Source organism: Notolepis coatsorum (assembly GCF_963971535.1).
Source record: "Notolepis coatsorum genome assembly, chromosome: 7".
Lineage (NCBI taxonomy): Eukaryota > Metazoa > Chordata > Actinopteri > Aulopiformes > Paralepididae > Notolepis > Notolepis coatsorum.
In genome coordinates, this window is record NC_140171.1 from 181448974 (window position 1) to 181521062 (window position 72089).

A 72089-nucleotide genomic window follows, 5' to 3' on the forward strand; every position below is an offset into this window, starting at 1 on the left:
TTGTCTAAGGTGTTGTAGACCATACATGAGTCTGTAGTTGTTAAGGTGTTGTAGACCATACATGAGTCTGTAGTTGTCTAAGGTGTTGTAGACCATACATGAGTCTGTAGTTGTTAAGGTGTTGTAGACCATACATGAGTCTGTAGTTGTTAAGGTGTTGTAGACCATACATGAGTCTGTAGTTGTCTGAGGTGATCAAAGCTCAGTAGCCTGTGTTTCTCGAGTATCCTGCAATGGTGGAAGTGCAAAGGCTTTTTATCAAAAATGTTCAAGGTTTGCTTATACAATGAAGCAAGAGGTCTCAGACCTGCTTCACTAGCTTGTCCCCAGCATGTGATACAGTATGCCATGTGGGAGAGAATCATAGCGTGCATAAATGTCTTCATCTAAGGAGAGACCATTTCTGATGTGTCCGAAAAGATGACTGTCCAAACATAGTGTAGCGGAACGGTTTAACGCAATTGTGATGGAGCAGCTCCGTCACAGACTCCGAGCAGCGTGCATACACACACACACACACACACACACACACACACACACACACACACACACACACACACACACACACACACGCACAAGCACACACACACCCACACACACACACACACACACGCACACACACACACACACACACGCACACGCACACGCACAAGCAGACACACACACACACACACAGGCACGCGCACAAGCACACACACTCGCGCACGCACACACACACACACACACACACACACACACACACACACCATTCATCATTTCCCTTAGGATTGTACTGAGAACTGCAACCCCCCCTATCATTCACATCATATTGTTATTACATATTGTCATAGATGCATACATTCATTCATTCATATTATCATACATACCTTCATATACATTATCAAACATACTTACATATTCATTAATGTTATCATACATGCATTCATACATATATACATTCATACATATATTTATTTAAACTAAATAAGACTTGTGCACATCTCGTTGGACCCCGACTGGAGGTGCAGGTCAGCGCAAGAGAGATGTATGAAGCTGAAAGAAGAGAACCTTCAACAGAAGGGACCGTACTCTTCAGGACTGAAGCTGAAAGAAGAGAACCTTCAACAGAAGGGACCGCACTCCTCAGGACTGAAGCTGAAAGAAGAGAACCTTCAACAGAAGGGACCGCACTCCTCAGGACTGAAGCTGAAAGAAGAGAACCTTCAACAGAAGGGACCGCACTCCTCAGGACTGAAGCTGAAAGAAGAGAACCTTCAACAGAAGGGACCGCACTCCTCAGGACTGGTTTAGCTTTTTATTTGTTTGGTGCCCAACGCGTTTCGCTTCCGCTTCCTCAGGTGCTATGATAAATATATTTATTTATTGGGTTATACTTATGTATGTATTTAATGGGTTGTTGTGGGGGTATAGGTGTTGCTGGTTGTTTGGTATGTTAATGTGTATAGGAAACGGCTAATCAATAGTTGTGTAGCATCTGTTTAGTTTTGTTAATTAATTATGTGTGGCACCTGTGGAGGGGGAGGAGTCCAGGCCCAAGGAAGTGGGTTCTTTCCCTGCAGCGGGTACAGAGTAGGTAACTGAGGGAAGCGGCATGAGTGTATTGTTAGTCTGTTTGTCATTCTGTGTCAGGCTTCAAATCTCAACTGACACTTTCTAGTCTCAAAGAATTTCAATGGAGTGGCGCATAGTTCATAGATAGAGCCTATAATAAACGCAAGACCACAACAGTTAAAGAAATTAGAATATGAGTGCAAAGGGTAGTAGATGCAAGACCATAACAGTTAAAGATATTAAAATATGAGTGCAAGGGGGCGGTTAGGTGGCGTAGCGGAGATTGCGTTCGTCACCAACCCCGGAGCTGTGAGCTGGATTCAGGCGAATCCAGCTCACAGCTCCGGGGTTGTCACCAGCTTGGCTGGCCGTTCACACTAATACAATTGGCAGTATTAGAGGGTGGGAGAAGCTGGCGGGGTGGGTCCGGGTCGTTGTAAACAGCGACTCCTACAGTTCGGTCGGGGCGCCTGCTAAGCGCGGATAGGACCTGAGTGGGATAGTGTGATCCTTCCACACGCTACGCCCTCTCAGTGAGAATCCGCGCTGCCAGGTGAAAAGAAGCGGTTGATTGGCTGGACGTGTGTCGGAGGAAGCACGTGATAGCCTCCACTCTCCCAGATGATCTGACTGTGGGGGGTAAGTGCGCAGCGACCAGGAAGGGGTTGGGAATTGGCATAACGACTAACATTGGGATGGGAGAAAATCGGAGGAAAATGGAGGGGAAAAAAAAGATCAATAAAAAAAAAAGAATATGAGTGCAAGGGGTAGTTGATGCAAGACCATAACAGTTAAAGATATTAGAATATGAGTGCAAGGGGTAGTTGATGGAAGACCATAACAGTTAACCTCTTTAGCCCGGAGCCCTATTTTCTGAAAATCCGCCTAAAATACATACGTAAGTAAATGGAATATTGCTCCACTTCTACAAGGCCATTTGCATATTCTTGGTATCTAGGGACATCTATGGACCTCAGTGAATGTATTCCCAGTGTCAGATATATTGTGTCTATTACTAGGCTTGCTTAAATTGTGATGAAACAAAGGAGAATATGAATTATGATTTTTCTTTGCATCGTTCAGTACATTCTTGAGATCATGTGTACAAAAAATCTAAGGACATGAATAAAAGGAAGATGATTTAACAGAAGGTTCTGTAGATACAGTACTGAATTCTCCCATGCAGACCAATGCAATTTGAAATATTATTATAGAATATAGAATAGCAGGCTTATAAATTACCTTATTATAGCCAATTCGCAACTTTATATATATATATATACATATATTATCGTTCAAATGACCTAGTTCAATTTGGATTTAATATCACCAGGCGTGCATAAGAACAGATAATGAAATCTACTGTAATCTACTGTACTTTTTTATTTTGATCAGGGTGCAACCGTTTTGAAACTAATTTCAAATCTAATTGTTGCTGCATGCTAAAAATAGGCAAGAGAAACTAACTGCACTGTCAATATGTCAATAACGTTAAGTGTTGTGGTTTATTATCCCGAATAATAAGAGATATACATTTTTTTATCTAAAAACGTGTCAAAACTGTGAAATCTCATAATTCAGCTACAGTGGGGAGTCCATTTGTGTGTATGTGTAGCGTGCCTGCCAGACAAATGCCAATCCTAAACTCTGGGAGGAGTAGCATTGTGAAAAAGTGGTGGAATAATAATAAAGAAGAATAGATACAATAGATGACAAGAGTGTGTGACCTTGTAACAAGCGTTACTTTATGAAGAAGAGGTCAAGGTTTTGTTAAATTATGTGTGGGCCCAATATGTTAAGATATGCTAATGTCAGCATATATGGGTCACTTGACCTTTAAGATCCCAGGTGTGGGTGTGGTTAGGGGTGGCCCCAATCCTCAGGGGGCATGGGTGGGTGTGGTTAGGGGCGGTCCTAGCCAACATGAGTCAGGTGTGGGGGTGTGGTTAGGGGCGGTCCTAACCCTTGGGGTCAGGTGTGGGTGTGATTAGGGGCGGGCCTAACCATCAGGGGACCTGGTGTGGGCGTGGTTAGGGGCAGTCCTAACCATCAGTGGGCATGTGTGGGCGTGGTTAGGGGCGGTCCTAACCATCAGGGGGTCAGGTGTGGGTGTAGTTAGTTTTCAAGTTTCTTTAATAGTTGTCATACAGAAGTACAGAATACTTTCATACAAAATGCTTCTTACTGTTACGCTCCAGAGACTGTGCTAGACAAGATAGTATCAAATAACATAGTATAGCATGTGGTTTAGAAGAAGAAAATGAGGTCACAGTGTTCGGTATAGACATATGTACAATGTTCTGAGTTACCATATAATATACAATACTATGCAGTGTACTAATGTACAGTACTATATAGTGCAAAGCAGAAATGGGATGAGGTACAATTTAGGTACAATTTACAGTAAGGTGTACGAGTTGTAGTGCAATCCTTCATCAATAAATATAAAGTGTGGGGAGTGGGTGCTACAGTGTGTTTGTTTAAAGTGGGTGTGTGCTATAAAGTGTGTGGAGTGGGTGCTACAGTGTGTTTGTTTAAAGTGAGTGTGTGCGTGTGGATGTGTGTGCTATGTGCGTTTGGTGGTTGTTGTTGTGTAGTGTTCATTCATTGTTCGTTTAGCAGCCTGATGGCCTGGGGATAGAAGCTTCTTCTGAGTCTTTCTGTGCTCGCCTTGAGACTCCGGTATCGCTTGCCTGACCTCAGCAGTTCAAAGAGGCAGTTGTTCGGGTGACTGGAGTCTTTAATGATTCTCTTAGCCTTGCCCTTGCAACGCTTGTTGTAAATGTTCTGGAGGGTGGGGAGCCCCCCTCCAATTGTGCGTTCGGCTGAACGTGTCACTCTTTGTAGTCTGCTTCGGTCTTGTGCAGTGCTATTCCCAAACCAGGAGGTGATGTTGCCGGTCAAGATGCTCTCTATTGTACATGAGTAGAAGTTCTTAAGGATCTTCTGACTGACTTGGAACTTCCTTAGGCGCCTGAGGAAGTAGAGGCGTTGTCGTGCCTTCTTCACAACACTGTCAATGTGTGTGGTCCATGTCAAGTCCTCGGATATGTAGGCTCCGAGGTACTTAAAGCTGTTGACTCTCTCAACCGGTGCCCCGTCGATGCTGAGGGGGCTGTAGTCCTTGACCCCCGACCTCCTGAAGTCCACAATCATCTGCTTTGTTTTGCTGACGTTCAGGGAGAGGCTGTTTTCCTGGCACCATCCCGCCAGGACCTTGACCTCTTCCAGGTAGGCCCTCTCGTCGTTGGCAGAGATCAGGCCCACCACCACTGTGTCGTCAGCAAATTTGATGATTGTATTGCTACTCCGCTGAGCCACACAGTCGTGTGTGTACAGGGAGTAGAGGAGGGGACTCAGAACACAGCCCTGGGGGGCCCCTATGTTGAGGGTGATGGATGAGGAGGTGCAGTTGCCTGCTCTCACCACCTGGGGTCTGCCAGTCAGGAAGTCCAAGACCCACTGGCAGAGGTCATAGTTCAAGCCCAGGTCCCTGAGCTTGGCTATGAGTATGGAGGGGACTATGGTATTGAATGCCGAGCTGTAGTCGATGAATAGCATTCTCACATAGTTCCCCTGCCTCTTGTCCAGGTGTGATGCTGCTGTGTGCAGCACATGGGCTATGGCGTCCTCCGTGGACCTGTTGGGGTGGTATGCAAATTGCAGGGGGTCCATGTTGATGGGGAGGGAGGAGCAGATGTAGCCCTTTACTAGCTTCTCAAAGCACTTCATGGCTATGGAGGTGAGAGCTACAGGGCGGTAGTCGTTGAGGCAAGCAGGCTTGGATTTTTTGGGTACAGGGATAATAGTGGACTTCTTCAGGCAGGTGGGGATGACAGCCTGTTCTAAGGACAGGTTGAAGATGTCAGTGAATACTGGGGCCAGTTGGTCGGCACAGACTTTTAGGACGCGGCCGGGGATGCCGTCCGGACCTGCTGCCTTCCTGATATTCACTTTTTTAAAGGTCCGCCTCACCTCATGCTCTGTTACCCTGAACACTGCGCCTCCATCAGCAGCCGACCCCCCCCCCCCCATTGCCGTGGCTTGTGAGCTGGTGTTGTTATTACCAGCATCAAACCTCGCATAGAAGGTATTGAGGTCATTTGCTAAGGAGATGTCACTGTTCAGTTTGAGGGAGGCGCCTTTGTAGTCTGTCATCGTTTTGAGCCCCTGCCACATAGCTCTAGAGTCAGCTTGTTCAAACTGGAGTTCAATTTTATCCCTGTAGCGCCGTTTGGCCTCTGACACTGTCCTCCTTACGTTGTATCGCGCCACCTTGTGGTCATTCATGTTGCCTGCCACTAGGCCGTCGTTGTATGCTTTGGTGCGCTCTCTCAGAGCTTCACGGACGGATTTGTCTACCCAGGGTTTTTGATTTGGGTAAACTCTCATTTTGGTAGTGGGGATTGTTTCTTCCACCATAGTACAAACATAGTCCAGCACTGTTTCCGTGTAGACATTAATGTTATCTGTGTCGCGGAACACATTCCAGTCTGTGCAGTCAAACTCAGACCGGAGCGTCTCCTCTGACATCAAATCCCATTTCTGCACCTCTCGCGAGACTACAGGAGTACTTTTGATTCTCTGTTTGTACTTTGGTGAAAGAAAGATTGACGCGTGATCTGATTTACCAAAGCCACTATCAGAATGAGCCTTGTAGCCACCTTTAAATTGCGTGTAACAGTGATCTAGGATGTTACGGCCTCTGGTGTTGCAAGTCACATGCTGATAGAAGTCAGGTAATACCTTTCTCAGATTGGCGCTATTGAAATCGCCCAGCACCAAAATGGCGGCGTTAACAGGGTTAGGGGTTGTCCTAACGCCAGGGGGGCATTGTGGGTGTGGTTAGGGGCGGTCCTAACCCCCAGGGGGACATGTGTGGGTGTGGTTAGGGGCGGTCCTGCTGATATTGTGAGAGGAAGGAGGGATCAGGCCTCCTAATATATTCTCCAAAACCAAGGACAGTTCAGCTGCAGTCGGTGTTTCCCAGTGGATTACTTTAGTTCTTTTCCTTTTGAAGATGTTGATCAACCCAGGACTGATCTCCTTCTGGACACTCAAAGGGTGGAGTGTGGTTGGACCCTACTGGCTCTAAAGAGCAGGGCTGCATGGTCTGGTAGGCCTGTACATGTATGTTGGTGCTAATGCACTGTAATGCTGACAGGACTGTTCTTATTGGTTTGATATGATTTTGTTGTACAGTATGTTGCTATGTGACGCCCCACTTAGTTTGCTCCTCTTTTTGTGGAATACAACACTTTGAATGTAACACTGTTCCAGTACTCTCATTCTTTATTGCTGACAGGTTTGTTTATTATTTCAAGCTTGTTACAACCTAAGTCACCTAATAAATTAACAATGCAGATGTAAACCACTGACAAAAATGTGTTTAGAGTTACCTGAGCAGATCACCTCCAGGCTGGAAGAGGAATTATAAGAGTCCACTGGTCCTCTACACTCCCTCAGTGCAGACTCAGAGCCAGAACAGTCAGTGTGAAACCACCATACAGGTTGTTCAGAACCAACCCTCCATTCTGTTGAAACAGCAAAGCCACATTCCAGCTGTCTGCACACTACAGCTGCTGCCTTCATGGTCCATGTCCATGATGATGGTCTGTACTTGTTCTTGTGCTTTCCTACAGGTCTCCAGACTCCCTGGTGGTTGGTCTCCAGGCGCCCAGCACAGCGGCTGCCTCCGTCCACCAACCTCACATCATCAGGTTCTGCACAGAAACAAGAGAGAAACGACTACATTTAGAGGCATGTTTATCTGTAATAAAAAATGGGATGCCATAAATACTCCTAAATACTAATACAACTGAGATGATAATTGTTGGCCTCCTAGACTGCAGTGTATGTTTAAGGACACCTCCCTGAAATGTGAGAATTGTCTTATTTCACAGAAGCTCCACCATTAAAAACCTCTGCATGTTTTTCATCATTCTCTCTCATTTGATTGTCACGTCAAAGATATGACCAGAATTGCCTTCTTTCATCTTCGTAATATTTAAAACATCTGATCTCTATTAACCCTTGTATGGTGTTTGCATTTATGTTACTCTGGTGGACCGACAACATTATTGGGATTTTAAAACAATAAATCCAAAACAATTTATGTTAACTTTATCTCAATTACAAGCAATTTAAACGGCATATACTGTATGGTTAATGTTTCCCATTTACCTCTGCTAGATCACAATTATGTATAAAAGTGATATGTTTTTAACTTTTTTTGTGATAAAATGTGAAAAGAAAATCCATGATAATCGAGACATTAATTTAATAAATCACGTTTATCTTGAAAAATATGAATGAAATAAGGTGGAAGCAGACAGTGAAGGAACACAGTGAAAATTGTTGTTACATTTCTACCATGTTTGCTTGTTTTCATCAACAATTTCCAAAGTCTGGGGTCTAGTTACACCACATATGTAAGATAGATATGTAGGGGTGCACAGTGTGTTCTTTTATGTTCTTCACAGAAAATGAGACAAGGCCAATGACCAATACTAGGGGTGGAATGGTACACATTCGAACCGTACACCGTTCGGTTCGACCTCCACGGTTCGGGGCATGTGTGTATTGTTCAGTTCAGGGGATGCACAAAAATTTCTTTTTCTTCATTTGGCACAGAGAGGTGAAGCGCCAGCTGATGGCTGCAGCAGCAGGTGCTGAATGAACTATGAACTATAAACTAACCACCACAGAATTAACCACATCATCACTTATGAAAATAGTTGTGGGTATGATATTCTAAACTTTATTTATACCATTTTCAGCTTTTTTGCGGCCACGTAGGACCGATAGAGGGAGAGAGGGAGAACGGGTGGAGAGGTAGGGAAGACATGCAGCAAATGGTCACCGGGACTGGGAAACGAACCCGGGACGACCGCTTCACGACTCAGCGAGCTATGTGGTGTGCTACTGGAGCGCCCGTGTGGTTATGATATTACCTACAAACTAACCACCACAGAATTACATTACAAAGCATCACACCTCTGTTCTGCAATGCCAGGTAGTCCCATTCACACAGACGCTGGGGCAAACCAACCCTGGGAATTTCACTATTAACATTTACATTTACATTTGATCATTTAGCGGACGCTTTATCCAAAAGCGGGATACAAGTTTTGTACAACAAGACAGCAGGAAGGGTACAACTCTATCAGCCGAGTAACAATGTTCATGTTCAAGTGTTGAGTGCTATAGGTTAGTATATTAGGACAAGTGCATGACAGTAAGGTTAGTTAGGGTTAGAGTTTATTTTATTTTATTTTTCATTTCAGATAATGATTGAAGAAGTGCGTTTTTAGTCGACGCCGAAAGATTGGACGTGTTTCGGCTGTCCTAACTGTGGTGGGAAGTTCGTTCCAACATTGTGGGGCAAGGACCGAGAATAGGCGACTTCTCTTTGATGACCCTCTCAGAGCTCGGACAGGAGTAGGTCTGAGGCGGCCAGAAGATGCAGAGCATAGTGGTCTTGAGGGTGTGTAGTTAGAGACCATTGACCGGAGGTAGGCTGGAGCCGTACCCTTCGCTGCAGGCCGAGATCCGCTCAGAGACGTGGATGGGGGAGGAAAGAGAGGCAGAGTTGAGTATCATTGGCATAGCAATGATACGAGAAGGCATGAGACGTGATAATGTTACCCAGAGATTTAGTGTAGAGGGAGAAGAGAAGGGGTCCAAGGGCCGAGCCTTGGGGGACACCCGTCCGCACGGGGCGGGTGGCAGACAGGGTCCCTCTCCATGACACTTGGTAGGAGCGACACGAGGAGGATCTGATGGTTGACTGTGTCGAAGGCTATACCTGGTGCCGGCATAATGCTGCATCAACTTTCACCCCCCCATTCCGAGTTCATACCTCACATACTCAATATTAAATCAGCTTGATTGGGACATACCTATATTTCTTTTTATTAAAGAAATTAAATAAGGTTTTGAATATAGTCAGTAAATAAATAAATGAAAAGACTATACCAGTTATATCATTATTAAAAGTGTAAATCCTAATTAAACCAATGAGTAATTGATAATGCTTTCCATACCTGAGCAGGTGAGGCCAACAGTCCTGCTAGTTGAGCTGGTGTTTCTATCTGAGTCTGAGGTGAAACAGTCCAGGAGATCGGACTCGTTGCCTTTACACTGGAGTTCTTTGGTCCCGATTGGAGCCTCTCCCTCTCCATAGAGCGCCCCCTGGAGGGCTGGATGAGCCCCACAGCCAAGCTGCCTACAGACCACCTCTGCATCCTGCTTGTCAAAGTCAGCTTCACATAGTGACCTCCACGCCTGATCGGACTTCATCTCCACTCTGCCTGAACACAGACCAGATCCATTCACAAGCCTCACAGACTCTGTACACACACACACACACACACACACACACACACACACACACACACACACACACACACACACACACACACACACACACGTCACACACACACACACACACACACACACACACACACACACACACACACACACACACACACACACACACAGTCAGAGAGAAAAAAATGGTCAGAAACAGAGAGTGAGAGCAGAGCATGTCTGCAGAGTGTAGTACCAGATGGATACATTGGGGAATTAAAAAAAGGAATTAAAAACAGACTAGACACAGCGGATCAATTTAGCCACTTTACATATTGAGCGTCATTATGTCAAATGTCCTATGTCACTGGTAATACCGGTGTTGTCATGAGTTTATTAGTCATGGGAAATTTCACATCACCGCGCCAACCTTAGTACGGTCTCATTATTCTGACAAATCCACTCGCAGGCTAATGCATTGTCAGCTATTCACATCAGCCATCTGGTGTCATACAGCTGTCTTAACGGATGTATTGATTTTAAATGTTTTCTAATTACTCTGTTGCACTTGACTATGTTAATGTATGCTAACACTGAAATGCATGGCAATGTATTTAACCAGAAAGTATTATGATTAGAACTATTAAAAAATATATTTTCTTTAAATATATTTAAAATATTTGTCATATTGACCTGCTGAATCCGATTTGACAAAACTACCTGTAGGACTGCTGTAACACTACCTGTATGACTGCTGTTAAAACTACCTGTAGGACTGCTGTAAAACTACCTGTAGGACTGCTGTTAAAACTGCCTGTAGGACTGCTGTTAAAACTACCTGTAGGACTGCTGTCAAAAATACCTGTAGGACTGCTGTCAAAAATACCTGTAGGACTGCTGTTAAAACTACCTGTAGGACTGCTGTCAAAACTACCTGTAGGACTGCTGTTAAAACTACCTGTAGGACTGCTGTTAAACTACCTGTAGGACTGCTGTTAAAACTACCTATAGGACTGACATCAAAAGTACCTGTAGGACTGACATCAAAACTACATCTAGGACTGCTGTAAAAACGACCTGTAGGACTGCTGTCAAAACTACCTGTAGGACTGCTGTAAAACTACCTGTAGGACTGCTGTAAAACTACCTGTAGGACTGACATCAAAACTACCTGTAGGACTGCTGTAAAACTACCTGTAGGACTGCTGTAAAACTACTTGTAGGACTGCTGTTAAAACGACATGTAGGACTGCTGTTAAAACTACCTGTAGGACTGCTGTAAAACTACCTGTAGGACTGACATCAAAACGACCTGTAGGACTGCTGTTAAAACTACCTGTATGACTGCTGTAAAACTACCTGTAGGACTGACATCAAAACTACCTGTAGGACTGCTGTTAAAACGACATGTAGGACTGCTGTAAAACTACCTGTAGGACTGCTGTAAAACTACCTATAGGACTGCTGTAAAACTACCTGTAGGACTGATATCAAAACTACCTGTAGGACTGCTGTCAAAACTACCTGTAGGACTGCTGTAAAACTACCTATAGGACTGCTGTTAAAACTACCTATATGACTGCTATAAAACTACCTGTAGGACTGCTATAAAACTACCTGTAGGACTGCTGTAAAACTACCTGTAGGACTGATGTACAACTACCTGTAGGACTGCCATCAAAACTACATGTAGGACTGCTGTAAAAACTACCTGTAGGACTGCTGTCAAAACTACCTGTAGGACTGCTGTAAAACTACCTGTAGGACTGACATCAAAACTACCTGTAGGACTGACATCAAAACTACCAGTAGGACTGCTGTAAAACTACCTGTAGGACTGCTGTCAAAACTACCTGTAGGACTGCTGTAAAACTACCTGTAGTACTGCTGTCAAAACTACCTGTAGGACTGCTGTAAAACTACCTGTAGGACTGACATCAAAACTACCTGTAGGACTGCTGTCCAACCATCAGATCGGGGAGGACCGAGCCCCCCCAACCCTCCCTAATGGAGGATACCCCCCCTATTGGAGGGTCACGGGAGGGCGACGGACCCGACCGTGCGAAGAGGCACTCAAGCAACTCAACGCACAGGGTGAGCAGACCGTGGCCTGACCCCACGACTACACACACGCACATGTTGTGGTCACCTCAACATTCATAGTGTTGGTAATAAACACGAACAGCTAGAGCACATCCTACTTGATTCTAACTTACATTGCTTAGGTCTGAGTGAGACATGGCTAAAGAAGTCATCCCCTGAAGCCCTAGTATCCATGCCAGGCTACAATGTATTTAGGAATGACAGGAAGACTGGGAAAGGAGGTGGGGGAGTCCTACTGTACATCAGAGACACAATTGCCTGTAAAAAACTGGAATGGTCCACTGACTTTGAATGTGTTGGTGTAGAATCTGTTGGTGTGGAAATCACTCTCGCTGAACAAATGTCATTTACCCTGATATGTCTCTACAGAAAACCAGATGCAAAAGTTGAGTTTTACGACCAGTTAAAACATGTCCTAAAATCCTGCAACAAGGAAACAATAATCATAGGTGACTTCAATGTCAACTGGGACAGTAAACAGGCTAGAAAGAACTTAAAACAATCCATGGATGCCCACAGCTTTGAACAAATAATCAAACAGCCAACTAGAATTACCAAAACCTCCCAGACCAAAATAGATCTAGTTTTCACCAACCAACCGGATAGAATCACTAAGACCAACAACATGTTGACCGGTATATCTGACCACAATTTCATCTGTTTCACCAGGAAACTCAATAAAACTCGCTTTCTAAAAACATCCAAAAAATCTGCCACCTCATCAAACTACATCCCAAAAAACCTGCAACAGAGCTTTGAGGATGCAGTGAAAAAGCTTGACTGGCAGGAGATACTATCCTCCAATACCACAGAGAAAAACTGCACCCTCTTCACAACAAAAATCAAGGAGACGATGGCCTCCTTCTCTAGGAAGGGGAGCCAAAAAGTCAAAAAACAAACCCACCTCCCATGGCTAGATCACAGCTGCAGACAGCAATTGAAAGACAGGGACTCACTCCTCAAACAGAGCTTAAAGTCTGGACTGTCTATCGACAGACAGAGATTCACGCATGCTAGGAACAAGGTCACACAGACCCTCAGAAAGGCCAGAGCAAACTTCTTTATTAGTATAATTGAAGCAGGAAAAGGGAACGGCAAAAAAATCTGGCAAACCTTGAATAAACTCCTAGGCAAACACCAGAATCGGGAAAAAGACCCCCTAGAACTGAATGTGAATGACATACTAGTTAAAGACCCCACAGTACTGGCCTGCACCCTCAACGAACACTTCTTAAATAGTGTTCTAGACAGCACCAAACACTTTGCCCCCTCCAGTATCCTACTAAACCCAGTAACCAACCCCTCTTTGAACTGGAGGAGATAACAGAGCCTGAAGTGAAAAAGATCATTCTGGCTCTGAAAGGCTCCAATGCCAAGGACGCCTACGGGCTCGACACTGATTTCCTCAAAACATACTCTGATGCACTCATTAAACCCATCACTCTACTAGTGAATCAATCAATCACCTCCAGGGAAGTTCCATCATCCTGGAAGATGGCCATGGTGACCCCTATCTTTAAATCTGGCAACAAGGCACTGGTGACCAATTATAGGCCCATCAGTATACTTCCTGTCATATCCAAAGTTGCAGAGAAGTGGGTGTCGAATCTCATGACTAAACATCTCGACTTGGGCCCCACCCCACTTAACCCAATGCAGTTTGGATTCCGTGCCCTTCACTCAACAGAGTCAGCCAACTGTCTGTTTGTTGAAAAGGTCAAGAGTGCACTAGATAGCAACAAGTATGTTGGTGCTGTCTTCTTAGACCTTAGCAAGGCTTTCGAATGTGTCAACCATAATATCCTCCTAACCAAACTAACTCACTTCAATTTCTCAGCTGCTACAATAGAATGGTTTAGATCCTACTTATCAAACCGAAAACAATGTGTCACGGTCAATGGCGCCAAGTCCCCATATCTAGACAACCCTGTAGGTGTCCCTCAGGGATCAATCCTTGGGCCCCTGCTATTCTCCCTGTATATCAATGACCTGCCAAATGTGTGTCCCGAACTCAATGTACAGATGTATGCCGATGACGCAGTCATCTACACACAGGGCAAGGACATAGAGTTGATTACATCTAGGCTCACATGCGCACTAGACAAGGTACAATGCTGGCTAAACAGCACCTGTCTCCTACTTAATGCGAAAAAGACTGTGTGCATGTTCTTTAGCAAGCGTCCAGAAACCATCAAGCGGTCCAATGTGTTCCTGAGGAAGGAGGGAAGGAAGGAAGAACTAGAACTTGTTTCCCACTTCAAATTCCTTGGGGTCATCTTGGACTCAAACCTGACCTTTAAGAAACACATAAAGAAAGTGAGGAACACCATCAACTTCAACATTTCCAACTTCAAACAAATACGGCCCTCCCTAACACTTGAAGCCGCAAAGACATACCTACACTGTATGGTCTTCTCTCACATTGAATATTGCCTTCTAAACTGGTCATTTACTGGGGCCACAGCCATGAAACCCATAGAACAACTCTACAACAGAGCATTACAGGTATATGACAGGAAACAGTACTCATACCACCACTGTAAAATCCTGGATAAGCATCAAATTTTAAATTTTGAAAACCTCAGACGTTATAAAAGTTCCTGCTTTGTATAAATGCCTGCACAGATTAGCCCCTCCACCTCTCAAGGAGTTTATCCACGAGAAAAGGAAAACTGGATTAGCCACTAGATCAAACACCAGCGGGGATTGTGAGGTCCATTTTAGAAAGACCGCCTTCAGCAAAAATTGTCTATCGATAAAGGGAAGTGGAACATGGAACAGCCTTCCGGTCCCCTTAAGGGAATGTCCCACCCTGTCCACCTTTAAGGTCCAACTCAGGAAATGGCTGGTAGACAGCCAAATATGCACTCATTAGGGATGTTAGTGATGTTGTACTGACTGAATGTCATGTTAGTGTGGTCATGTCAGTGATGTCAGTTTTTATGAATGAACGTTGTATGGTCCGTTTTGTGTTTGTTTTATGTTAGGACTACGGGTGGAAATTAGCCCTGTGCTATTCCCGGCATATTTACGTCCTTATCATGCTGTGATGTTATGCATACACATGTAAATGATGTTCATTAATTTGCATTGTCCTTAATAAACAAATCTTAATCTTAATCTTAACCCGCATGCCACCCGGGAACGAACGGAAGGAACAACCTCGTTACCACCCCCAGAAATCACGGGGTCAAGAGCAACTCAACCCCGTGGCAAGGCCGTAGCAGCGGAGCGCGAAGGAAGACCCAGACCCACTGAAGGGACTGGATCCCCTGGAAAACGGGGGCCCGGAGAGGTCAATGACGCCAGGCATCAAATCCCCACCAGGCGGTCACTTAGTGACACCGCCCCCCACATCGCCAGCGTATTCGGATAAAGCCCCTCCAAGAGCGGGCCCTTTCCCCCCAATAGCACACCGCCTGGCACACTGACCCTGCAAAACAGGCAGTCAGCATGGCCGTAAGCACACAAAAAAGGTCACCCCGCGGAAGCAGGCAGCGCACCGGGAAAACCAGGCAACAGGCTGTAACCTGAGCCTGGAGCACTGCAGACGAGACAGGCACCAAAGGAGTCAACTGAAAACAGCCGCCCCGGCAGAAGGGGCGCATGCTGGCGTTGTTGAACACCATGACAAAGTCTCCATTAAAAAAAACCCACCCAGAGGGGTTGAGGCAGAGAAGGCTGACATGATTGGCAGACGTCATGAACGTGCAGGGGCACACTCAACCGGGTAACCCAGGAGTTGACTCTGCTCCAACACACCAGGGAACCAACCACCTTGTCGTTAACCTATGCGGTGGTTGTTCCTATAACCCCTCAAGACAAAAAAGGGTTATTCCAAGTCTACGGTATCAACGAACTTTACTTCGGACCGGACCCGGCAGCCTAGGACGCACACAGGGTTACTAGAGGAGGTCCTGAAGACCACCCCGACAGCCCTCCCTCCGCCATGCGTGAGAGAGGAGCAAAGAAAAAAGAGAACCAGCCCCCATAACAGTGCCAGGTACAAAAGGGTACCCAACAAGGGTCTCCATAACGCCTAACCTTGTGACACCCCAGGCCGACCCGGCATTTTTCCCCCCGAAAAAAGCCCAAGTCCCTCAGGGTACCAGAACAGCAGATCTGCATCCCCGCCGGACAACGGGTTTAACTGATCTGGACCAGCGTGACCAGAACCAGTCCCGTGCCCTAACCACGCCGACATGCCTACTCCAGGAGAAGGGGCAGATATGCGTGTTGATCTTAAAACATGAAAAGAAGGCGCCACCCAGACGGTCGATGCGAACCGCGCCCGGTGTCCCACTCCAAGGGCGTGAGACCCCTCTACATATGTTCAGATCCATTCCGTCATCATCCCCCAGATATGAACGAGAATCCGTCGATAACCAATAACAGGTCGTCGGAAGAGGAAAAAACCTCCATCCCAGTTGCTTTATAAAAACGCTGTTTTAACCACAAGCAACCAAGGCGTACTAGTTACCCGCCTGATCTTTAACAGAACACCCCGAGCTAGCACTTAAGCATGCGTCGGGACACAACCACATCAATGAACAGGCTATTTAGACCTTTCAGTGAATCCCCAAGGCGCCCAGGGGAATGACAAGAGGGGTGTGGTGCTTCCTAAACTCCAACTCTTTTTAATAAAAAAGAAGGAAGCACCAACAGCATGAATCCCAGTCTACACAGCCGAGGGTAAAAACTGTTTACATTTTTACATCCAGTCACCCCTTCCACAGAGGATTTAGACCGAAATTCCCCAGAAAGCCTTCCCACGTGTGTCGTAGAATGAAAAAGCCATGGCAACTACGAGTCACGTGACCAACTGACTCAAGTTACACATAAAATCGAGCGTAGCGGACCCGTAAGTCCTACGCTCTAACCCGACACTTTGACACAACAGATCTTACGTAAAGATCTAACTCACGGAAGCCATCGTCATAGCAACGTACGTAGTGTCGTATGCTATGACGGGGGGAAACCCAACACACAACTCCTGTTTGTAATAGGAGCAGAGTCAGGACAACCCTTCCCCCCCCCCCCCCCCCCCCAGCCAAGGCGCTTAACGGCTTGGCCCTGACTGGCCCAACAGGAGATGAGAAAACCCCCCTGACCAATCAAGTGGGAAGGAGGGGTTTATTCGGCACCTCCTCACAAAACCCTTCCCCCTACACACAATAACAACTGTAGTATATGAAACCTTTGGTAGAATGCTAATGAATAGCGCAAGCTAATACAATGCACGCTACCCACAGACTGTGAACAGGGTTTACAACAAAACCAAATCGTGTGTGTGTGTGAATCCTACACCCGCATTCCATGTTGTACATAGAAAAACACTGATAGAGAGTATAACGGCTAGGCCGTGGAACGTGTGTATACGAGCATTACTGCAACTAACACAACAGTGTTGTAGTTCAACATTACTTCGTGTGTAAGCAACAGACCATACAACCAGCTTCTACCTGCATGTGGAGCGTCAGGCCGAGATAGAAACCTTTCTATAACCGAGTGTATGCTGCAGACCTTGCTTAATCTCATAACACGAATGTAACTCATCCATCAATGTATACTAATGCAGATTCACACTTTGCAACCTCATCATATGTTTTGGTGAAGAAACACACAGTTTGTTTAACAAAAAATACAGTCCCCCTTCAGAGGGGACTTTTTATTTATGAAAACAAATAATATGAGAGGCCGGGGAGGGGTAAACAGAGGGGACCGCAGGGGAAAAAAGTCACTGGGTCTAGTGGCGTCTGCTGCCTCGAGCCGCTCGGGCTTTGCCACCCCGAGAAGCCCCGGAGGGACGGTAGATAATCGGTTGCTGGTCTCGTCGATCCCTACCATCTCCTCCGGTCGTAGATGGGCCGGCTGCAGCAGCAGCACCGTCTCTCCTCCTGACCTTCTTCGCCGGGCCAGCAGTGGCGGTGGAGGCAGTAGCAGCCACGGCGGAGGTAGCTCGACGACGTGGAAGCCGTCTGACTCCACCGGCGATGACGGGAGGTGGAAAATGGGGTTGGAGCACGGATCTCTCCTCTGCCATCTCTCTGCATGTTGAGGTCATCAATTGCAGGGCCTTCCCGAACAGTCCAGCATCGGAGAGGGTGGCCGTCAGAAGAGGAGCTCTCTTCTTCTCCGGCACACGGGCCTGCTCCAGCCAAAGGTTGCGCTGGATCAGAGTCGCCAGGGCACGCACTTTCCCAGCGGCTATGGCCTGCACCTGAGTCAGATGCAGGACAGCTCCTGCCGCCTGGGTGAGCTGATCCTGTTGGACATCAGTCAGCTCTGTGCCGCCCGTCATTATCCCGGATACAAATCTTGCCAGCTGTGCGACATTAGACGCAGCAGCCAGCGTTTGTGTACCAGCGATGAACGACTGGTCGCTCCAATACGCCAACCGCCTAGCCGATTTTCCTTGGAGAACCGGCTTGCATAACGGCTCCCACACCACATCCGGACAGAGGAGAGCGGCCATCGGCATATCAAGCCGTGGCACACCCTCTCTCATACCATCGACCAAACCCACCACCCGCGTAACTGGTACGTAGGCGGGAGTGAGGCCCATGATGTGGGACACCACCTGGCCCCGACGAACATAGGCCCCCATTGAGGGGAAAAATGGGTAGACAACGTCCACCCCTCTCACCGGGCGACGCTGCCAGAGATGACCTATTAGATCATCGGGGACAGGAGCAGGCAGTGGCTGCGGAAGCGGCACGCCGTTTGCAGCGGCCGCCACTGCCATAAGCTCGGGGAACAAAGCCTGCAGTTCCCCCTGCAGACTTTCCTCCACCGAACCCGCATCCCTCACATGCAGCAGGCTTCGACTGGTCAAGGAGCCACAGTCTGATGTGGCTGATAGTAGGGCATCCTGCCGATGAGGCAGAGGGGTTTCCCCGACATCCTCGAACAAGGCGCCCCAAGGAGTCATTTCACCCCCCTCCAGTGTTACCTGGACGGGTGGGATACTCGTCTCTACTGGGCCTTCAAACAAGAACCCGTCTGCCTCTACCATGCAAGTTTCCATCGGGCAGATAGAGACCGACACATCCTCGCTGGTCTCCAGCAATTCCCCAAACCCAGGCCGTTCGCGTCTGCAGGACACCATCTTGCGACGGCAACGAGCAGACGCAAAAAGTTTACGTCTCAAATCCTCCGAAACCAAAGGAACCGGCCGTTCAACAACGGACGATTCCCCGGAACCAGAGCCAGGACCAGGCCATCGCAGAGGCAACGGCACCGGTGCACCGGCTCCTCGGAGAGGCAAACTACCCATCGGATGCCTACCGGGCGTGGCTGCTGACCACGAACGCGGCAACAGCCCCGCACCAGAACGCATGACGGAGGCGGGAATGGAGAACCGCTGGTGAAGAGTGGGTCTACGACTCTCCGAAGTAGACATTATGACTTAGATTTTTCTCTTGAATATTTATGAGAGAAGAAAAAAATAAGCACAATGTAAACAAGTCTCAACTTTCTTCAACTAGCAACCTCGTCAAGTGGGGATCTACCGAAGGCACTTCCTGACACACCTGCTTATGAAGGTAAGCTGATAGGGGTGTGGTCAGACGAATGTTGGGATGTAAAGGTTCATTGTGCACGAGCGAGGTATAGTGCAGTAGTGACGCTGAGCGAGAGCCACTCCGACACAGAACTACCTGTAGGACTGCTGTAAATCTACCTATAGGACTGACATCAAAACTACCTGTAGGACTGACATCAAAACTACATGTAGGACTGCTGTAAAAACTACCTGTAGGACTGCTGTCAAAATTACCTGTAGGACTGCTGTAAAACTACCTGTATGACTGACATCAATTACTCATTTTCTAATTACTCTGTTGCACTTGACTATGTTAATGTATGCTACCACTGAAATGCATGGCAATGTATTTAACCAGAAATAATTATGATTAGAACTATTACAAAATATATTTTCTTTAAATATATTAAAAAAAATTGGTCATATTGACCTGCTGAATCCGATTTGACAAAACTACCTGTAGGACTGCTGTAAAACTACCTGTAGGACTGCTGTAAAACTACCTGTAGGACTGCTGTTAAAACTACCTGTAGGACTGCTGTCAAAACTACCTGTAGGACTGCTGTAAAACTACCCATAGGACTGCTGTAAAACTACCTGTAGGACTGCTGTTAAAACTACCTGTAGGACTGCTGTCAAAACTACCTGTAGGACTGCTGTCAAAACTACCTGTAGGACTGCTGTAAAACTACCTGTAGGACTGCTGTTAAACTACCTGTAGGACTGCTGTTAAAACTACCTGTTGGACTGCTGTCAAAACTACCTGTAGGACTGCTGTTAAAACGACCTGTATAGGACTGCTCTCAAAACTACCTGTAGGACTGCTGTCAAAACTACATGTAGGACTGGTGTAAAACTACCTGTAGGACTGACATCAAAACTACCTGTAGGACTGCTGTCAAAACTACCTGTATGACTGCTGTAAAACTACCTGTAGGACTGCTGTAAAACTACCTGTATGACTGCTGTAAAAATCATAGTGAAGTATTTTATGCGTTTGAAACTAGGGTTTGAAGTGTTCTGATAACTATATAATTTATTGTGCAACTTGAATGAAAATCACCTGTTGATGATTCAGTTGTGTAACTATGATAAAGAAAAATCTATTTTATGTCAAATATTGTATGCCCACACAAAGGTAATATATGAGACTTTACATTGCACCAGAAATAAAGGGTATAAGTTCCCCTGAATCATCAAAGGTATAAAACTTGATACCCACTCAAAGAATAAGCTCATAAAATGTAACACTATTTCCAGATGAACTTTTATCTATGTAGGCTTTAGAGGGTTAAATATATTTTTATATGGCGCTCCAGTAGCACACCACATAGCACGCTGAGTCGCAAAGCGATCGCCCCGGGTTCGATTCCCCGACCCGGCGGCTAGTATGCCGCATGTCTTCCCCTCTTCTCCCGTTTCACCCTCTCTCCTCTATCGGTCTTGCGTGGCCAAAAGGTCCTTGGTTGACTATGAAAAAGCTGAAAACACTATAAATAAAATCTTTAAAAATATATATCTTTTTATATATGTTTGTGTTAAATTGTATCTGAATCAGGAGATTCTCTTCTCTCCGTCAAAATTTAAAGTGTATCTCTCCATCGCATACTGGCTGGCAGTGTGCGGAAGTATGAATATATTTAGAGTATTGAAATTAGTTTTCTCTAAGAAATGCATATCTGCTCTATATATTTCCTATTTCTATATTTCCTATTGTTTCTCTATCTACTCTAGTGCGCTCCCCAGATTGGGCAATGAGACAGACAACGCATAACGATAGGTTATGTATATAACCTAGTTATATGACTACTGGCTGAGCGTCCTGCTCTTCGCCATCGAGATATACCTCATCTCCAGTACCTAGTGTACTCCATCAACGAATAAAAACAATACACCCAGCACCTGCCAGGCCCGCCCTAGTGACGTACTATATAGCACTAGGCGTGGTCACCACTCGCTCTTCCTCGGAAAAAAACGTTTCCAAAGAAAAGTTTCCCCAAGGGACCTCAGGGCAAGCTAAGAGCAGGACGCTCAGCCAGTACTCATATAACTAGGTTATATACATAACCTATCATTATATTAGTTGTACTGGCGAATCGCGTCCTGCTCTTCGCCATGGAGATATGGGGACAGAGCAGACGCGAGGACCGACAAATGCACCCCCTGAGGACCCGAAAGCCCACATCAGGGGGGAGGGGAGTCCCGTCACCCCATCCTTCCAGTCAACTCCACCCGAGTGCGAACAAGAGGGAACTAGAACCTCTTGAACGCACAGCACAGGCAGAACCACGTGTGACACAACACATTGTGGCCCACACCCACACACCCCTGCTACCCCACCAAAGGACGGGAAGCAGGAGAGGTTCCAGACCTCAGAACCGCCTGGGAGACAGAACCCCTGGTCATGTCCATGAGGTAAAACCTTACGAAGGGACCCGGTGAGGACCACGAAGCTGCAGCACAGATGTCCTCCACCGAAGCCCCACCCAGCAGGGCGGCAGAGGCCGCCACCCCACGAGTGGAGTGCGCCCTGACGCCCCCAGGGGGAGCCAGCCCGGCCAACGTGTAGCAAAGGGCAATGCCCTCGCACAACCAATGGGACAGGCGCTGTTTCGACAGTGCCTTACCAGCACGAGAGCCACCGTAACAGACAAAGAGCTGATCGGTAGCCCTGAGGCCCTGAGTACGGCTGAGGTAAATCCCCAAGCCCGGACCGGACATGACAGGTGAAGGCTCGACTCCAACTCACTAGCGTGAGGAGGCGGATGAACGCCTGAACCATAATATCCCTGGAGCGGAAAGGACTCCGGATATTCTTTGGCACGAAGACTGGATTAGGCCCCAGAGTGGCACCGCTATCGAAACGAATAGACAGACACTCAGGCCGCACCGAGAGAGCACAGAGCTCACCCACGTGCTTAGCGGAGGTGACGGCCAGCAGGAACGCAGTCCCAAAGGCCTTGCTCAAGAGGCTCAAACGGGGCCCCGGACAACCGACCGAGGACCAATTGAAGATCCCAACTCGGAGTGAGAGAACGTTTCACCGGCTTAAGGCACCGAGCGCCAAGCAGTAAACGCTTCACAAGAGGGTGACCTTACACCACTCTTGGAAAATACGCCACCTACCCGCGTAACCCGCGATAGTGGAGGGAGCATGCGCGTTCCGGATGGTACCAACCACAGAAGGATCCATCCTCTCCAGACTCACCCTCTCACCAGCCAAACCATCAGCAGCTGGCCCAGCACAGGGAACTAACACAGAGACCCGTGCGCTTGAGAGAGGGCCCGCGATGACCAAGGAACAGACCATGACGGGATACCAAGAGCTGGATCAGGACCGGGAACCACACAGCTGCGCCCCGGTCCGGCGCAATCAGGATCAAGGACCTGCGCTCCTCAACGTACTCGCCACAACAACTGACCTAACAGATGTATGGGGAAAAGAATCCCAGGCGGCACGGCATCGGTCCCAGACCTGCCTGACTATGTCCGGACGTAATCCCCAACCGTCAGGGTGAGGACCGCCCCGCGACATTACACCTGTACCCACATTCACCCTGCCGGGGATGTGGAGAGCCCTCAGGCCACGCAGATGGAGAACGCCCATAGCCAGCCGCCCGCCGCCGGGGCAGACGGGGGGAGCGTACTCCTCCCTGTCTGTCGATATACGACGCTGACGTCGTATTGTCCGTCCTGATCAAACACCGTTTGAGGATCAGAAGGACTGCTTTCAATACCAACACATTGAACATAGCGCAGACCGGGCAGCATGGCTTGCCAGCTGCCCCCTACTGCGTTGGCCCGACGCGTCTCCAGCGAGGGAGGCGTCGGTGAAAAAACGTGACATGTGACAGCCTACTGCCCATGGGGACCCCTCTGGTGAGGACCCCAGGCCCTCCCCAGGGGGCGAGGTCCCCCAGTACTGACACGGGAACCTTAGCCGCTTCCACTTGCCTCTCACCGGGTCTATTTCCATACTGGAAAAGAACCACCTCCGTAACCTCCTCCTGGGGTGAAGAGGAGGCCAAGAGGGACCACGGAATGAGCAGATGCCATCATACCGAGCAGGCGTATCACGGACAGCGCCGTAACCGTCCTAGGACGGAACCTCCCGAGCGTGTCGACAACACGCTCTGAGAGGGATGCCCATAGCACTCCACCCGTTGACTGGGAAGAGGAGTACTCTACTTCCAGTCTACAGCAACCCCAGGCTGGTAGGAACCCTGCCTGGTATGAGACCTGACGATCCACCTTGACCGCCAAGGACCAGAACGTCGTCAGGGCAGAATACACTCCGTAACCCCTGACGACGCAGAGGCCCCAGTGCGGCTTCCACGCACTTGGTGAAGATGCGGGGAGCCAGAGAAAAACCGAACGGCAGCCTCTGGTACTCATACGCTAACCCTGCAAAGGAAGCGTAGGTAAGCCCTAGGATGGAAGATCGGGGATGCGAATACGCATCCTACAGGTCTATGGAGGAGAACCAGACCCCCACCTGACAGTGTTCAACAGGTAGGAGACGATCCAAAAAATGCTGAACCTTCCCATGGGACAGGTCCAGCATGGGTCTGACACCCCCCCCTCTCGATTTCTCAGGCACCAGAGAACACCGGGAGGAAAACGCCACGACGATGGCTTGCTTCGTCCACAAAGATTGGATCTCGTTGACCAGAGCTGTCACTGCTGGTGACCCTGACAATAGGGTCTGTACCAAATACAAGTCCCCGCCTCAGCGTTCTCTCCATCCACCTCGACATATGGTACTGCTGTAGCCATATGTGATGACACACCCAACGCACCCGCCGCCATGTGGCGCAGGTCCGCTAGGAACTGTAGATAGGCGGCCCGGTCCCACCCGCTGTGCGTAGCCAACCCTGGACCTGTGCGAGCAGAGCGTTCCGTGTTGGGACATCTGACCCTGACACTACCCACGAGGCAATCGCACCCAAGGGGGGACCCCGACAGAAAGGGCCGGTTTTATACGGGGGAAGCTGACATCAGTCTAGGTGACAAAAGCTCCCCCACTGAACACCCCTCCAGAACATGCTGAGGAGTTGTTCTGCAGCCGGACATGCAAGGTGTGAGGCCCCCATGGGTTCCTACACACCGTAGCCCTGCAGTGATATTACTACCACCCAAATCACGCGTGCCTGCGAGACCACTGCCAATCTTTCAGGAGTGGGAGGCACCAACATGATACCCGGCCTGGTGAAGGCGAGGTCGGGGAAGCCCGCACTGTGTGCCTCAAAAGGTTTCGAGCCCCCCTGCTGACAACACTTGTAGTTGACAGACGTAACACCAGGCTCAACCAACCACAGCTTATGGTGTGGGAGCCGCTTGACAGCACAACATTCTCACGGACAGACCCAGGCTCAGCCATCAACTGGGTGTCAGCCCCTGTCCCCATGAGAAGCGAAACGTGGGGCCGCATGCGCTTCAACGAAGGCTCGCGGCCCGCAGCCAAAGGAAACAAATCAGAGCCCCTTTTCCGCTGATGTTGGGGAAGGGAGTGATCGGAGAGCGGGCTGCTCGCAGCAGGACGGCGACGGCTTGTATATTCCAAGCCGAGCTCATCCAACATGGCCGATCCCTCGGCCGCCAAGGCTGTCGGCCTTGTGGACACCTGTTGATTCAACGCCCAGGATACCTCTGGCGGGGGAAAACATGGCCGCCTGTCGAGGGCCTCGCCATAGCCGCTGACGAGGCCGTGCTCTCACCTCTGGCTGCGCGGCATGAGGCGGTGTGGGGCCTAGGACAAATACCGCCCGCGCTCCAGCGGAAGACCAAGATCCTCTGCGGAGAGGGGAACCCTGAGCGGTTATAGCTTGCGGCTAGGTCAAAGCTAATAACGTCAACAACCTTGCGCGATGTGTCGACGTCGGCTGGCCCTCATGGCCCCGCCACCAGACACCATTTTTGACAGAAAAAACAGCAATTCGAACACAGTTACTAATCGCTGCCAATTCCATACCGTGGCGGTACAGGCTTTAGCAGCCCACCAGCCACTCGCCGGGCCGACCCACCTCATGGCGTCGGCCGGGCGGGGCACTGTTTCAACATGTCAAAAGCAAAGGACTGATGCTAACACGGAGCACCAGTGGTGGTTGCAACCAGCAACCTCCACTGTGGTGTGCACCATGAAGGGGTTAATGAATAAATTAACTAACACCACCAATATACTGTAGAATGGGCTAGCCCATGCACACAACGTTAAAGGGATGCGGACCAGAGCCAGTCCCGCATTCATTCATAATATTCACAACAGCACACCAGCCCTAGACCTCAGCCCATTTACCCATGAAGAGGTAAACAAAGCCCCCCCGCAATATTCCCCCAGTAGACACCGATTCACCGTCAGCATGAATGGTTAAGAGAAGGGAAGACTGTAATGTAGACAGACATTCCCGCAGCAGGGAGACAAAACAGAAACAGTAGCCCAACATAGCATAGCAGACCTTTTTAATATGTCACTGGAGCGCCGCCTTGTTCCAAGGAGCTTCAAGGAATCTACTATCATTCCGGTTCCCAAGAAATCACCTGTGACTTGTCTTAATGATTACACACCTATTGCTCTAACCTCAGTTTTAATGAAATGTTTAGAGCGGCTAGTGCTGAATTATATAAAAGGTCAGATTCCTACCTGTCTTGATCCCTGGCAGTTCGCCTACAAGAAAAATAGATCAGTAGATGATGCTATTTCCTTAGCTCTTAATCCTGTGTATGAACACTTAGATAAGAAAAACTCCTATGTTAGAATGCTTTTTATTGATTATAGCTCTGCTTTTAATACGCTTATTCCATCTAATCTGATCCACAAACTTCAGTGTCTGGGTCTATGCGACGCCATCTGTGAATGGATTCTTAGCTTTTTAATTTTGAGACCTCAAAGAGTCAGGATTGGAAACAATATGTCTGATGAACTTGTTTTAAGTACTGGTTCTCCACAAGGCTGCATTCTAAGCTCTTTACTGTTCTCTCTCTGCACTCATGACTGCACTGCTTCCTATGATAACAATCTGATAGTAAAGTATGCTGATCATACCACGGTCATTGGGCGTATAAACTCAAACGACGAGTCATTTTATAACAGAGGTACAGAACCTAGTTAGGTGGAGTGAGACCAATAACCTCACCCTGAATGCTTCCAAAACGAAGGAGCTAGTCAGCGATTTTAGACATAGCAAGGTATCCCATCTCTCCATTACCATAAATGGCTCAGAGGTGGAGATGGTGAGCAGTTTTAAATTTCTCGGGGTCACTATTTCAAATGACCTGAGCTGGCACTCCAATACCAGAACCATTGTTAAAAAGTCCCAGCAACGTCTTTTCTTTCTCAGGAAACTGAAAGAGTTCACAAATAACAGGGTAATTCTACACAACTTCTATCGCTGTGTGATCGAGAGCATCCTTACTTCCTCCTGTACAATATGGTTTGGTAACATCACAGACCAGGAGAAGAAATCTCTGAATAGAATTGTGCGTCTCGCACACAAGACAATCAGGTCTAGCCTGCCAGCTCTAGAAGAGATCTATGGTGCCAGGCTGCTTTCCCGTGCCTCTGGCATTATCAACGACCCCTCTGGTCACCCAGCCACAGGGCCTCTTTGTCCCCCTCCCCTCGGGCAGACGTTACCGCTCTATCACATGCTCTACCTCTCGGTTTACAAAGAGCTTTTTCCCCAGTGCTGTGCGGAGCCTGAATGTTTACACAGTGTTTGCTCATGTACCCGTATTCCAATGTGGATTCGTCCATACATGGCAATAAAAATCTTTGACTTTGACTTTGTTAGCCGCGCGCTCCAGGATAACGGGGAAAACAACAACATTTACCCACATATCCCGCTGCTTGTGCCAATACACAACTCGGTTGTCTCCCGGGACAACTCTAGCACATCACCAACGCCAGCATTGTCATGCCTAGTGACATCCCACAGCGGGGAACAGTAGAACAGTGACACAGCATTATAGCATTTAGTATTAGCAGCGCGCTCCAGGACAGCCTGGGAAACGTCCACCTCAGAGGGACGTTTACCCAAACATCCTGCCCCTGGCGCCGATATACAACTCGGTTGTCTAACAAAACAACACGCAGCAATACTAACACCAGCGTTAATGCCTAGTGGCGCAGATCCTACCTTGTGTGAGGTAGCTCGATAGCTACACCTCACACCTCTGTCTGCTGTCAACAAGACGAGGAGACTACAGACTCGACGCTGAGATGCATCGAAATGCATCCCGCTGCAGAGTCGCAGAACCCATACGAGCGCCGTCAGAACATGCCGCGAAGATTCCAGGGGTAGGCAAATCTCCGGTAAGCACTCAATATTACGTAATTTCTCTAAACTTTTCATGACAACTAGTTGCATAGGGTGCACGCATCCGCTATGATGGAAACGAAAATAGAGGAAGAGCGAGTGGTGACCACGCCTAGTGCTATATAGTACGTCACTAGGGCGGGGCCTGGCAGGTGCTGGGTGTATTGTTTTTATTCGTTGATGGAGTACACTAGGTACTGGAGATGAGGTATATCTCGATGGCGAAGAGCAGGACGCGATTCGCCAGTAGACTAATATAACGGACGATAGAGCCAGGCGCTTGTGGAGAGATCTATAGGGACCTTTTGTGTTTGAGTGTTTGTGTGTGTGAGAAGGGGGGGGGGGGGGGTAAATTGGAGATATTGGTCCAAATATGAAGGCAACACCAACATGTATTCATTCTCCCCTCTCCCCCTCTCCCTCTGTGTGTGTGTGAGTTTTTTAACTGTAAGTTCAGTGAGTTCAGTCTAGTGTTTTTTATTTAATGTTCCGCTGTGATCACTTTTTCCTCTAACAGAATAAGCAGCTCTTTTGTCATTGTCAGCTCTTTGTTGTATGTTTTTACAGTGTGAGTTAAATACATTTCTGTGATACAGAAGCCTCTGTTCCTCTCCTTCCTTTAATGGAAAACCTGTGTGGGGATTTAACTGAAAGTTAAACTGAAAGATTAAAATGCCTGGACTCGTCTTTGTTTTTGAAATAAGAGAGAATACTTTGTGCAACATTTTCAACATTTTGTGTTGTGTGGATGACTTCTTGAGTGTCAAATAAACACCTGGATCTCCATGGGGCGGGGCAAACATAGACCAATGAAAGCAGCTATCCCCACTGAGCCTAATGGCGCCACCCACGAGTCTCTATGACAATCAATTCACAAGATACGGAAAAGGGGCGGGACTTAAGTGTAGGGCCGGGGCAAACATAGACCAATGAAAGCCGATATGAGTCCAATGGTGCCACCCACGAGTCTCTTGAGTCTTCTTGAGATATGAAAGGGAATGTGGGTGTGGTTTCAGAATAGGGGCGTGTTTAACCCAGACCAATTCATGTATAAGTCTGTACTGAGTTCATTGACACCTCCCATAGTTGTGTGTCTGTGTGTTTCTCCAGTGGAAGTGTATGAGGCTCATTCATGGTCCTGTCTCTTTAAGAGAATTCAGCTACAGTGGGGAGTCCATTCATGTGCAAAAAAGTTATGAAATCATATGGCATTATTAGAAGGATTTCTTCTCTTGTGAATCGCTCCTGTCTTTTGACACTTTATTATAGTTTGATATACCCATATTTACCGTATTATAATATTATTTGGGCCAGTACTTTTCCTACTTCTCTTCATAAACTTTTTATATTGCAAAATAAATTCATAAGGCTTGCCACTACGTCTAATCAATCTGCTCATCTTTTTAGGCAACTTAAAATACTATCAATCTTTGATATTATTGTATGCCAGATATGTATTGTTATGTTTAACTGCACCTTTAATTTAGATTTATTTCCTATTGTATTCCATAATTCTTTCATGCCAAACTCCAGTATTCATTCATATCCAACAAGGCAATCAAATAATATTCATCATCATTTCTTCCACACAACATTAGGTCAGTTCAGTATAAGATTTAGAGGTCCTACAATTTGGAATTCAAAACTCTATAATAAAAAAGTGCTAATCTATTTCATCACTCAAATCCAGGCTTAAATATTTGTTTTGACTAATTATTAATGTTGTTGTTTTTGTTATTATTATTATTATTATTATTATTATTATTATTATTATTATTATTATTAGTTAGATTATTATTATTATTATTATTATTATTATTATTATTATTATTATTATTATTATTATTATTATTATTATTATTATTATTATTATTATTATTATTATTATTATTATTATTATTATTATTATTATTATTATTATTATTATTATTATTATTATTATTATTATTATTATTATTATTATTATTATTATTATTATTATTATTATTATTATTATTATTATTAATATTATTAGTATTATTATTATTATTATTATTATTATTATTATTATTATTATTATTATTATTATTATTATTATTATTATTATTATTATTATTATTATTATTATTATTATTATTATTATTATTATTATTATTATTATTATTATTATTATTATTATTATTATTATTATTATTATTATTATTATTATTATTATTATTATTATTATTATTATTATTATTATTATTATTATTATTATTATTATTATTATTATAATATTATAATATTATTATTATCTTAATATTATGAAACATTTTTATGAACTTATTTGACTTTCACTTAAAGGGGAACTATTTTACTATTTCTTTCACTATTTGGGCACTTTTACACAATTCCTGTGAGTCTATGGAACACCTCTGTAATATATATATTTTTTTTATTCATTGTTTTGTATTTCTAATCAAGTCCTCAAAAACAGCATTTTTCTACCTCAAGATCTCGAGCTGTTTTGAGCCTGGGCTGCAGGTCCGGTCCAGCCACTGTGTGCAGCTCATCTTCTATCTCAACATTAACATGAGCCTGGGCTGCAGGTCCGGTCCAGCCACTGTGTGCAGCTCATCTTCTATCTCAACATTAACATGAGCCTGGGCTGCAGGTCCGGTCCAGCCACTGTGTGCAGCTCATCTTCTATCTCAACATTAACATGAGCCTGGGCTGCAGGTCCGGTCCAGCCACTGTGTGCAGCTCATCTTCTATCTCAACATTAACATGAGCCTGGGCTGCAGGTCCGGTCCAGCCACTGTGTGCAGCTCATCTTCTATCTCAACATTAACATGAGCCTGGGCTGCAGGTCCGGTCCAGCCACTGTGTGCAGCTCATCTTCTATCTCAACATTAACATGAGCCTGGGCTGCAGGTCCGGTCCAGCCACTGTGTGCAGCTCATCTTGTATCTCAACATTAACATGAGCCTGGGCTGCAGGTCCGGTCCAGCCACTGTGTGCAGCTCATCTTCTATCTCAACATTAACATGAGCCTGGGCTGCAGGTCCGGTCCAGCCACTGTGTGCAGCTCATCTTCTATCTCAACATTAACATGAGCCTGGGCTGCAGGTCCGGTCCAGCCACTGTGTGCAGCTCATCTTCTATCTCAACATTAACATGAGCCTGGGCTGCAGGTCCGGTCCAGCCACTGTGTGCAGCTCATCTTCTATCTCAACATTAACATGAGCCTGGGCTGCAGGTCCGGTCCAGCCACTGTGTGCAGCTCATCTTCTATCTCAACATTAACATGAGCCTGGGCTGCAGGTCCGGTCCAGCCACTGTGTGCAGCTCATCTTCTATCTCCACATTAACATGAGCCTGGGCTGCAGGTCCGGTCCAGCCACTGTGTGCAGCTCATCTTCTATCTCAACATTAACATGAGCCTGGGCTGCAGGTCCGGTCCAGCCACTGTGTGCAGCTCATCTTCTATCTCAACATTAACATGAGCCTGGGCTGCAGGTCCGGTCCAGCCACTGTGTGCAGCTCATCTTCTATCTCAACATTAACATGAGCCTGGGCTGCAGGTCCGGTCCAGCCACTGTGTGCAGCTCATCTTCTATCTCAACATTAACATGAGCCTGGGCTGCAGGTCCGGTCCAGCCACTGTGTGCAGCTCATCTTCTATCTCAACATTAACATGAGCCTGGGCTGCAGGTCCGGTCCAGCCACTGTGTGCAGCTCATCTGGGTCTCTTGCCTCTACTCAGCACCTTTATATACACTTTCTGTCATGGTCAATGTTTAATTCTTACTGTTTTGCTGAAATGGTGCAAAATAAAGAAATAGGTGTGTATGTGTAGCGTCACTGTCAAACAAATGCCAATCCTACGCTCTGGGAGGAGTAGCATTGTGAGAAAGTGGTGGAATAATAATAAAGAAGAATATATACGATAGATGACAAGAGTGTGTGTGACCTAAGTCACCTAATGAATGAACAATGCAGATGTAAACCCACTGACAGTCATTGAGACAGAGGGTGAGACTGTAAAGATCAGCAGCTGAATGTGATGTTATTGTTTAGAGTTACCTGAGCAGGTCACCGTCAGGCTGCGATAGGTAGAATAAGACCCCACTGTTCCTCCTCTACACTCCCTCAGTGCAGACTCAGAGCCAGAACAGTCAGTGTAAAACACCCATACAGGTTGGTCAGAAACAACACTCGGTTCTATTGAAACAGCAGAGCCACAGTCCAGCTGCCTGCACACTACAGCTGCTGTCTTCATGGTCCATGATGACCACACGTACTCTCCTACACGTCTCCAGACTCCCTGGCGGTTGGTCTCCACTCTCCCAGCACAGCGGCTGCCTCCTTCCAACCTCACATCATCATGTTCTGCACAGAAACAAGAGAAACAACTACATTTAGAGGCATGTATTATATTACATGTTATCTGTAATAAAAAATGGGATGTCATTAATGTATTGCTCCTAAATGCTGATAAAACTGATTTTCATCCTTCTCTCTCATTTGATTGACACATCAAAGATCACCTTCATCTTCGTAATATTTAAAACGTCTGATCTCTATTAACCCTTGTATGGTGTTTACATTTATGTTACTCACCCAAAGTTCATGGGTCTGGTGGACCGACAACAATATTGGGATTTTAAAACAATAAATCCAGAACAATATATATAAAAATAAATTATATATGTTCATCTCAATTACAAGCAATTTGTTTCTGCTAGATCACATTTATGAATAAAAGTGCTATTTGTGATCAAATGTGATTAAAATAAAATCCAGCATAATCGAGACATGAATTTAATAAATCAGGTTAATCTCGAAAGAGATAAATGAAACAAGGTGGAGGCAGACAGTGAAGGTACACAGTGAACCTCTCCCCCATGCTGCTATGATGCCCTCAGTTCCCCAAGGGCATCAATAAAGGATTACCTACTGATTTGTCACTTTGAACTGCATGGCATGGCCTCCTTGTGTGTATTTTATGCATGTATCCATACCTATTATTAATATTATTATTAGGGCTTTAGATAGAAGTCTACTTGAATACATCACTATTATTATTAGGGCTTTGGATTGAAGTTTACCTGAATACATCACTATTATTATTATTATTATTATTATTATTATTATTATTATTATTATTATTATTATTATTATTATTATTATTATTATTATTATTATTATTATTATTATTATTATTATTATTATTATTATTATTATTATTATTATTATTATTATTATTATTATTATTATTATTATTATTATTATTATTATTATTATTATTATTATTATTATTAGTAATTATTATTATTATTAATTATTATTATTATTATTATTATTATTATTATTATTATTATTATTATTATTATTATTATTATTATTATTATTATTATTATTATTATTATTATTATTATTATTATTATTATTATTATTATTATTATTATTATTATTATTATTATTATTATTATTATTATTATTATTATTATTATTATTATTATTATTATTATTATTATTATTATTATTATTATTATTATTATTATTATTATTATTATTATTATTATTATTATTATTATTATTATTATTATTATTATTATTATTATTATTATTATTATTATTATTATTATTATTATTATTATTATTATTATTATTATTATTATTATTATTATTATTATTATTATTATTATTATTATTATTATTATTATTATTATTATTATTATTATTATTATTATTATTATTATTATTATTATTATTATTAGGGCTTTAGATAGAAGTTTACCTGAATACATCACTATTATTATTCTGGCTTTAGATAGAAGTTTACCTGAATACATCACTATTATTATTATTATTATTATTATTATTATTATTATTATTATTATTATTATTATTATTATTATTATTATTATTATTATTATTATTATTATTATTATTATTATTATTATTATTATTATTATTATTATTATTATTATTATTATTATTATTATTATTATTATTAGGGCTTTATATATAAATGTACCTGAATACATCACTATTATTATTAGGGCTTTAGATAGAAGTTTACCTGAATACATCACTATTATTATTAGGGCTTTAGATAGAAGTTTACCTGAATACATCACTATTATTATTAGGGCTTTAGATAGAAGTTTACCTGAATACATCACTATTATTATTCTGGCTTTAGATAGAAGTTTACCTGAATACATCACTATTATTATTATTATTATTATTATTATTATTATTATTATTATTATTATTATTATTATTATTATTATTATTATTATTATTATTATTATTATTATTATTATTATTATTATTATTATTATTATTATTATTATTATTATTATTATTATTATTATTATTATTATTATTATTATTATTATTATTATTATTATTATTATTATTATTATTATTATTATTATTATTATTATTATTATTATTATTATTATTATTATTATTATTATTATTATTATTATTATTATTATTATTATTAGGGCTTTATATATAAATGTACCTGAATACATCACTATTATTATTAGGGCTTTAGATAGAAGTTTACCTGAATACATCACTATTATTATTAGGGCTTTAGATAGAAGTTTACCTGAATACATCACTATTATTATTATTATTATTATTATTATTATTATTATTATTATTATTATTATTATTATTATTATTATTATTATTATTATTATTATTATTATTATTATTATTATTATTATTAGGGCTTTATATAGAAGTTTACCTGAATACATCACTATTATTATTGTGGCTTTAGATAGAAGTTTACCTGAATACATCACTATTATTATTAGGGCTTTAGATAGAAGTTTACCTGAATACATCACTATTATTATTAGGGCTTTATATATAAATGTACCTGAATACATCACTATTATTATTAGGGCTTTAGATGGAAATGTACCTGAATACATCACTATTATTATTAGGGCTTTATATAGAAGTTTACCTGAATACATCACTATTATTATTAGGGCTTTAGATAGAAGTTCATCTGAATAAATCACCATTATAATTAGGGCTTTAGATAGAAGTTTACCTGAATACATCACTATTATAATTAGGGCTTTAGATAGAAGTTTACCTGAATACATCACTATTATTATTGTGGCTTTAGATAGAAGTTTACCTGAATACATCACTATTATTATTAGGGCTTTAGATAGAAGTTTACCTGAATACATCACTATTATTATTATGGCTTTAGATAGAAGTTTATCTTAATACATCACTATTATTATTAGGGCTTTATATAGAAGTTTACCTGAATACATCACTATTATTATTAGGGCTTTAGATAGAAGTTCATCTGAATACATCACTATTATTATTAGGGCTTTAGATAGAAGTTCATCTGAATAAATCACCATTATAATTAGGGCTTTAGATAGAAGTTTACCTGAATACATCACTATTATTATTAGGGCATTAGATAGAAATGTACCTGAATACATCACTATTATTATTAGGGCTTTATATAGAAGTTTATCTGAATACATCACTATTATTATTAGGGCTTTAGATAGAAGTTCATCTGAATAAATCACCATTATAATTAGGGCTTTATATTGAAGTTTACCTGAATACATCACTATTATTATTATTATTATTATTATTATTATTATATTATTATTATTATTATTATTATTATTATTATTATTATTATTATTATTATTATTATTATTATTATTATTATTATTATTATTATTATTATTATTATTATTATTATTATTATTATTATTATTATTATTATTATTATTATTATTATTATTATTATTATTATTATTATTATTATTATTATTATTATTATTATTATTATTATTATTATTATTATTATTATTATTATTATTATTATTATTATTATTATTATTATTATTATTATTATTATTATTATTATTATTATTATTATTATTATTATTATTATTATTATTATTATTATTATTATTATTATTATTATTATTATTATTATTATTATTATTATTATTATTATTATTATTATTATTATTATTATTATTATTATTATTATTATTATTATTATTATTATTATTATTATTATTATTATTATTATTATTATTATTATTATTATTATTATTATTATTATTATTATTATTATTATTATTATTATTAGGGCTTTAGATATAGGTTTATCTGAATATATCACTATTATTATTAGGGCTTTATATAGAAGTTTACATCATTTTATACATCATTATTATTATTAAATTAAACTATAATATAGAGGTATGTAACACTGCTACCTAAACTATAATATAGAGCTATGTAACACTGCTAACTAAACTATAATATAGAGCTATGTAACACTAGTAACTAAACTATAATATCGAGCTATGTAACACTGCTAACTAAACTATAATATAAAACAATGTAACACTTTTAATTAACTGCATCGCATACTACGGGATAAAGGCATTTTTGGCAGAATGAAATGTAGGCTACTTGACATGACATGTCTGTTTTTACGGGGGGCAGCTACGTTGGGGGACGCAGGACTCATCCTGGCCACGCCGGGCGGGGTCAGTCTTAACCTAGTGTCCACCAGGTGTCAGCCATGCTCTGCTGTACTGGTCACCTGTAGGCCCCAGCATTCCTAGGAAGCTCACTGGCGGCTGCCTCGACAGACCTGGCCCAGAAGAATGGGTGTGGCAGACTTACCGTCACAGGGGGGGTCCACCCAGCGGGTGGGCCGTGACGGAGCTGTTTCGGACAGCTGGCCCTTGTGGCACCCTCTGTGACTTGTGCGTTTTGGAGTAACTGCGCCCCACTACGCATGGTCGGAGTCCTACCCCCCGCACCTCGTTAGGAGGGGCGAGGGGGCCGGGACCCCACCCCGTGTTTTTTGAAGGGGACCTCAGGGGGTGCATTTGTCGGGGCTTCGCGCCCTGCTTCGCCCGTTGTCCCATAGGCGAAGCAGAACGCGTAGCCAATGAAATATAACAAAGGTTATCCGATAACCCTAGTTATATGATTGGCGTAGCTTTCTGCTTTACACGCAGCCCTGAGGACCCACTGCTGTGTTTTGTTGAAATTCAGACTGGGAAGGGGGAGTTGACCGCCACACCTGGGCTATAAGCCGGCCGGAGGTGGGCGTGGTCGGACAGATGGAAGGTGCATGTGAGAAGTTTCAAGTAGGTGCGCGTACGTGCGCGAGGACATCCCATAGGCGAAGCAGAAAGCCATGCCAATCATATAACTAGGGTTATCGGATAACCTTCGTTACAACAGGTGACCAAGTAGTCCAAGAGAAGCAGAACAGTCCCTGCGGGGTCGACATCAGAGCACTCACATTACTATCATTACAATATTTAGAATATCTCTGCAACGCTGCATGCTAGCTGCTTACAATGGTAGATACATTAGCTTACTGTTGTAGCTTTCCAAAGAGCCACCGAGTGTGATGATCATAGCCCTTTCAGAAGCTCTGTAATGCAGCATGGAAAAGCATTTTCTTTTAGGAGACTTTATAAAACGAATAAATCCAACATGTGAATGTCTTGTGTGGTCATTTATCCATTATGTCCATATTAGTGCCGTCAATCGATTAAAATATTTAATCTGATTAAATCGCATGATTGTCACATTAACTCAGGATTAATCACATTTAATTTAATTGTCTAAATCTACCTTTTTCAAGTTGTAATACTCTTATCAACATGAGTCAACAAATGCTTGCTTTATGGAGCCATTTAACACAAAAGGATGACCCTCATGTATTGCAAATTTGCATCAAATTCAAAACAGAGTGATGCACAAAATAACTTAAAAGAAAATAATAATTTAAAACAATGAATAAAGGACTCACCCCCCCCCCCCCCTCTCTCTCACAAGTTCACTCTGATTCCCCAACGCGTGGGGAAGATGGCTTAAGTGGATCAAACGATCACAGCTGGGATGCCGGCGATGAGGAATGTCACTATGAATGCACGTTCCTGTCTAGGTCATCCTCATACAAGACACGCCTCCGAGAGCTCCTTATAAGCCAGGCTCTGTGCCGTTTGCAAATGAATCGCAAAAAGTCGAGAGTTTAGACACTCATTAAATGCAACTGATGCGATGCAGCCGTGTACAAATGGTGGCGGAAGTGCTTTGCGACCGATCAAAATGAGATTAGATTAATGTATTGTCATCATATATACAGGCTACAGGTGCGGCTGGGTAGCGCAGTGGAGAATGCACTCGCCTACCACCGCAGAGACTCCCTATTAACACAATTGGCAGTGTTAGCGGGTGGGCAGCCGATGGGGTATGTGTCCTGGTCATTGTAAACTGCAGTTCCTACTGGTCGGTAGGGGGCGCCTGTTCAGCAGGGAGGGGATCGGGGGGAAATAGCGTCAACCTCCGCATGTGTTACGTTCCCCCAGTGAGAGTCCTCGCTATCAGGTGAAAAGAAGCGGCTGGCGACTCCACATGTATCGGAGGAGGCATGTGGTAGTCTACACCCTCCCTAGGCCGACAGTGGGGCAATGCACGCAACTACCAGCAAGGAAATTGACATAACGACTAAATTGGGATAAAAAAAATTATTATAACATATATATTTTTTAAATATAAGATAAGATATTCCTTTATTGATCCCCTTGGGGAAATTCAGGCATCATAGCAGCATGGGGGGGAGGGGGGGAGGGGTACAGGTAGTAAAACAACACAGTATACAGGTAGTAAAAGACAACACAGGCAGTGTAAACAATTTGATCAATATGGTCAATATAATTTACTATCTGACTAGCTGAGGAATATTCACATTATTCACAGTGTCACATGAGGTGCAGTATGCAAGAGGTAGTGTTATAATAATTTACTATCTACTGAGTATACATTAATCAAAGTACCAGGGTAGTCTACTTTGTCCCCCTTGGGTTCCTATAAGTCCCAGGTCAATGTCTGGTAGCAGTCGCTGTCGCTGCCCCCTGTTGTGGGGCCTGGAGGCTGCTAGTCGCTGCCCACTGTTGTGGAGCCTGATGGCCGCTGGTATGAAGGACTGTCCGAGGCGGTTAGTTGAGTGTCGGGGGGGGATGAGTCTGTGGCTGAACGAGCTTCTCATCTTGACTAGCTCGTCGTAGAGGGGGTGGTAGGGGTTCTCCATGATGGCATCCAGCTTCCTTATCATCCCCCTCTCTACCATCACCTCAAGTCTAGGTAGCTCGACTCCCACCACGGAGCTAGCCTTCCTCACCAGCTTGTTGAGCTTGTTGGTGTCCCTTGAGTTGATGTAGCCTCCCCAGCATGCCACAGCATAGAAGAGGATGCTGGCCACAACAGACTGGTAAAGAGACTGCAGCAGTTTGTTGCACACATTGAAGGACCTGAGTCTCCTCAGGAAGAACAGCCTGCTCTGTCCCTTCCTGTAGAGGGCCTCTGTGTTGTCCGACCAGTCCAGTTTATTGTTCAGGTGTACCCCAAGGAACTTGTATGAGTCCACCATCTCCACATCCACCCCTCGGATGGAGATGGGAATCGGGGGGGGCCTCTTCTTGCCCCTCCGGAAGTCCACCACCAGCTCCTTGGTCTTACTGGTGTTGAGTTGGAGGTGGTTGCTGTCGCTCCACCCCACGAAGCTCTCCACCAGGGCTCTGTACTCCTCCTCATCATCGTCGGTGATGTAGCTTACGATGGAGGAGTCGTCTGAGAACTTCTGCAGGTGGCACCCGCTGGAGTTGCGGCAGAAGTCTGAGGTGTAGAGGGTGAAGAGGAAGGGTGACAGCACAGTTCCCTGGGGGGCGCCGGTGTTGCTCACCAGTACGTCAGACTGACTATCCTTTAGTCTGACGTACTGTGGCCTCTCAGTGAGGTAGTCCTTGATCCAGGCCACCAAGCCGTGCTCCAGCTGCATCGCAGAGAGCTTCTCCGCTAGCAGTGACGGCTGGATGGTGTTGAAGGCGCTGGAGAAATCAAAGAACATGATCCTCACTGAGCTGCGCGGCTTCTCCAGGTGCGTGTACGCTCTGTGGAGCATGTAGATGATGGCATCCTCCACCCCGATGTTTGCCTGGTATGCAAACTGCAGGGGGTCGAGGGAGTCACGCACCAGGGGCTTGAGGTGTTGCAGGACCAGTCTCTCAAACGTCTTCATGACGTGTGACGTCAGAGCGACTGGCCTGTAGTCGTTGGGGGTGCTGGGACGTCCCTTCTTGGGCACCGGGACAATGCAGGAGGTCTTCCAGAGCTGGGGCACCCTCTCCAGCCTCAGGGAGAGGTTGAAAAGATGCTGGAGCGGTGCTGCCAGCTGCTCTGCACATACCTTGAGCACCCTGGGATTGGTGTTGTCCGGTCCTCTGGCCTTGTTTACATTAATTTTGGAGAGCTGCCTACTGACCTGACTGGTTGTGATCGTCAGGGTTGGGGGTGGTGGGCAGTCTGCTGGTGTTGGGGGTGGGGTGCCGTTGCTGATGGGTGTGGGGGGGTGGGGGGTGGGGGGGCTGCTTTGTAGGTGTGATCTGGTGCTGGTGTCGATGGGTGGGGGGAGGGGTGTGGGGAGGCCACTCTGGTCAAAGCGGTTGAAAAACGAGTTGAACTCGTTTGCACGCTCTGGAGGGCCCTCCACAGCTGTGCCCTGCTGTTTGAAACCAGTGATCTTCCTGACCCCCGCCCACACCTCCCTGGTGTTGTTGGCCTGTAGTCTGCCCTCCAGCCTGTCCTTGTAGCTGACCTTGGCTGCCCTTAGCTCTTTTTTGAGCTCCCTTTGGACAGCCCTGGCCTGCTCAGTGTCCCCTGCCATGAAGGCCCTCTTTTTCCTGTTTAGCAGGTGTTTAATGTCCTTGCTAATCCAGGGTTTATTGTTTGATATATATACAGGCTACTACAGCTCATGGCCACCTGCCACAGTGCACACGCATACACACACACACACACACACACACACACACACACACACACACACACACACACACACACACTAGGGCTGACCCCTATTAATCGATCAGTTGACTAATCGATCGAAAGGGGCCGTAGTCGACTGGCCAACCTCTTAGTCGAATATAATAATTAAAAAAAAAATATATATATTTTTTTTATTTTTATTTTTTTTATAATTTTTTTCATAGAAGCGTGGCTAACGCTAATGGCACACATACCAGAGGCTAACTGCCTACGAAAACAGGCACAGAGGCACTGAAAGAGGATTTCACCCATCTAATGAACACACTATACTAGACAAATATCAAGATGTATCCATCAGTGGACCAATTGCATGCTTTTGCAGAGGACAAGAAGCCTTCAGTCGACTCCTTCAGACATTAAGCTTCACCCCCCACAGCCCAAATGGAATGATATTTAGTGGAGAAACGGATCGTTAAAGCGGCAAATTAAAGACAATCAAGCGGAATTTTCTTCAGTCCTTCACAATGCCAAAGAGCTGCTGTGTTACGTGTTGTACTAATGACAAAAAAACAAAAACAAATCTGCAGTTTTATATAATACCAGTCGAGGAATCACGGAGGAAAAAGTGGCTGGCAGCTATCAAGAGAGCACACATACTGTAGATGCAGACGGGAGAGTTGACCAAAGCAGACCCTGGTCCCCCAAGTCAAATTCTACGTATGTCTGCTCTACCCATTTCATAACAGGTGAGAATAAGGAACAAATATTTATATAGTAAATTAAGTTGTATTGGCTGTGAGGCTGTAAACAGCAGATACATGTTAGCTGCTAGCTGATTGATTGATTAGCTAGCAGTCTCTGCTAGCTACTTCGCCATATAGTCCATTCTCAGTGTAGCCTACATGCCTTTTTCATTTTTATATGTTACTACTAGTATACTATTTATCAATCACATTCAGTGTTGTTGTCCTTGCTCTAAGGACTTGTTATTGTATAGTCGTATTGCTTGTCAGGATCTATGTGTTATGGTTTGTAACCGACCCCAATCGCACAACACAAGACAGGTATGAGAGTAAGCCAAAACAGGGCAAATCTTTATTATAGAACAAAAGGCGGAACAGTCCCTTTATGGGAGAACACAAAAACACTAGAGTCAAGGAAAACTGGAAAATGCGGCACTGTGCCTTTAAGAGGCAAACTGGCTAAGGGACTAGGGCTAAGGGACAGGGCCAGGGCTAAATGTCAAGGACTAGGACCAGGGGCACTGGAGAGGGGAACAGGGGAGAACACAAAAACACTAGAGTCAAGGAAATAAGGAAAATGCGGCACTGTGCCTTTAAGAGGCGAGCAGGCTAAGGGACTAGGGCTAAAGGACAGGGCCAGGGCTACGGGCCAGGGCTGCTTACAGGGATGAGGACAGGGTTCCGACGGCGGAGGCCTGGCAAGGGGACAGGGGCCCGACGGCGGGGGCCGGGCACGGAGACAGGGGCCCGACAGCGGAGGCCGGGCACGGAGGCAGGGGCCCGACGGCGGAGGCCTGTCACGGGGACAGGGGCCCGACGGCGGAGGCCTGGTACGGAGACAGGGGCCCGACAGCGGGGGCCGGGCACGGAGACAGGGGCCCGACGGCGGAGGCCTGTCACGGGGACAGGGGCCCGACGGCGGAGGCCTGGTACGGAGACAGGGGCCCGACAGCGGAGGCCGGGGGGAAGAGGCGCCATCCTCCCGTGGAAATAGGGAGCGATGACGCGCCGGCTTGACGTCTGGAGTGGGAACACTGGCAACCTCCCGTAGAGAATTAGAGAGCGAAGGCGGTGTCCCACTCCAGGCACGGAGATCCTCTTCCTCCTCCTCGGGGGGGCCGGGCACGGAGACTTGACTTGACTTGAGACAGGGGCCCGACAGCGGAGGCCGGGGGGAAGAGGCGCCATCCCCCCGTGAAAATAGGGAGCGATGACGCGCCGGCTTGACGTCTGGAGTGGGAACACTGGCAACCTCCCGTAGAGAATTAGAGAGCGAAGGCGGTGTCCCACTCCAGGCACGGAGATCCTCTTCCTCCTCCTCGGGTGCTGCAGACGGGCAGCGCAGAACAAAGGGGTCCCAGGGGACCAGGGCGAAGAGACGCCATCCTCCCGTGGAAATAGGGAGCGATGCGCGCCGTCTTGACGTCTGGAGTGGGAACACCACTCCAGGCTTGGCACGGAGATCCTCCTCGGATGCTGCAGACGGGCAGCGCAGAACACAGGGGTCCCAGGGGACCGGGGCAAAGAGATGCCATCCTCCCGTGGAAAATAGGGAGCGATGACGCGCCGGCTTGACGTCTGGAGTGGGAACACCGTAGAGAATTAGAGAGCGAAGACGGTGTCCCACTCCAGGCAAACGGCGACAGGTGGTGATGGCTGGCACGCCGTCTCACGCCGGAGACGCGGCAGGTGATGGTAACGTACAGGATGGTAACGTACAGAACTCCATGAACACAGAGTGAACACAGATACAGAACGACCCGACCAGGACTGGAAGGGAGGTCCAGGTATATAAAGCCCTCTGGGGCGCTAATCATAAACTATGACAGCTGCGTGAAGGTAGTCCAAGGGTGGGGGCTGGTGAAGAGTAGAGGAGAGTAAAACACACGCAGACCATATTCCATCTGTATTCCCTTCAACATCACAGTCTACACCATCTACGTCAACGAACATCAGTCGCCATGAGCGGCATGCAAAAAGGAACTCCTCTTCATACCATGGTAAGTGATATCATCTAGTTTTCAGTTATGTGCCAAAAGCAATGGGTTCCTAAATTGCAGTTTCTTATTAGTATGGTTTTTATTTCATTTAAAGTGACTCCCCACAAGAGGCCTAAACGTTGCAGCCAAGCCATCCAAGTTGAGGAAGCAGCCCAAGTTGAGGAAGCAGCCACACCTCCCATCACCAAGCAGTGTCTGTTTGACGAGATACAGTCTCTCAGAGAGGAGAGGGATGCAGCCAAGGAGGATGGTGACCAACAGAGAACCAAGGTCGAGTCAAGCTCCTTGACCGCTTCATCTGTGGACAGCAACGACACCAAATGCAAGATGATGACAGGTGTTACCTGGCCAGTGCTTCTGCACTTGTTTTCTTACTTGCACACAGAGAAGACAAGGACCACCATTATCTCACCCATAGATCAGATATTTATCACCCTTGTCAAACTGCGTCACGACATGTCCTTTGACCTCATCTCCCACATCAGAGGTGTGTCAAAGGCAACAGTCATCAAAGTGTTCTGGACCTGGATAGACCTGATGTACGTCAAGCTTGCCTTCTTGATTAGATGGCAGGACAGGGACCACATATTCTCAATCATCCCCCCAGTATTCAAAACAAAGTTTCCTCGTCTCACATCGATCATAGATTTGAAATTTTCATCGATGCACCCAGAAATCTTAAAGCTCGTGCTCAGTGCTATTCCTCCTACAAACGCCACGCCACAGTGAAAGTGTTCATATCGTGCAGCCCAGTGGGTCACATTAACTTTGTGTCCCAGGCCTGGAGAGGCAGAGCCTCAGATATCCACATTGTCAGGGAGTGTGGATTTTTTATTTATTTTTTTATTGATCTTTTTCCCCCTCCATTTTCCTCCGATTTTCTCCCATCCCAATGTTAGTCGTTATGCCAATTCCCAATCCCCTTCCTGGTTGCTGCGCACTTACCCCCCACAGTCGGTCTGGGAGAGTGGAGGCTATCACATGCTTCCTCCGACACACGTCCAGCCAATCAACCGCTTCTTTTCACCTGGCAGCGCGGATTCTCACTGAGAGGGCATAGCGTGTGGAAGGATCACACTATCCCACTCAGGTCCTATCCGCGCTTAGCAGGCGCCCCGACCGAACTGTAGGAGTCGCTGTTTACAATGACCCGGACCCACCCCGCCAGATTCTCCCACCCTCTAATTCTGCCAATTGTATTAGTGTGAACGGCCAGCCAAGCTGGTGACAACCCCGGAGCTGTGAGCCAGATTCGAACAGGCGAATCCTAGCGTCTCCGGGGTTGGTGACGAACGCAATCTCCGTTACGCCACCTAACCGCTCTGGGGGGAGTGTGGATTTATAAACCCTGCGCTGCACATGCCCGGGGATCAGATCCTGGCAGACAGGGGTTTCACACTCGAGGATGACTTTGCATCTGTTTGCGGTGCACAACTCATTCTACCCCAATTTACGAGGAACAAGAAGCAGCTGTCTGCAGAGGAGGTGGAGAGAGCCTGGAAAATCTCATCAGTGCGGATCCACATTGAGAGGGTGATTGGACTCGTCAAGAACCGATACACAATACTAAAGGGTCCAGTTCCAATTCGCTGTATTCAGAGTCTAGCAGGTGAAGCCAATCGTGATCAATACAGCAGCATCGACAAGATCATCCGAGTCTGTGCTGCTTTGGTGAATCTGGGAGACAGCATTGTTCTCAAGGATTAGAGAGACATTTGTGATTGACCTGTGATACAGGTCTAGGATTATTATTGCAGATGTTTTGCGTTAGATCTCGCTGATAATTTGCACTATGGGCCATTGTAAGTAAAACAAGATTAAATCAGGGGGAAATAGTATAATAAGCAAAAGTATCTGCAAAAGATATTCTACTCAATATTTGATCAAATACAAGATATTTTCACTTGATACAATTACATTTTTTGCAGTGTACTGTCTTTGCCCTGTGAGCCAGATTACAATGATTGTGTTACAGCGTGTAGTAAATGTTTGTGTAAATATTGTTAGACTATCTTACAAAAAAAACATACACAATAAAATGTAAGTGTAACTAAAATACATTTATTGTCAACATCCATCTCTTCTATGGTACAAAACAAGACACCAAGAAGGGTACACCTCTATCAGCTGAGTAACAATGATCATCAAGTGTTGAGTGCTACAGTCAGGGTTCCCACACATTGCAAAATGAAATTCAAGGACTTTCAACTACTTTCCTAAGCACAATTCTTCATTTTAAAAGGACATTTAAAAGGATACAATTAACATAAATGCTGTTTTTATTTACCAATTTTTCTTTTTATGAAACCAATTTCTGACAATTAGTTACACTTTAAATAAAGACATAGAATTTCTTGATTCGGAACAATTTTATGAATAAAACTTCAAAAGCGCTAAAAACTAAATTACAAACATCACAAAACAAACTGGTCAGACTGCTTGACCTTACTCTTAGAACCCACCTCACCCCTGCCCACTTTGACAAACTAGGATGGCTTAGAGTAGACGACAGACAGGCCCGGACTGGCCATCGGGAGCACCGGGAGTTTTCCCGGTGGCCTGGCCTGCACAGATAAAAAAAAAATTATATATTTAAAAAAAAGTATAATTCTTTTTAAATTATTATTATTTAAAAAAAAAAATTTGCCAGGCCATTGTTTCTAGTTGTGGCGGTGGCGCGGCACGATAGTTAGATAACCTAGGTGGGATCACACACTCACGCGGATCACATACACACAATGGAGCCGTGCTGCCGCTTGTAATTGGTGGAGGCGGGACCAGGCGATACAACTGATTGACAGCGGAGGCTGCGAATGGAATGGCAGATCGCACTCAGATGCAGAATAACAGCCAGGCAGTGAGCCAGGTAGTGAGGGACTCGGGAGAGATACAGTAGAGCGAAAGTCAATTAATGTTGATGTCAAGATGGACAGTGGAAGAAAGAGAAAGGGTGGAGGAGAGAGGGATAAAACAAAGAAGAATAAAGGCCCTTACAGGAGAGAGTGGTTAACTGTATTATAATAGTAAATAGAAAAATATGTTGTGCTCTTGCTTTTTTCTTTTTGAAGGTGGAGAGAGTAGCATTGCTAGTGCCACAACAGTTTTATTTGAGGTTCATAACAGTACATTGTACTAAGCAATTGTTGGCTCATTAGTTTGTGATTCACATGCACTAAAATTCACCAGAATGCAGGAAATTAAGTCTTTGTAACAAAAAAAAATCCTGGTGGGGGATCCAGTCTGGCCCTGACGACAGAGTACAGCAACTTAGTTAGGGTTAGACTAGGGATGTCCGATATTATCGGCCGATATCGGCAGTAAAATGTGATATCGGAAAATATCGGTATCGGTAAAAAAATAAATAAAAAAATATATATTTTTCTTTTTTTTCTTTTTACATTTATTTAACCTTTATTTACCCAGGCAAGCAAGTAACCAATTCTTATTTTATTTATTGTCAAAAGTATGCATGTTGGTTTAATTCAACAACAAGAGATATGTAATGTTAATTTTAACTTTTTTAATTATCATATTTTGCACAGATAATGCTTACATTTAAAAAGCCTTTTGAATGCATCCAGTGAAATTATTAGTTACCTGAAATTATTCAGTTTTTTGGGGGGGAAACCCTGCATATATCGGTATCGGTTGATATCGGTATTGGTATCGGTATCGGAAATTAAGAGTTGGACAATATCGGAATATCGGTATCGGTAAAAAAGCCAATATCGAGCATCCCTAGGTTAGACTTATTTTTCTTTTTTCTGCACTCCCACAATACCACGTCTTGCTTTTCGGTAGCCTTTTGAGGTTTAGACACCTGGGATGGAACCAGTCATCACAGGTGTCACAGCCAACCATGCTCTCTGATTCTGTTGTTGTTTTACACAAGCAGTAGACTGGAGTGCTTGTGCTGCTGGCCGCCTGTTGCTCCTGTTGGATGGGTAACACTGGTACCTGTGCCTCAACGTTTCTCTGCAGCAGTTCAGGAAACACAAATCCTGTCCAAAGACCCTCAAGGTGCAGCACAAGTTGGTCAGTGAAGGCCTCATTCTGTGCTACTCTAATGCACACAGCATCAATGGGAGACCAGATAAGAAGATCGGCATATGTACGTCTGGTCACGTACATTTGCAGCTGTACCTGGGTGTAGTAGGGGTGTTGAGGCTTTAGTGTAAAGTCCTCAGCCACACAGTAATCTTGTTGGTCTCTGATAGCGCCCAGACCAGCTCTCAGTTTATATTGGCATTTGATCTCCAGGATACCTTGCCCACAACACTCGCAGGAGATCAGGCCATCTGGGGACGCAGCCAGGAAATATCTTATGGCCAGAGTGTGGCCCAGGATGGGTAATAGTGATCTCACTGGGCATGGTGTGTGGAGGTGGGGATCCAGAAAAAATGTCTGCTAGATACTCATATGCGTTGTCCTCGTTATCGATGCCATATTTTATGGCTGCGATGTGGTCCAACCTCTTCCTGGTGGGGCTGCAATTGTCTCTGACCACGGACGGAGACATGGACTTTGACAGCCTGAGTTTGTGGCAGGAAGAGGCTGTGATGCGTCCAACACGCTGCTCATACCACACATTGCTCAGGCGCTGTGTGATCGTGGCCACATTGACATAATGCCAGTCTTCCTCACTGACTGACTTGAGTCGCCTGTATTGGTCGTCACACAGACTCCTCAATCTGTCATCATCTAGAGACCTGTACTCCTCCTTGTACAAGGAGCGTAGAGTCCGTGGAACTTGTGGTTGGGTAGCAACTGGCGTCTGCGCAATGAAGCGTGCCTGGAAATCAGTGAAAGAACAGGCTTAGAGGACACTGAAGCCAAGGTGTCCATAAAGGCTTGCTGTTCTCTCTCTGTGGGATTTGGGGGCAGTTGCTTCTTCTCGTTGACGTCCTGCTTACAGGAATCCTTGTAAAAGGCAACATCACAGATCCTTGCTGGCTGGACCGACTTTGTGAAGCACTGATTCCATTGGCAGGATTCGTCTGTGCCCACGGTCCTGGTGCAGCCGAGGCGGACGGCGGCCTCCACCTTGAATGGGTGGATGTTGAGTGGATGTTTGATCAGGTAGTGGTGCATATTTGGGTATTCGAGAGATGGCCAAGTCTTTGGATTGTTCTCCCAGTGGTCTGCAGGTGTCTTGTATGGACAAGATTGTAAGTCAATCAGGGCAAGCTTTGACTCATATCTCGCCTTAGAACTACCAGAAAGGCTTTCAAAATAGTGGAATGCCATGTTTGCCTCAATATTATCAAAACAAATTAAATGAAAAGGTTATGAAATTAACAAGAGTGTGCTAAAAACATGTAATAAAAAAGGAGCTCCATGCATACATTTGATCAGTTTCTTCCCCCCATACCAAGATGGCGGCGGTCTTGTGACATCAGAGCGTCTTCGAGAATAGTCTATGTGCGTAATGAATGACCGCAGTAGGCTTATATTATTCTAATGACTTGTTTTATTAGGAAATCACAGATACTGCGCTGCCTATAGTAGTACAGTCCACCAGTCCGCTGCCCGACTCTGGTGGCCTTAATATGTGTACTGTATTTACTGTACCTATAGGGCAGAGCATATATATAGTATCTACTAAATCCTAATTAAACAAGTAATTCGAATAATATAAGCCTACTGTTCATTCATTAGACACATAGGCTACATAGTGTATTCCAATATCTGTTTTAATGATATATTTGAAAGAATGCAGGTTATAGCTGTATAAAACAAATGTCTGTCCCATTGTACCAATCAATGGGATATATTGCATGTTGGCTATAATGATTTTATAAAAAAGAGAGAGATTAAATGCATGGCCATATAAGTATTTATACATTCATGTGACATCACAGCATATTATTTGTATAGCCCAGTGTTTCCTGAAAACAGATATGTACAGTGCTCAGGTTATACATCTATCATTACACAATTACAACCAAAAATGCCTTTATTCCGCAGTATGCGATGCAGTGTTGTGGTTTGTTCTGGAGACTGGTGTATGAGTCCATGGCAGCCCGGTGATGTACCGTGAGCTTTATACAAAACTCTCTAAGATAAAGATAGCATCTTCTCACCTTGCATATTATAATAATTGGACCTAAAATATGTAGCCTATTATCATTATCATTGTTATCATTATTATTATCAGTCTTTGTTACCACCTTTCATGTGACAACTGGTCGCTAGACGGAGCAATATTCCTGTGTGTTGGTGCGGCAGGATAGTGTTATAGGGCCAGGGGCGGACTGGGACACAAATTCAGCCTGGGACATTCAGACGCACCAGCCCACGCACCGGCCCCGAAACTGGCCCACATAACGGCCGTTATGAAATACTCGTCCAGTATTAAACAACCCAAGGCTGTGGCTAAGGAGTCAACATCAAGGAGACCAAATCTACACCCCGCCCCTAGATGTGCACTTGTGCACAGTGCACAGTGCACACACACACACACACACACACACACACACACACACACACACACACACACACACACACACACACACACACACACACACACTCACACTCACACTCACACTCACACTCACACTCACACACACATACACAAACACATACACATACACATACACATACACCCACACACACACACACACACACACACACACACACACACACACACACACACACACACACACACACACACACACACACACACACACACACACACACACACACACACACACACACACACACACACACACACACACACACACACACTTACCAACATCTTAGTGCCTCATTAGCCTAGGGATTAAGGATACGTGAAGTATTAACTACACCATAATAATATTGAGGTTTTGATCCATAGAAATGTCTGTGCTACACAATTTCAGTTGTCTGTCTGTCTGTCTGTCTGTCTGTCTGCCTGTCTGCCTGTCTGTCTGTCTGTCTGTCTGTCTGTCTGTCTGTCTGTCTGTCTGTCTGTCTGTCTGTCTGTCTGTCTGTCTGTCTGTCTGTCTGTCTGTCTGTCTGTCTGTCTGTCTGTCTGTCTGTCTGTCTGTCTGTCTGTCTGTCTGTCTGTCTGGCTGGCTGTCTGTCTGTCTGTCTGTCTGTCTGTCTGTCTGTCTGTCTGTCTATCTGTCTGTCTGTCACTCTCTCTGTCTCTCCCCCAATTAAACTGTCCTACTCTACATCACCAGCATGTTTAGCAGTAAGTCACTTGTTCCTTCCTCTACTAAACAGGTTTGTAATTTTCAAATATTGTTCTGAGTCTTTTACTAGCAATTTTTGTTTTTAAATTCTAGCTTTTTCAGCTCCACCATTTCCTTTTTTACAGGGGCCAATTTCGAATTGCATATCATTCTTGGTTGACACTGAAGTTAGTAAAATGCCATCCGAATTATGAAAAAGCTTTCTTGATGGAGAAACAGTGTATCAAAAATCTGAAAGAAGGAAAGATAGCCTACTGTTTGAAATTCTCCCAGTTGTTAGATTACTGCTTCCCTCTGCTGATCAGCTCTTCCACCTTAGAGCTATATATCCAGGCAGCCTCACGTTGTTCACTAAGCACAACATTTGACGACACAGAATCTTCATTCAAACAGCAATGGCAGGCAGCTCGCACAGTAGAAGCAATCGTCCGTGTTATCTGATTTGGAGAGTATTCCTTCATTAAAAGGACAACAAAAAACGTCTCTGAAGGCTTATATTGTCAGAGAATAGGCTACGGTGTCAGATAATTAGGAGAATTAGGAGAATTAGGCTACGCGGTATGCTCCAAATGGCATTGAGTTTCTCTCGTTCGATGTCACGGATAGGCTAGGGGACACAAATTCAGCCTGAGACGTTCAGAGACGCTCCGGCCCGCACGCACCCGCGCACACACACTATTGTCACCTATGTGTGTTGTTGCGCTCTGGGTAGTGTATCTGTAGTAGAGCACTGTGTAGGCTACATCATCTGGACGGACAGTTTCTGTGCGAGCGAGCATGCGTACTAAGGAATTTAATTCTGCCGGCGCCACTGCCGGCCCACACACTGGCCCACACACCGGCCCACACACTGGCCCACACACCGGCCCACACACCGGCCCACACACCAACCCACACACCGGCCCACACACCGGCCCACACCGGCCCACACACTGGCCCACACACTGGCCCACACACCAGCCAGCACTCTGGCCCACACACTGGCCCACACACTGGCCCACACACCAGCCAGCACTCTGGCCCACACACCGGCCCACACACCAGCCCACACACCAGCCCACACACCGGCCCACACTCTGGCCCACACACTGGCCCACACCAGCCCACACACTGGCCCACACCAGCCCACACACCAGCCCACACACTGGCCCACACACCAGCCCACACACTGGCCCACACACCAGCCCACACACCAGCCCACACACCAGCCCACACACCGGCCCACACACCAGCCCACACACTGGCCCACACCAGCCCACACACCAGCCCACACACTGGCCCACACACCAGCCCACACACTGGCCCACACCAGCCCACACACCAGCCCACACACCAGCCCACACACCAGCCCACACACTGGCCCACACACCAGCCCACACACCACCACCTGGCGCTGCTGTGATGGCTGCCTTTCTGATCGCTCCGACGAGACTGTGCTTTATTTTGTTAATTTTTATAGTATTAGGAGTTTTATTTGCACCAACTGTTGGTGCATTATATGTGTATGACCGTCAGTCAATCATTGACATTGGATTACGGGAAACTTACCAACTGGATTACTCGCTGGATCAACTTTCCGAACCACATCAATGGCCGGAAGAAATCCTCCGGAGACTAGGACCGGATCCTTTGTTCCTAGACCCCAGGAAAAGACGTCGAGGAAAAAGGTCTGGGATCCGAAACAGGCTGAGATCCAGACGACACCGTACACCACTTCCCAGTATATTGCTAGCCAATGTACAATCAATAGACAATAAACTGGATGACATCCGAGCAAGGATTCAATATCAAAGAGACGTTAGGGACTGCAATGTCCTTTGCTTCACCGAAACTTGGCTAACACCGGAGGTTCCAGATCACGCGATTCAACCAACGGATCATTTCTTTATCCATAGGAAGGATCGGACACAATCAGAGTCCGGTAAACAACGTGGTGGAGGTATTGCCTTCATGTTTAACAAAAATTGGAGTGATCCAACGAATGTGAAGGAATTATCCAACTACTGCTCCCCAGAACTGGAATATATAACCATCAAGTGTCGTCCTTTCTTCCTCCCGAGGGAGTTAACGGCGATCGTCCTGGTCGGAGTGTATATTCCACCGCAAGCCAACAACAACGCCGCGCTCTCCAGACTCCACGACGAGGTAAATAATATACAAGCGACGAACGTTAACGCCGCCATTTTAGTACTGGGAGATTTCAATAGCGCCAATCTGAGAAAGGTATTGCCTGATTTCTACCAGCATGTGACTTGCAACACCAGAGGCGGTAACATCCTAGATCACTGTTACACGCAATTTAAAGTTGGCTACAAGGCTCATTCTGATAGTGGCTTTGGCAAGTCAGATCACGCATCCATTTTCCTTACACCAAAGTACAGACAAAGAATTAAAAGTACTCCCGTAGTCTCGCGAGAGGTGCAGAAATGGGATGTGACGTCAGAGGATACACTAGTGTCAGTGTTTCACAACACAGACTGGATTGTATTCCGCGACACAGATAACATTAATGCCTACACGGAGACAGTGCTGGACTATGTCTGTACTAGGGTGAAAGAAACAATCCCCACTACCAAAATGAAAGTTTACCCAAATCAAAAACCCTGGGTAGACAAATCCGTCCGTGAAGCTCTGAGAGAGCGCACCAAAGCATACAATGACGGCCTAGTGGCAGGCAACATGAATGACCACAAGGTGGCGCAACACAACGTAAGGAGGACAGTGTCAGAGGCCAAACGGCGCTACAGGGATAAAATTGAACTCCAGTTTGAACAAGCTGACTCTAGAGCTATGTGGCAGGGGCTCAAAACGATGACAGACTACAAAGGCGCCTCCCTCAAACTGAACAATGACATCTCCTTAGCAAACGACCTCAATACCTTCTATGCGAGGTTTGATGCTGGTAATAACAACACCAGCTCACAAGCCTCGGCAATGGGGGGGGGGGGTCGGCTGCTGATGGAGGCGCAGTGTTCAGGGTAACAGAGCATGAGGTGAGGCGGACCTTTAAAAAAGTGAATATCAGGAAGGCAGCAGGTCCGGACGGCATCCCCGGCCGCGTCCTAAAAGTCTGTGCCGACCAACTGGCCCCAGTATTCACTGACATATTTAACCTGTCCTTAGAACAGGCTGTCATCCCCACCTGCCTGAAGAAGTCCACTATTATCCCTGTACCCAAAAAATCCAAGCCTGCTTGCCTCAACGACTACCGCCCTGTAGCTCTCACCTCCATAGCCATGAAGTGCTTTGAGAAGCTAGTAAAGGGCTACATCTGCTCCTCCCTCCCCATCAACATGGACCCCCTGCAATTTGCATACCGCCCCAACAGGTCCACGGAGGACGCCATATCCCATGTGCTGCACACAGCAGCATCACACCTGGACAAGAGGCAGGGGAACTATGTGAGAATGCTATTCATCGACTACAGCTCGGCATTCAATACCATAGTCCCCTCCATACTCATAGCCAAGCTCAGGGACCTGGGCTTGGGCTATGACCTCTGCCAGTGGGTCTTGGACTTCCTGACTGGCAGACCCCAGGTGGTGAGAGCAGGCAACTGCACCTCCTCATCCATCACCCTCAACATAGGGGCCCCCCAGGGCTGTGTTCTGAGTCCCCTCCTCTACTCCCTGTACACACACGACTGTGTGGCTCAGCGGAGTAGCAATACAATCGTCAAATTTGCTGACGACACAGTGGTGGTGGGCCTGATCTCTGCCAACGACGAGAGGGCCTACCTGGAAGAGGTCAAGGTCCTGGCGGGATGGTGCCAGGAAAACAGCCTCTCCCTGAACGTCAGCAAAACAAAGGAGATGATTGTGGACTTCAGGAGGTCGGGGGTCAAGGACTACAGCCCCCTCAGCATCGACGGGGCACCGGTTGAGAGAGTCAACAGCTTCAAGTACCTCGGAGCCCACATATCCGAGGACTTGAAATGGACCATACACATTAACAGTGTGGTGAAGAAGGCACGACAACGCCTCTACTTCCTCAGGCGCCTAAGGAAGTTCCAAGTCAGCCAGAAGATCCTTAAGAACTTCTACTCATGTACAATAGAGAGCATCTTGACCGGCAACATCACCTCCTGGTTTGGGAATAGCACTGCAAAAGACCAAAGCAGACTACAAAGAGTGACACGTTCAGCCGAACGCACAATTGGAGGGGGGCTCCCCACTCTCCAGAACATTTACAACAAGCGTTGCAAGGGGAAGGCTAAGAGAATTATTAAGGACTCGAGCCACCCGAACAACTGCCTCTTTGAACTGCTGCCGTCAGGCAAGCGACACAGGAGTCTCAAGGCGAGCACAGAAAGACTCAGAAGTAGCTTCTATCCCCAGGCCATCAGGCTGCTAAACGAACAATGAATGAACACTACACAACAACAACCACCAAACACACATAGCACACACATCCACACGCACACACTCACTTTAAACAAACACACTGTAGCACCCACTACACACACTTTATAGCACACACCCACTTTAAACAAACACACTGTAGCACCCACTCCCCACACTTTATATTTATGGATGAAGGATTGCACTACAACTTGTACACCTTACTGTAAATTGTACCTAAAATTGTACCTCATCCCATTTCTGCTTTGCACTAGATAGTACTGTACATTAGTACACTGCATAGTATTGTGTATTGTATATTATATGGTAACTCAGAACATTGTACATATGTCTATACCGAACAACTGTGACCTCATTCTTCTTCTAAATTCATGCTATATTATGTTATTATGTTATTTGATACTATCTTGTCTAGCACAGTCTCTGGAGCGTAACAGTAAGAAGCATTTTGTATGAAAGTATTCTGTACTTCTGTATGACAACTATTAAAGAACTTGAACTTGAACCAGCCCACACATCGACTCACACACCGGCCCACACACCGGCCCACACACCAGCCCACACACCGGCCCACACACCAGCCCACACACCGGCCCACACACCAGCCCACACACCAGCCCACACACCAGCCCACACATCGACTCACACACCGGCCCACACACCAGCCCACACACCAGCCCACACACCGGCCCACACACCAGCCCACACATCGACTCACACACCGGCCCACACACCGGCCCACACATCGACTCACACACCGGCCCACATACCGGCCCACACATCGACTCACACACCAGCCCACACACCAGCCAACACATCGGCCCACACACCGGCCCACATTAGTGGCCCACATTAGTGGCCCACACACCAGCCCACACTCCAGCCCACACACCAGCCCACACACCAGCCCACACACCAGCCAAACACACCGGCCCACATACCGGCCCACACATCGACTCACACACTGGCCCACACACCGGCCCACACCGGCCCACACTCTGGTCCACACATCGACTCACACACTGGCCCACACACCGACCCACACACCGGCCCACATTAGTGGCCCACACAACGACTCACACACTGGCCCACACCGGCCCGCCGTACAGACCATGTAGCCTGGGAGATGACTGAAATCACTGCAAGAGCTGGTAGGCTATTTTTAAGCATCTTTTGTGGCAATTTTCATTTTTTTACATCTAACTTTCTCAGCCCTACCCTACCAAAATGGGCTGATCCGAGTGGACTAAATAGGCCAGTCGAACCCCCCCCCCCCCCCCCCCCCCCCCCCATCAAAAAAAATTAAAAACCAGACCACTTTACTTCCGGCCCATCGGGATTCGTCCTGAACGTCCCGATGGCCAGTCCTGCATGGGGCAGCGCTCCACTTATGAAAATAGTTATGATATTACCTACAAGCTGACCACTACCGAATTAACCACATCATCACTTATGAAAATAGTTGTGGTTATGATATAAGCTACAAACTAACCACCACAAAATTAACCACATCATCACTTATGAAAATAGTTGTGGTTATGATATTACCTACAAGCTAACCACCACTACAGAATTAACCACATCATCACTTATGAAAATAGTTGTGGTTATGATATTAACTACAAGCTGACCACTACAGAATTAACCACATCATCACTTATGAAAATAGTTGTGGTTATGATATTACCTACAAGCTAACCACCACAGAATTACATTACAAAGCATCACACATCTGTGCTGCAATGCCAGGTAGTCCCATTCACACAGACGCTGGGGCAAACCAACCCTGGGAATTTCAATATACCTGCTGCCGGCATAATGCTGCATCAACGTTCACCCCCCATTCCCCAATACTCAATATTTCAGCTGATGCTGAAACCCTAATTCATGCTTTTGTCTCATCACGTCTAGACTACTGTAATGCACTTTTTTCAGGCCTACCTAATTCAAGCATAAAAATCTTCAACTCGTGCACAATTCGGCTGCACAGATACTAACTAAAACTAGAAAATGTTATCACATCATACCAGTTTTGTCCACCCTACACTGGCTTCCTATTCAAGCCCGATCTGACTTTAAAGTGCTACTCCTCACCTACAACATTTTAAATGGGCTTGCACCGCTCTATCTATCCGATCTCATCTCTCGATACTCGCCCGCTCGTGCTCTGCGCTCACAAAATGCGGGGCGTCTATAGAAATCTACCGGCCACAGAGCCTTTGTCTACCGCGCTCCCTACCTGTGGAACAAATGACCTGCCGTCGTCAGGGGCGCCTGCTCTGTCGAAGCTTTTAAATCCCTGCTTAAGACCCATCTTTTCTCTCTCTCCTTCAACCTACCCTGATCTCACCTGGTCGGGGACTGACCCTTAGATTAACCTTTTCCGCCTGTGCGGTCCGTCGGTGGACCGCAAAAAGGACACCTGGTCATAAATCAATATCTCCAGTTTGTTCTATAAAAGTAGCGATTTTATTTTCAAACTTATTCAAGTATAAACATCATAACCATGTCACAACAGCATGTATAATGTATATTATCATAAATATGTTAGTTTAGGAATAGGTTAAAGTGTTACTAGATAGATTTTCCTTTTCGAAATGTCTGTATATTTTGCGAGAGGAGACCATTTTGGAAAACCTTGAATCATGGGAATTGTAGTTTCTTTCAACTTTTAACGTAACTTTTAACGTAACTTTCAACTTTTAACGTAACTTTTAACGTAACTTTCAACGTAACTTTCAACTTTCAACTTTCAACTTTCAACTTTCAACTTTCAACTTTCAACTTTCAACTTTTAACTTTCAACTTTCAACTTTCAACTTTCAATCAACTTTCAACTTTCAACTTTTAACTTTCAACTTTCAACGTAACTTTCAACGTAACTTTCAACGTAACTTTCAACTTTCAACGTAACTTTCAACTTTCAACGTAACTTTCAACTTTCAGCGTAACTTTCAACGTAACTTTCAACTTTCAACTTAACTTTCACCGTAACTTTCAACGTAACTTTCAACTTTTAACGTAACTTTTAACGTAACTTTTAACGTAACTTATAACGTAACTTTCAACTTTTAACGTAACTTTTAATGTAACTTTCAACTTTCAACTTTCAACTTTCAACTTTCAACGTAACTTTCAACGTAACTTTCAACTTTTAACGTAACTTTCAACTTTCAACGTAACTTTCAACGTAACTTTCAACTTTCAACGTAACTTTCAACGTAACGTTCAACTTTCAACGTAACTTTCAACTTTCAACTTTTAACTTTCAACTTTCAACGTAACTTTCAACGTAACTTTCAACTTTTAACGTAACTTTTAACGTAACTTTCAACGTAACTTTCAACTTTCAACTTTCAACTTTCAACTTTCAACTTTCAACTTTCAACTTTCAACTTTTAACTTTCAACTTTCAACTTTCAACTTTCAATCAACTTTCAACTTTCAACTTTTAACTTTCAACTTTCAACGTAACTTTCAACGTAACTTTCAACGTAACTTTCAACTTTCAACGTAACTTTCAACTTTCAACGTAACTTTCAACTTTCAGCGTAACTTTCAACGTAACTTTCAACTTTCAACTTAACTTTCACCGTAACTTTCAACGTAACTTTCAACTTTTAACGTAACTTTTAACGTAACTTTTAACGTAACTTATAACGTAACTTTCAACTTTTAACGTAACTTTTAATGTAACTTTCAACTTTCAACTTTCAACTTTCAACTTTCAACGTAACTTTCAACGTAACTTTCAACTTTTAACGTAACTTTCAACTTTCAACGTAACTTTCAACGTAACTTTCAACTTTCAACGTAACTTTCAACGTAACGTTCAACTTTCAACGTAACTTTCAACTTTTAACGTAACTTTTAACGTAACTTTTAACGTAACTTTCAACTTTTAACGTAACTTTCAACTTTCAACTTTCAACTTTCAACTTTCAACGTAACTTTCAACGTAACTTTCAACTTTTAACGTAACTTTTAGCGTAACTTTCAACTTTTAACGTAACTTTTAACGTAACTTTGAACTTTGAACTTTGAACTTTGAACTTTCAACTTTCAACTTTCAACTTTCAACGTAACTTTCAACTTTCAACTTTCAATCAACTTTCAACTTTCAACTTTAAACTTTCAACTTCCAACTTTCAACGTAACTTTCAACGTAACTTTCAACGTAACTTTCAATTTTCAACGTAACTTTCAACTTTCAACGTAACTTTCAACTTTCAGCGTAACTTTCAACGTAACTTTCAACCTTCAACTTTCAACGTAACTTTCAACTTTTAACGTAACTTTTAACGTAACTTTTAACGTAACTTGTAACGTAACTTTCAACTTTTAACGTAACTTTTAACGTAACTTTCAACTTTCAACTTTCAACTTTCAACGTAACTTTCAACGTAACTTTCAACTTTTAACGTAACTTTCAACTTTCAACGTAACTTTCAACGTAACTTTCAACTTTCAACGTAACTTTCAACGTAACGTTCAACTTTCAACGTAACTTTCAACTTCGTAACTTTCAACTTTCAACTTTCAACTTTCAACGTAACTTTCAATGTAACGTTCAACTTTCAATGTAACTTTCAACTTTCAACGTAACTTTTAACGTAACTTTCAACGTAACTTTCAACTTTTAACGTAACTTGTAACGTAACTTTTAACGTAGCTTTCAACTTTCAACGTAACTTTCAACTTTTAACGTAACTTTTAACGTAACTTTCAACTTTTAACGTAACTTTTAACGTAACTTTCAACGTAACTTTCAACTCATTTTGTAGTGGACATCCAGAGCTCTGGATCTGCGTTGGAACTTTTCAAAACTACACTTCCTGAACAGATCTATGGGGTTCAAGGTTCATAGTTCTGTATGCATTATTTTAATAACTCATATTATTCGGGATAATATACCACAAAATGTAACGTTATTGACAAATATTGAAATGCAGTTATTTTCTCTTCCCTATTGTTAGCATGCAGCAACAATTAGATCTGAAATTAGTTTCAAAACGGTTGCACTGTGGTGAAAATAAAAAAGTACAGTCGATTTCATTATCTGCACGCCTGGTGATACTAAATCCAAATTGAACTCTGCCATTTGAAAGATAATATATGTATATATATAAATGTGCGAATTGGCTATAATAAGGTCATTTATAAGCCTGCTATTCTATATTCTATAATAATATTTCAAATTGCATTGGTCCGGATGGGAGAATTCAGTACTGTATCTACAGAACCTTCTGTTTAATCATCTTCCCTTAATTCATTTCCTTAGATTTTTTGTACAAATGATCTCAAGAAGGTACTGAACGAGATCAGTGGCAGTTTCTAATGTTTGGTCATTATTAGCATGGTGTTATTCCCTGTCAAAGATGCAAAGAAAAATCATAATTCATATTCTCTTTTGTTTCATCACAATTTAAGCAAGCCTAGTAATATACACAATATTTTTCTTTTCTGCAGACATGGGAGAACCTTTTTAACCTCTGTCTCTGTCTCAACCGGTCCCATGGAACAGCTTCATACTGCCTTCTGTCTGGCCTGCAGTGCTGAACCTTCTGAGTGGCTTCTCCTGCCCCCACGGGGCATACGGCCCTGAGCTATTGTCTTGTATCTCACCCTGTATCCATACGCTTGCAGTAGTTCTATCTATTACTCAACTTCACTATTTTCTTATATACTATGATTCTACTGTCACCATGTATGCATATGCTCACTACATGTATTTATTGCTCCATCTCCGCCCACTACAAACATGGGAACTCTCTAACCCCTGTCCCAACCCCCCCCCATCTTTTTGAGTGGTTGTCTCGTAGTGCTGACTAAGGTGGTGGATGTCTCGGGGTCTTCGCCAAGATTGCAGTGACTGTTCTACGTGCACCACGGAGGCCATGGATCAGCTTCTTACCGTCTTCTGTCCGTGGTCTGTCAACATGGTTCAGACGTGGAGTTCATTGCTGGGTTAAGTACTTCTATTATATTCACATAATATGCTTACTACATATATATATTCTATTCACATATATGCTTACCACTTGTATCTATTGCTATGTCCGCCCATCACAATCACACAAACTGTCTAACGCCTGTCCCGTCTCCCTGTCTCCCTGTCTCTGGCTGTCTTGGAGTGATGACTGGAGTGTCGGACGTCCCGTGATGATGACCGGGAGGATGTGACCCTCTGCGCCGCCCCTTTGCCTCAAATAGATCCGCTATCAGCTCTATCTTTAATCTTTCAAAATGTTCAGTTGCTATCGCATGCACTCACTCACACATGTGAGTGCATGCTTTACCAACTGCTCACCTGTTTTACTGCAACACTACTATCACCGACATCTAAGAAGGGAGATCCCCCCTTGAATGGCCTTTCTAAGGTTTCTCTCCTCCACATTGCCTGTAGTGCATTTTTTCCTATTGCTAAGTTTTAGTGAGTTTTTCCTTACCTTCGCGTGGGGTATGTCTGGGAGTGTTGCATTTATTTTAATTTTTTGGACTTTATGGTGTTCTTGTTCTTGACCTATTGTGATGTTTCTTCTTGAATTGTTTAAAGAAGACGTGTCCGGCCCATGGGGACATTAACGTGTGTTGTCGGGCCTTACAAATACATTTGATTTTATTTGATTTTATTTATTAAATCAGCTTGATTGCGACATACTGTTTTTATTTAAAAACATGAAATAATGTTTTGAATATAGTCAGTAAATAAATAAATAAATAAATGAAAATACTATATTTAAACCAGTTATATCATTATTAAAAGTGTAAATCCTAATTAAACCAATGAGTAATTCATAATGTTTTCCATACCTGAGCAGGTGAGGCCAACAGTCCTGCTAGGTGAGCTGGTGTTTCTATCTGAGTCTGAGGTGACACAGTCCAGGAGATGGTATTCGTTGCCTTTACACTGGAGTTCTTTGGTCCCGATTGGAGCCTCTCCCTCTCCATAGAGCGCCCCCTGGAGGGCTGAAGGAGCCCCACAGCCAAGCTGCCTACAGACCACCTCTGCATCCTGCTTGTCAAAGTCAGCTTCACATAGTGACCTCCACGCCTGATCAGACTTCATCTCCACTCTGCCTGAACACAGACCAGATCCATTCACAAGCCTCACAGACTCTGTACACACACACACACACACACACACACACACACACACACACACACACACACACACACACACACACACACACACACACACACACACACACACACACACACACACACACACACACACACACACACACACACACACACACACACACACACACACACACACACACACACACACACACACACACACACACACACACACACACACAGTAAGAGAGAAAAGAAAGAGTCAGAAACAGAGAGTGAGAGCAGAGCATGTCTGCAGAGTGTAGTACCAAATGGATACATTGAGGAATTAAAAACAGACTAGACACAGCGGATCAATTTAGCTGCTTTACATATTGAGCGTCATTATGTCAAATGTCCTATGTCACTGGTAATACCGGTGTTGTCATGAGTTTATTAGCTATGGGAAATTTCACATCACCGTGGCAACCTTAGTATGGTCTCATTATTCTGACAAATACACACGCAGGCTGATGCATTGTCAGCAATTCACATCAGCCATCTGGTGTCATACAGCTGTCTTAACGGATTTATTGATTTTAAATGCTCAAGAATGTTTTCTAATTACTCTGTTGCACTTGACTAAGTCTATGTTAATTGATTTATGTCAAAACTACCTGTAGGACTGACATCAAAACTACCTGTAGGACTGCTGTTCATAAGTTTCGTTAAAAATAAATATATATATAGAGAGAGCACACGTACAGATGACAAGTATAGTATGAGAAGGTAGACATGTATATTCATAGTCCATTATGTGCCAATATTAAATCGATTTGCTTTGAAGGCACAACAATTGCATTTCCAAATAATATTAGGTTAGAAAAAACCTTTGCTGGATTGAATGTTACTTCCTTTAACGTAAGGTTATGTCTATAACCATAGTTATATGAGTATGGCGGACGCTCTGCGTCCTACTGGAATACAACCCTGTATCAGTACTAGCACTGAATACATTTCCACATGCACCTTTACACCTATCCGCCTGGCCACACCCCCATCCGCTCCTATATAAGCAGGGGTGTGGTCATACTACCAGCTCCTTCCCCAGACTTTCACCACAAGGTGAAAACCACAGGGTCCTCAGTGCGTCCGACGCAGAGCATCCGCCATACTCATATAACTATGGTTATAGACATAACCGTACGTTATATATCGTATGGCTACCGCTCTGCGTCCTACTGGACTACAGGAGCTGAGCAGAGCGGAAGCTCGACAAATACACCCGCTGAGGCCCCCCACAACCATCAGAACCGGGGAGGACCTGAGCCCCCCGGACCCCCCTAATGGAGGACGGGAGGGAATTGGATCCGACTGTGCGAAGAGGGGTCTAGCAACTCAAACGCACAGGGTGAGCAGACCGTGGGACTTACCTCCACAGAAGAACCCACGACTACACAAACGCGCAACCCACACGCCACTAGGGAACGAACGGGAATCAAAAAAAATAAAAAATTCACAACCCCCAACATCACAGGGTCAAGGGCAAACCCAACCCCGTGGCAAGGCCGTAGCAGCGGAGCGCGAAGGTGGACCCAGCCCCAGGAAGGGACTGGACCCCCCGGAAAAAGGGGGGCCTGATGAGGCACCCCACCAGGCGGTCACTAGTGACACCACCCCCCACAACGCCAGCGTATTCGGACAGGGCCCATCCAAGAGCAGGCCCTTCCCCCCAACAGCACGCCGCTCCGAAGCACTCAAAAGGCTACACCCACAGCGGGACCAGGCAGCGCACCGGGGAGACAACCATCAAGAGGTTGATCCCTCAATCCAGGCAACAGGCCACTCGACCCGAGCCTGGATCACTGCGGACATGAAAGGTGCGGGGGCACACTCACAGGCAGACGGGGCCAAACCCGGCCTACCCCGAGAGTTGACTCCACTACCAACACACCAGGGAACCAACAACCCCCTTGGTTCTAACATGAGGTGGTTGTTCCTATAACCCCAAAAGAAAAACTCCAAAACACAACTGCGGGTATACACTGGCTATACCACAGTACAAGTGTTTCAGTTTTCAAGAAGGGGTTAACCCAGGCCAGCAGGTCGAAAATAAATACAGACCTGAGCCCGGCGGACCGGGACGTACACAGGGATGCCAGAGGGATTCCACAAGAACCACCTCAACAGCCCCCTCCCAGCCCCGCCAAGCAGGAGAAGAGAGGGGAGAAAAAGAATGGAGAAGGACCAGGCTCCTTTAGCACAGCGCAAGGTACAAGTTAAACTCTGAGGAGACTCCCTCACTGAGAGGGAGGCTCTGAACTCACAGAGGAGGCTCTGAAACTCTGAGGAGGCTCCCTCACTGAGAGGGAGGCTCTGAACTCACCGAGGAGGCTCTGAAACTCCCTGAGGAGGAGGCTCTGAACACAACATGGACCAAGCAACAGTGAAGGATAACACGCAGTGACACAATCACGAACATCTCCATAACATCAACCCTGCAACGCCCGGGCCGACCCGGCATTTTCCCCCCGAAAAAGCACAAGTCCCTCAGGGTACCAGAACAGCAGATCTGCACCCCGGCGGGTTAACTGGATTGGTCCGCGCGACCACAACCAGTCCCGTGCCCTAAACACGCCGCCATCCCCAGTCCCAGGAGGGGGGCAGGTACGCGTGTTGATCCAAAACATCATAGAGGGCGCCACCCAGACGGTCGGAACACAAGCACCGCGCCCGGTGGCCCACCCCAAGGCGTGAGACCCCCCTAGCAATGCTTGGATCTATTCCGTTAACACTCCCCAGAGACGAACGAGAATACGTCGAGACAAGCCTAGTAAACTGGCGCTTGGAAGAGACAACTCCATCCCAGTTCCCCCATAAAATGCTGTTTAATGATGAGCAACCAAGGCACGCAAGCCTTGTGGTTCCTATCAGAAGCACCCAGGGCCAGCACTACATACACGTCGAGACCCAAAACATATCAATGGTAATTCAAACAAGAACCCAGATACCGTTCCTCCAAGCCGCCTGGGAGAACGACAAGAAGCCGCCTTTTTACAGACAAAAAACACAGACATGGGTCCCATATGACGCGGCTGAGGGAAAAAACAACACGCTGTCAACCTGCTCCATAATAGAGGGGACGGGGCACCCCCAGAGAGACTTCCCACGTGAGCAATAAATCGAAAGTTTTACGTGATATTGAGCCATGTGATAAAAGGCTCAAGACACACATACACAGGGCGCAGCAGAACTCTTGAGTTCCCATGCACCATAACACCAACTTGACAACAACAGTGGTCCATATATGGAGCATGTAAGAACTCACGGAAGTCGGCAACCAATAAAAACGCACCCAGTGAGGTACCCTATAGCGGGGGAATCCCATGACTTAACAGACCATTACAGGCGAGGAGTCATGGAACTCCCTATCCCCCCCCCCCCTCTCCCTGCCCCGTGCCGCGCCGACCAATCAGTGTTGCAGGGCTGAATGACGGAGGGCCCAACCCCCTGACCAATCAGAAAAGAGGGGTTTATCAGGACACCCCCTCACGATCCCACACCCCGAATACGAAGGTAAACAAGCCAAGGCAGCTGAAACCTATGTAGCCAGCATGCTAACGGAGAAGCATATACCCTCAGGATAAGCTAACCCAACGCACGCTAGTCACAGACGACAACCCGTCTGCGAATAGGGTTTATAAACAAGGCCGAAGGTTTACGTGTGAACACAACACCCCCGTTTCATGTTTTAAGAAGAAAACACAGAAGATTGAGAGAGAGCCAAAAAACCCTGGGTACAAGCTAACATATGAGCACTTCCGTAGGCTAACACTCCAAGCTGTAGACTCAATGCCATTGTTTACCAATGTAACAGATTGCACACAACCCCTCAGACAACGGTAAACCTTACCATCATAAGAAGAAACTAATTTCTTCAGGATGAGGAAAGAAAAAACGTTCGACCGAGTGCTAGCCACAGGCCTTGCTAAGCACAACATATGTAGCGACCAGGCTAAATTACTAAAAGTCCTGCTCTCCTACCAATCCCAAACAAGCGAAGGTTCACACATCGTATCCCCAACATATATAGTGAATAAACACACAGTTTGTAACAAAAAATAGTCCCTCACCAGGAGGGACCCTTTATTTAATTCGAACAAAATTATATGATTGGGACGGGGAAGGGAACAGGGGTAAACAAGGGGAAAAACTAGCGGCGCTTGCCGCGAGCAGCGCAGTGTTTGCCCCCACGCGGAGTGGGCCCGGAGGGACGGTGTTGGAGTGCCTGGACACGACAATCCCTACCGTCACCTCCGGGCGTGGGTCGGCTGGCTGCGGCGGATGAGGCACCCTCTTCGCCCCGGGCCTTCTTGGCCGAGGGCCCAGCAGCGGTGGCGGTGGTGGCGGTGGCGACGGTCGCGGATCCCCGACGGCGTAGCCTCCGTCGAACAGCACCGGCAGTGTCGGGTGGGGGAAAATGGGGCTGGAGCACAGCGCGCTCCTCCTCGATGTCCCTGCATGCAGCGGTCATCTGCTGCATGGCTGACCCGAACAGCCCAGCATCGGAGAGGTGGGCTGTGAGCAAGGGAATGCGTTTCCGCTCCGGCACCCGCGCCTGCTCCAGCCAAAGGTGGCACTGGGATAGGGTGGCCAGGGCGCGTACCTTCCCGGCGGCGATTCCCTGCAGCTGTAACAGGTGCAGGATGGCTCCAGCCGCCTGGGCGTGAAGGACGTGATGATGCTCGTCCAACGCTGACCCGCCCGTCATCATCCCCGACATGAAGCGCGCCAGCTGCACGATGTTAGACGTCGCAGCCAGGCTCTCCATCGCGGCGATGAATGACTGGTCACCCCAGTTGGCCAACTGCCTAGCCGATTTCCCTTGGGGAACCGGCTTCCGCAACGGCTCCCACACCACCTCGGGACAAAGGATAGATGCCATAGGGCTATCAAGCCGAGGCACCCCCTCCTTCAATCCATGGACCAAACCCGCCACCCGCGTGACTGGCACGTAGGCAGGGGTAAGGCCGGTAATGCGGGAGATTACCTGTCCCTGACGAACATAGGCCTCTATTGAGGGGAAGAATGGACAGACAACGTCCGTCTCCCTCACAGGACGACGTTGCCAGAGATGACCTATCAAGTCATCAGGGACAGGTGCAGGCAGTGGCTGCGGCAACGCCACGCCATTAGCGGCTGTGGCGGCCGTCATGAGCTCCGGGAACAAGGCACGTAATTCGCCATGCGTACCTCCCTCCTTGCAGCCTGCGTCCCTCCCGTACGGGAGGCGGCCACTCAGTGTGGCGCCACCATCCGACGGGGTTGATAGCAGGGCATCCCGTCCCCGAGTCGGAGGTTCTAACCCAACACCGAACGACGAGGGACCCCAAGGAGACATATCACACTCTACCACACCCTGAGGGGGAGAGTGATATGTCTCCACCGGGTCGTCAAACAAGAGCGCTCCCGCTCCCTCCATAAAATCCTCTGTTTCCATCGGACAAGGAGACCGAGCAGAAGCACCCTCGTCTGGCTCCAGCAGATCCCCAAAGCCAGGCCGTTCGCCCCTGCAGCTCACCATCTTACGACGGGAGCGAGCAGAGGCAAAGAGCTTGCGTCTCAGATCCTCCGCAACCAGAGGAGCCGTCGACCCATCGGCCGACGGCCCACCGACGGAGGAACCAGAGCTGGACCTAGGCCATCTCACAGGGGACGGCCTTGGTGCAACAGCTCCTCGGAGAGGCAAACTCTCCACCGGATGCCGCCCGGGTGCGTCTGACTGCCACGACCGTGGAGTCAGCGCAGCCCCACGACGCACAGCAGAGGCGGCAACGGAGAACCGCTGGTGAAGGGTGACGTTGCGAGCGCTTGAACCCTCAGAAGAAATCATTATAACTTAGCCTTTTCTCAAAATGTGTGAGAGAGAGAAAAATAAAGAAATAATGTTTAAACAGCTCCTCTTCACAATTTCACTAACTCAAAGTGGTGTATACAGACACTCGCCGTGGTGAAAACAAGGAAGGAGCTGTTAGTATGACCACACCCCTGCTTATATAGGAGCGGATGGGAGGTGGATAGGTGTAAAGGTGCATGTGGGAATGTGGGAATGTATTCAGTGCTAGTACTGATACAGGGTTGTATTCCAGTAGGACGCAGAGCGGTTCATCTGGAAATAGTGTTAAATTTTATGAGCTTATTCTTTGAGTGGGTATCAAGTTGTATACCTTTGATCATTCAGGGGAACCTACCTTTTATTTCTGGTACAGTGTAAAGTATCATACATTACCGTTGTCTCTGACAAGAACAAGTTACAGGTTGAAAAAACCCTCAGCTCGGAACTAGGCAGAATCTGCACCTGGCTCGCTGATAACAAACTATCATTACACATGGGCAAAACAGAGTCCATTCTCTTCGGTTCAAATAACAAACTCAGCAAGACCGACGGCTTCTCAGTTACAGTGGGTGACAATATTGTCACAAGGAAAGATGAAATTACATACCTAGGTTCCATCCTAGAGGCTAATCTTTCCTGTGACAAAATGGCATCCAATGTAATAAAAAAAGTCAACCAACGAACAAAGATTCCTGTACCGGATCTCCTCTCTGGTGAACAAGAATACCCTGAAGACTCTGGCAGGAGCACTCATTCAAGGGTACTACGACTATGCTTGCACCTCATGGTACCAAAGCACCTCAAAGGCGCTAAAAACTAAATTACAAACATCACAAAACAAACTGGTCAGACTACTACTTGACATTACTCCTAGAACCGACCTCACCCCACTTTGACAACCTAGGATGGCTTAGAGTAGATGACAGAGTACAGCAACTTGCAATGGGCCTGGTCTACAAGATACACTACACGACTAAGGTACCCATGTACATGTCAAAATACTTCCCAAAGGTCACTGAATACCACGACCACAACACCAGAGGGAGTTCCACAAACCATGTTCAACACAGATTCGGCACAAACAAGGGACTAAACACGTTTATGCCACATCAATGTGGAACGCCAGCTGTAAAGGAATGTGAATCACTACCCACTTCCAAAACCACTCTCAAAGAACACCTACGGGAGACTGCAATTCGAAACTGGCCCCTGTAAATGTCCTAACCCAACCTCCTCCAATGTACAGTTTCTTCCCCCTCAAATGTATATACTCTCTTTTCAGACTCCTTTTGTACACAAACAGTACTGTATATTTGTAGATCTGGTATGTCATAAATGTCTAGATGCAACAGTACTGTCTACCTGTATGTCATGTATGTCTTATATGTTATGATGAAAATGGGGGACCCTGATGTAAACAAGACAAAAGTCTTTCTCTGTCTGCATCCCAATTGTGTGTATTGAGCTGTACTGTATTGTACCCATTCTGCAATCTGTTAATACAATTTTCAATCAATCAATCAAGCATACATAAAATAGATTTTTCTTTATCATAGTTACACAACTGAATCATCAACAGGTGATTTTCATTCAAGTGGCACAATAAACAATATAGGTGTCAGAACACTTCAAACCATAGCTTCAAACACATCAAATACTTCACTATGATTGTCATCATCACTGTCAATGCTGAGAAACATTAAATAACTTTTATATATGTTTGTGTTAAATTGTATCTGAATCGGGAGATTCTCTTCTCTCTGTAAAAATGTAAAGTGTACTGGCAGTGTGCGGAAGTAAGAATATATATAGGATATTTAAATTAGTTTTCTCTAAGAAATGCATATCTGTGTCCAATGCAAGAGGCTGCGGTCTCGACTCCCGGAGTCAGCATTGCTTGAGGCTTGGGCTGAGGGGTAAATTGGAGATATTGGTCCAAATATGAAGGCAACACCAACATGCATTCATTCTCTCTCCCCCCCCCCCTCTGTGTGTGAGGGTGTGTGTGTGTGTGTGTGTGTGTGTGTGAGATTTTGAACTGTAAGTTCAGTAAGTTTAGTCTAGTGTTTTTGATTTAACTTTCCGCTGTGATCACCTTTTCCTCTAACAGAATAATCAGCTATTTTGTCATTGTCAGCTCTGTTGTATGTTTTTACAGTGTGAATTAAATACATTTCTGTGATAAAAAAGCCTCTGTTCCTCTCCTTCCTTTAATGGAAAACCTGTGTGGGGATTTAACTCAAAGTTAAACTGAAAGATTTGCTTCTGAAATAAGAGAGAATGCTTTGTGCAACATTTTGTGTTGTGTGGATGACTTCTTGAGTGTCAAATAAACACCTGGATCTCCGTGGGGCAGGGCAAACATAGACCAATGAAAGCAGCTATCCCCACTGAGTCTAATGGCACCACCCGCGAGTCTCTATGACAATCAATTCACAAGATACGGAAAAGGGGCAGGACTTAAGTGTAGGGCCGGGGCAAACATAGACCAATGAAAGCCAATGAGTCCAATGGTGCCACCCACGAGTCTCTTGAGTCTTCTTGAGATATGAAAGGGAGTGTGGGCGTGGTTTCAGAATAGGGCCGTGTTTAACCCAGACCAATTCATGTTTAAAAAAGAAAAATTATTTATCCTTTATTTATCCAGGAATGTCCCATTGAGATACAATATCTCTTCTTCTTGTATAAGTCTGTACTGAGTTGGTTGACACCTCCCATAGTTGTGTGTCTGTTAGTGATGTTAAGATTCACCGATTTGCATCGGTACACCGGCATTAACGTTCAAGATGCGAGTGCACCGGTGGAAAAAGTGTGCATCGCCTACAATTCAGGTTGAACTCGCGATGCATCTATTGTAGCGTTATTGCATCGGTCAAAACCGATTCATTCATATAATTTCCTCTCATCCACTTCTGTCAGCACTCAGCAGAGACTATCTTTGCTTCGCTACTACGGAAGGCAAGAGACACGTCACAGTTATCAACAAACAGTGGAAGTCGAGAAGACCAACTGGCTAACGTTAGCCACTGTTAGCCGCTCAGCTAACGCCAAACTATCTAACGTTAACTAACTAACGTGACTCCGCAACACCAGTTGCATTAGTGAGGAAATGGGGGGGGGGGGTATATTGAAGTGGCTTGACAACAGATGTTCAAAGATAACATCACATTTATTGGCAAGTCGTTTCTCTATATCGCTTCCTCCAGGTTCCAACTGTGTTGACAAAATGCCATTCTGGTGTGGTCAGCTATGGCACATCAGAACGCTCAAACTCAAACGTGCGCTCTCTCTCTCTCTCTCTCTCTCTCTCTCTCTCTCTCTCTCTCTCTCTCTCTCTCTCTCTCTCTCTCTCTCTCTCTCTCTCTCTCTCTCTCTCTCTCTCTCCTCTCTCTCTCTCTCTCTCTCTCTCTCTCTCACTCTGGCCAAACGTTACAATATAAATACTTACTGGATAGTTGATGATAAACATTTAATTTCATTATCTGAAATATTATAAAATCATTAAGTCTGCTATAAGCCATTATCCCTTTGTGTGTGATTATTATTTTCTCACAGTAGTGTGTATATATAAATTGTGTGTGTTTTTAGAAACACAGTACTGTGCAAAAGTCTTAGGCACCCAAGAGTTTTTATATAAATTGTCTTACAGTAGATTATTTAATTTTTAATAATAATATAAGCTGCATATAAGGAATACAACCAAATCCTCTGTCATACCATAGAATTGTATCATTATTTTGCATCGTGTTGAATCGCATCGTATCGCCCCGAATCGCATTATGTTGAATCAAATATATCGAACAGTTAACTGTATCTCAACAGGGGTGAATCGTATCGCATCGCCCGGTGCTTCAAATGTATCGTTAATGTATGTATGTAACAGTACTCATACCACCACTGTAAAATCCTGGATAAGCATCAAATTTTAAATTTTGAAAACCTCAGACGTTATAAAAGTTCCTGCTTTGTATATAAATGCCTGCACAGATTAGCCCCTCCCCCTCTCAAGGAGTTTATCCACGAGAAAAGGAACACTGGATTAGCCACTAGGTCAAACACCAGAGGGGATTGTGAGGTCCATTTTAGAAAGACTGCCTTCAGCAAAAATGTTCTATCGATAAAGGGAAGTGGAACATGGCACAGCTTTCCGGTCCCCTTAAGGGAATGTACCACCCTGTCCACCT